At 32.7% G+C, this 72,089-nt stretch overlaps 1 protein-coding gene and 1 long non-coding RNA gene across 3 annotated transcripts; one reads left to right on the top strand and one right to left on the bottom strand.

Moving 5' to 3' along the window:
- Positions 1-4,757: 4,757 nt before the first annotated feature.
- On the bottom strand, positions 4,758-33,881 carry LOC131044652 (probable proline transporter 2). 2 transcript variants are annotated; one of them, XM_057978020.2, is made up of 9 exons: positions 33,719-33,881; positions 33,320-33,562; positions 32,252-32,476; positions 31,972-32,066; positions 23,029-23,218; positions 22,662-22,783; positions 10,603-10,818; positions 5,155-5,385; positions 4,758-5,011 (listed from the first exon to the last, which is right to left on the bottom strand). In XM_057978020.2, the coding sequence occupies exons 2-9, from the start codon at positions 33,483-33,485 to the stop codon at positions 4,862-4,864; spliced, it is 1,395 nt and encodes a 464-aa protein (XP_057834003.1). In that variant the 5' UTR covers positions 33,486-33,562; positions 33,719-33,881; the 3' UTR covers positions 4,758-4,861. The 2 variants fall into 2 exon arrangements, with proteins under 2 accessions (XP_057834003.1, XP_057834002.1); XM_057978019.2 differs by lacking the exon at positions 33,719-33,881 and having other exon boundaries at positions 33,320-33,685.
- Positions 33,882-39,531: 5,650 nt separating this feature from the next.
- LOC131044649 (uncharacterized) lies at positions 39,532-43,081 on the top strand. The gene is made up of 2 exons (XR_009105694.1): positions 39,532-40,098; positions 42,917-43,081. It is a non-coding gene; the product is annotated as an uncharacterized LOC131044649 (long non-coding RNA).
- The last annotated feature ends 29,008 nt before the right edge of the window (positions 43,082-72,089 follow it).

Genomic DNA, 72,089 nt, shown 5'->3' on the forward strand with positions numbered 1-72,089 from the left:
AACTCTCCAATACAACAATTCTCCTCTCTCCCAAAGTCTAGTGCATGGGTGTGCATGTGCTCGGAGCTCCTCAAAGGCAATATCTATCGAAAACCTCACAAGCCTCATACATGTGATGTGCTCAAACATCCAAACCTGAAGCAAAGTGCATGTCATCAATCTCTTACCCTTATAATAAATGTGGTCTCTTAAATCATGGTAGAGATGTGCTAACATGCTACATCCCCATGAAAACATAGTGTGGTGCTCCTCCATCTCACATATGGAATAGGTAAGTCCCCCATGCATGTGACTACCTCAACCATTTGGACATACAACTAGTACCACTATGACAATCATGAGTCCCCTAACCAATGGGTTATCACCAATTGGATGTAATAACCATTAGATGTATTTGACCCCTCAACTCTTTGTGAGTCACTCTACCAATGCAGTATGCATGATCTCTCCCTATCTCTTCTCGTGAGCGATGTGACTAATATCTGTAGTCCCCCCTCACATTGGTAGTTGTAGGATGTTATATACATCTTCTAGTATGACAGTTATCTCTCTGATCGAAATATAGAAGGTAGACATATTTAGATCCCATACTCCATCAATGCCATCAACATTGGCCCATGAAACTTGATCGCCGACCGCAACATATCCAATATAGGTCAACCACTCAGAGAAGCCTTTGTTCATCCCAAGATAGGTGAGGAATTTGATTCTAAAGATTCCTATATATGTGACTTGAGGTATGCTCCCACGTGTAGGGTAACTCCTGCATGATATCAAACACATAAGTTAGTATCATCATCATCAAAACCTGTCCTAGCCCCATGTGTGCCACTTGGTGCCCCTTTTCTAGGACAATGGAACCTTGATGGGACCATGGCGCCCAGAGGGGACCATGGAACCTTGGTGGGGCCATGGTTCTCATCTTGGGTGACCCATGTCAAATTTAGTGCTACATATAGAAAATCACCAAACCAAATGAAACCAAACCAACAGAGTATAATTGGCAAGCCTACCTTGTCCAGCTGGAGGTCCTCTAGGACTAATTGTCTTAGGTTCTCCATCCTTGTGGGCATGTCTAGTCATCATCATGATATTCTTCACTTTGTGGGCTCCCATTCTGCACTTCAAGACAAAAATTGAATAAGACAAATGAATAGTGTCATTGTCACTATTTAAAAGGTAATTCTTTTTCAAAACCCTAATTCTACATTTTGCACCTAATCTTTCACATCTTGAGTTAGAGAACTCGGATTCCCTCACTATTGGTTGCATTGGAATCATGATTTAGACCTCTATTTTACTGAATGATACTCCATTAGTTTTGATCTTGTGTCAAAACCTTGTTGTGAGAATTTATCGTCAATTACCTTTCACAATTCAAAGTGGTAAACATGAAACCCTATTTCAACCTCCTAATTAGCAAGCCGAAACAGTGGGGGCATATAGCTACCCTATAATTTCATCACTCTTAGTAATAATTTTAGGAGATTTTATGATTTCAACTAACAATGTGGTTTTCTAGGATGTAGCTCCTAACGTTGTACTATAGATACTATTGGGGGCTTCGTTCGACAATTATGGACATATCCTTTTTCTCATGAATGTTTACTTTTCTCTACTTTATCTTGCATATGCATGTAGTATCATATGACTATTAAAGTGGGGGCTAAATGTAGCATTGTAAATTGTACACCCTTAATTTAGGTTGTCCAATTCCACACTTTGTTAGCATTCACCTTACTATGTTTGATTGCATTTTGCATTATAGGAATTTTTTAGGCATTTAATTAATAAATTTTTAAGCCTAAGTCCTCTCTCATCAATTCACATTGCATAAAATTGGGCCCTTCATCCTAATTGTGCCCCTTTTTGTTTAATCTTGATTTAATCCAAATCTTACCCTAATTTCAATCTTCAAAGCACATCCCTCATACCTATACATTATAGTTTGAGCCACCGAGTTGGATTTGGCATTAGAATCTTGTTATCTCACATCCCTAGAAATTTGGAAAAAAAGTTGATAGGACTAGGTAGTATACTACCCGGTCTCGCACTTTTTCCCCCAAATTTTGGTAGGATAATTTGGTGGTCTTTTCTAATTCAAATTGTGCTTCATGTCAAATTATATCAATTCTAGGTCATATTTTCATCAAATTCAAACCTAGGGTTTCATATTTAAGGTGAGTCTTTTCCCCATTTTAGGGATCCATCTAGCGATTTATGAGGAGATCCTTGTGGAGCAAAACTACTGCTTCTAGGTAAAGTTTCAGACTAACAAATTTATCCATTATCAAGTCTTCATCAACCATGGAAGTTTCAAGAGACATTGAAGGATAATAAAGGAATCACCAACTCTTGATTGGCTTGTACCTCTTCCTAAGGAATTGGTATGATTTCATGTTGTTCCTATGCCTCTATATGAAGCTTCATATTTACATCACATTGGTTTTCAGACTTACATTATTTCTTTATATTTACATCCTCATTGTGATTTAAACAATTTTCATTTCAATCATTTAGGGTTTACTATAATACATTTGGGTAGAACTCTAGTTTGCATTTAGATCATAGTAATCTTACAAACACATAAGATTCAAGAGCATACTCACATTTTCAATTACAATATTGGCTATTTGTGGAGGTGGAAATCAACAAAATAAGGGGGTTGACTAAGGCAAACCCCTATATAGCCACAACCCTACTATTTTGCATGTGTAGGTGTGGTTATAGGTGTCCAGTGGAGTGGGAAGTTTCTGAGAGATCTCAAGAAGCAGGTATAGGTTCTCAGTTAAAGTTTCAACTTGGTTTTCGGGGACTAGGGTGACCAACATCCCTATCCTGAAACCAGGGCACCCAGTGCCTTGGTCTTCCTTATTCAACCCCAGATTTTGAGGTTACTACTTAGACTACATCAAGCATTAGCCCTCTAGATCATAGCTCGCCAGACCAAGGTGCCCAACGCCCTGATCTTATTGGTTCAGCCCCAGATTTCATCTAGTATAGGTGCACAATCAGATCCTTCTATCATTTATGTAGTTTTTATCTCAATATTGTTATCTATTAGTCTATGACAATACCTTTACATTCACTTTTCTTTGTACTTTCATCATAGTTTTTCATTCTCCTATACTTTACATATCCATTTCCATTGCAACAAAGGAATAGAAACCCTAGAAGCATCCCTTGACTCTCTTTCACGAGAGTTAGTCAAGGACGATCACTCCTATAGGTGCTTTTGTATTCCAATGTTTGTGTGAAAGTGATTTTAGGTCTTAACTATACTTGATTCTATTTTCATCCAAAACACTGCTATATTTTAAATTCTTGTAAGCTTCTCATGTTTGATTTAGCCTCCTCTATAATATCTTCACAACTCCAACCAAGGTTAGCATTGAAAATCAACATGTCTATTATATTTTGGGAGTCTCTTTCAATATTAACCGTTTGGATTCATTATCTAATGGCTTAAATTATTCCATGGTAAGCACCAATAGCCTTGATGAAATTGGAGGATTAGAATTCTAATTTCATGGTGTACGTATAAATTAATTTACTCCCATTATCTTTCATGATGCTATCCCCATCCACCTGAATCAAGTTCCCCTTAACAAAAACATTAAAATTAATTTGAACCAGCCAAAATTACAAGGGGCAAATAGTATTCTTGCAAGCAACCACCTTGGAGAGATCAAGTTTGACCAATTTGTCAAAAAATCCTATCTTTTAGCTATCTTTTCTTTTATGGTTTGATGGATTTCACTTTGGCTTGTTGATATTAACCATCTTAATATTTTCCATGATTTTTTGGAATAGAGAATCCTCAAAAACCCCCTAAGGTTTGTGTTGATTTCTAAATATTTCATTGTTACATTATTTTCATAAATGCCATATTGTATGTAATAGGGTATGCCACCATCATTCATTAATTAGGGGTGGGAGAAGGGTTGTTTCCAACTTTCAATAAAGGTTTTGATAGTCATGCCAAAACCATGTGATAGAAATTGGTGAGGATATTTTTCTAGATTTTTCAAGCATAACCACAGTCAATAAGAATATGATCTACATTTTTTTCGTTATGTTTGCATAAGAAGCATTTTTTCACCATTTTTAATTCCCTTTTTTAAAGATTGTCAATAGCTAAGACTTGTATATGATAGACCATCCACCAAAAAAATCTAACTATTTAATCATGTTGGTACTTATTTAGAATTGTTTTTGTCTTATTGTTCTTCTTCATCATCCATACGATATATAGGTTGCTTGTCTTTTATGGTATCAGTACCTTATGTTACTATCACAACTTGGCACTTAGATGTTACCTTGTTAAAATTCACATATCATTTAATTGTTTAGACTATACAAAATATCATTTAACCATTTCATGGTGAGTTCCCTCATTTTAAATATTTATGGATGATATATATTTCAAATATGAGGGACTTGACACTTAGATGTTACCTTGTTAAAATTCACATATTCCTTACACAATCATTACACCCATCAAATACATCTAGCTATTATAACTAATAAAATAAAATAATGTACAACCAATTATACAAATACACATATAACATAAATATACATCACAACTCTGATCAAACACATAACTATGATTTAAATGTACATATATTCACTTATTTATTTTTGAGTAAACACATAAATTATTACAAAAATTGCAACATACAAAATGAACTATCAATAGTATGATAACTAGATAAATAACTAAATAAATGATATCCAAAATGAATCTTACAACATATAAAATTTCAACATATTTAAATACTTGAAAAAGAACAAGTACATATATTTATTTTTACATTTTGATATATCATAAAAGAGCATATGCTCTTGATAATATTATCTATGTATTTGCAAACAAATGATAAGTTTTAGCGTCAGATATGATAGAATGAAAAGATGATATTGTTGTTGCCATTGTAAGTAAAGAAAATGTTATCACTATAAGAAAATGCCATATTGTTTCAAAAAAGCTGATTTTTGATCCTTTCACCTAATAAAAAAAACACACACACAATATATTAGCTCAAATATATATTAACTTCAAGATAAGGTATTAGTTAATTATTCTATACATTTAAATTCTTTAAATATTAAATAAACATAAATTAATATTGTAAATTTGAAACATTTTACCTTTAAGATTATTAAGCTTGGAAATATAAAAGTTAATGGAATAAGAGACACGGATCCCATCAAGTTGACAAAGTCTCCTAAAAATGGAAATATTGCTGCAATAAAGGTATTTATGGTAAAAAATATAGATCTCAAAGAAAACCGAACAAACATGTTGTATGAAGAATACTCGTTCTCATTGATGCGATAGAATTTTGTATCAAGTGTTTCATGTACAGGAGTACAAAACATCTGCATACAAACATAAAAAAATTAATATCTAAAGTACTTTAAATAACATTATTTTTCTAATATAATAAAATTTAAGAAAAAATAACTAATTTGTATTTAAAGTCTTCTAAAAGTATAAGAACTCATCATTTATAATAAATAATTAAAAATTTATCATATCTATTTACTATAATTATAAACGAGAATTTTGTATCATTTATAATAAATAATTAAAAATTTATCATATCATGTAGAGGAAAAGGTTATAGTGGGTGGGGATTTCAATGCAATATTATCCCACAAAGACAAGTTTGGAGGAATAATTCAACCCCAAGAAACTCTAGAATATTTAAATGACTCCGTTAATGATAATGGTCTGATAGAATGCCAAGCAGCAAATGGAAATGCGACTTGGACCGATAGAAGTGTCTCTACAATTTCTTAACCTAAAATTAGAAAATGAAAATTTGAGAAATTTGAAAATATCTTCGTAGAAAATGAGGCATTGAATAAAAAATCTATAATTTAATGAATGAAGATATAATAAATAATGGTATCACAACACAAACATATGAACTTTGATAAGGTCTCCAAAGGGATCTAGAGGAAATTCTAACAAGGGAAGAAATCAATTGGAGGAAAAAAACTTGAGAACTTTGGTTCAAGGATGCTGACCATGATACAATATTCTTCCACTCATCAGCACAAATGAGGAAGCATGCTAATAAAAATATTTCATATAAAAAATTCTTCAAGTAATATGATAATAAAGGAATCTAAGATTCAAGGTGAGGTAGTAGGGTTCTTTTCAAAATTATTATCACATTATCCATTGGGAAATATGGCAGTAGCTAACCAAGCTACTACAAAAATCCTAAATTGCATCTCTTCTTTAGTTACACTGAAAGATTTAATTTATTCCTCTTCATACCCTATTATCAATAGAGAGAAAATTTATTAAAGAAGTATTGAAAAAATATTGTCTAGCAGTAGGCCAAAAGGTAAATCCAGCCAAATCTAAGATTTTCTTCTTCAATTCTTGGTCTCTTGTATATAATAGATCAGAAAATTTCTCGGGACTCAAACAAGATTTCTTACTTTGTAAATATCTTGGAATTTCCTTCCTTGTGGAATCAAATAAAAATTCATAATAAGCACAAATATTATCTTTAATCCAAAATAAAATATCTTCATGGAAAATGAAGTGGTTCTCACTAGCACGTAGATTGCTAATGATAAGATCAATTCTATCAACGATATCAAATTATATAATGTTGTCATTACCCATTTCCAAGGGGATACTATATGTAATTAAAAAGAAGATACATTATTTCTTGTGGAAAGGAAACATGGGAAACGAGAAAAAAAAATCCTCTACTTTCTTGGGATAATATTTGTAGCCAACAATCAAATGGAGGTGCAAGTAATCACAATTTGGAGGCTAGAAACTTGGTTCTTGGGGAAAAGCTAGTGTGGAATCCATTTGCTAAATAAAATTCAAAATGGGCCAAAATTTTGCAATCAAAATATCCTGATGAAAATATCCCAGAAAGAATTTTCACAATAGCTAATCCTCAAGGTTTAAAGATGTGGAACTTTGTGATCATATGCAAGGATATTATCCCTCCATATCTCACATGTATTATCCATAATGTAGAAACAACACTTTTGTGGGAGGATTCCTAGAATGGATTTCTCCCATTAGAATTGTAATGGGTTAAAGGACTACTACCAAATTGTTACAGATGATAATATGAAAAAAGTGGAATGGAAAGACTTTTCACAAATACATTTCTCCAATGATTAGAAAGATCAATTATCAAAGGTTATCCAATAGCAATCAATACACTTCAATCCTTCTAGAGATCAACTAATTTGGGCTCCCCACTCTATAGGTAACTACACAATGAAATAAGGATATAAATACTTAAGATATCAAGGTAACACATCCAACTCTAGGGTATATTCTTTCTATTGGCATGACACCATACTCTTGAAAGGAGCCTTTGCATGATAGAGATTAAAGATAAAATACTCGCTAGCGCTAGATTATCTCACTTAGGTGTGGCTCATCCTTTCAATTATCTCCTTTATGGAGATCAAATTGAATCAATAGATCATCTTCTCCTGTAATGCCTCTTTTCCCAATCTTATTGGAATTGACTACAATTGAAACTGAGGTGGTTACCTCCACTCCAAAATATATTGCAAAGATTTTTAAGAGTTGGCCTCTTTTATGCAAGGATTCCTTCTTTTGAATAATCTAGAGAGTCTCACCTTGGATCTTGATATAAAATATTTGGTGGGAATCGGAATAGGAGAATTTTTAGAAACGAAGCAAGTTCAGTAAATCAAATGATTAAAACAATTGAAAAATTAATTTTTGAAATAGAAAAATCTTACACTTCAAAGAATAAAATATTTGACTCATTCTTTACCTCTTGGGATTCACAAATATTATTAGATTAGAAATACATTTCACTTTCACTATAGGCTATTTTGATGAACAATTGAGTCAAGAATGTAAATAGGAAGTTGATTTGTTTGATCCCACCAATTAATAATTACATTAAGTTAAATTTTGACAGAGCGACTAGGAGAAATATAGGCCTCTTTGGAGTTGGTTGCATTCTCAAGGATAGGTCAGGTCATGTAATCAAATCCATATTCATGTATGTCTCTTTTCCATCCTTTTTGAAACTCTAAATATAAAAAATCTAACGCTTTCCTTATAATTAAACAAGAGTCATTTTTCTTCTTTCCCCCTCTTTCATCTCATTTTGTAATTTTTTTAATCTCCATTTCTATCCATCACACATCTACACAATACTTGTTTAAGTTCCCCCTATGGAAATGATATTGTGATCATGATTTCTACACACTACCACCACCATATTACCTCTAAGTTTGGACAAATTTGAAATATTTTAATAGTACTTTGTGCAGGTTTAAATACAACCAAAAAGGAATTGATTTAGTCTCATACAACACACCCTTTTCCTTATGTCTCCATATTTATTTATATTATTTCACTATTAGGATCCATATTTTGTATTCTATAAGTGGGAAGAAGGTCATGAGCTAGAGAAAAAAAGCTACATAAAGTTATAGAATTGCAAGATGTAAAGAAACCAATGCCCAAGAGGGCTAGAATAGTAACAAATATACCCACCAACATTGTAGTTGCACCCATCAACAAGTGTTCAAAAAAATAGTTTTAGATTGAGATAAAATTCATTAGGTGTGATTAGGACCAAGAGACTAGCGAGAGAAACCCTTACGTTTTTAGACTTGTGGGATATAAAGTTACTAGTGCTCTTGAGGTTAAAATAGCCACCCACATAATTACAATCTTGTATTTTAGAAATTTTTCTTACTATTTGCCTAAAATTCATCTAGACCTACATCTCATCTTCTGAATCCATAGGTGCACATGTTCATTTTCTATGTTTTGTTTTATAGAGTTTCTATTTATTATTTTCATTTCCCAAATTTTGTATTTTCTATTTGAAATCACAATAATATAAATTTGTATTTTGTAATATTTAAAAAATTAATTAATAGATGGTAGAATATAAATATTATAGTTATCTCTTATGTTATTCTACACTTAGAAGATGCTAAAATCTATCTTTCATAATTTATCTCCAAAACTCAATTAGAGTCCTAAATTTTGGAATGATAGACCTCTTCCTTCATCTTAAACCAAGGCACCTTCTTCCCTATACAATTTGTATTTGGTTGAGGTTCATCTTAGGAAGGCCTCTATGAGTTTTTTCTTAAATATTAGATTATGGTAACAAAGAAAAATATTTTTCAAAATAAAAAGGATTAAATCCATATGACTCTTTTGTCCTAACTTAAAAAAGAGAGGAGAAACATGTTAGTAGGATTCATTTTATGGTTGTTGGTGGGATTTTTGGTCATCACGTGCTCTAAGTTTGATGAAGTTTGTTGTTGGGATTCCTATGGTTCTTTTGAATGTTAAGTGTCTTATTTGTAGAGTCAAATCTTTTATTTACATGAACCCTTTTTGTACAATTTTTTTTTTCCTTGTGGTATTTAGAGTGTGTCTATTTTTTAGTTTTTGGGTAAGATTCTAATACATTGACTATAAGAAGTTCCAATAAAATAATTGAAAAATATTTATGTTCTATGTCTAACCTTTAAACCAATTACTACTAATATTACTTTTTATCTTCTTATTATTTGCGACTTTGATCTCTTTCACAATTTTCTACGATCTTTCAGCAATAAAAAGAGCATGATATCAATAATGACATTATTCCATTAAATAGATTGAAGGAAGTTAGAGTTATAAGTGTATATACAAAATATAATATCGAGACGCTAAAGAAACAAGTGGGAGAGCTATAGGCTTCGGCCTTTTGTTTGAAGAAAAAAAACAAGTGGGAGAGGTCTAGATACACTAATTTTCATTCGAACAATAATATCTATCAGAATAACAAAGGTTTTTAATCAAAAAATTCGAAAGGTAAATTATGAAATAAAATTATATAGGTTAAAAATGTATTTAAAATCAATATCATTTTGAGACATTTTATGCTTATTTATGATATATTTTATTTTATTAATATGATATGATCTACTAGCACTACCTTATTTGTTTAAAGTATCAAAGATTATTTTTTAGTTGTCAAAAATTTTGTGTGAGAACTTTTTATATATTTTTTCTTAGTATGATACTATCAATAGATAATGTTTTATAATTATCAAGACTGTATGTGTATGTGTGTGCATGCGTGTGCACATGTTTGTGGTAATTATAAAGGATTGGAAATTTCCTGATTTAATATAAATATAATTTTTTTTATGTGTAAGAATATTACATGTGTGAACATGTCACTATTTATGTACATGCATGCATGTGTGTGAAAATCATAAACACAAATTATTAATTAAATATACGTATAAAATGAGTGTGTGTGGGGTAAACATAAAGATTGCATTATTTTAATTTTAGTATACTATAAAATTTATTTAAAAATAAAAGATGATGTGTGTGGATTAATAAGAAATAATTAAAAATTTATTAGTTTTAATATAGCATAAAATTTATGTCTATATGTGTGCTTATGCGTGTGTGTGAATAATAAAGAATTGTGTGTATGCGTTAATCATTAAAGATTACAAATTTATTAATTTTAATATAAATATAAAATCTATTTAAAAATAAAAGGTAGAGAGAAAATTTAAAAAATAGATGTTGAGTCTTACATGTTGTGATACGATGATTTGTAGGTAGACTGTTGTATTTGCCAAGATCTTTGCCCACTTAGGTCCACTTAATTCATTAAGAATATATGTTGATACTGATGATCCATATGCCCAATAACCGACTATTGTTACTGTATAATATACTGCAAGGCCAACAGTGAATTGAAAATAAAGAGCTTTATGCATGTTCTTGATAGATGGTTTTCTTAAACTTGCCTGCACAAAATAATTTATTAGTGTCATTTATCATATTTAACTAGTTACTTGCATAAAAATTTGAAATAAAAATTTATATTTTGACAATAATAAAAGAAAGCATATATAATCTATCGATCTTGATTATATCATTCTTATTAGCATTAACATTTAATAATAGAGATTGACATGACTAGTACATACTTTTAATTCTATATTGTGACATAATGGAACATGTTTGATAGTAACATGCTAATCTTGTTTTTTCCTAGAATTAACATTGTATGAAAATACCATTGGTCTGTCTCCTTTTTGAGATCTCTGTGGCAGCTATCACTTCCTCACATCCTGTGGGGATTATGGAAAGAAAGAAACATTCGTATTTTTAGGGACACATCCCTCAATCAGGATATTGTGTTCCAGAAAATACAATGGGTGAGTGTGGAGACTATTGAAATCATTGGGGGTCCCTGTTTTTCAACCAACCCCCTGGAATCTAACATTTTAAGTTCCTAGAATTTGAAGAATGTTGGTAGCTCTGACCCCAAGAAAAATGAAAGACTTGAAGCTAGATGGCAAACTCCCCCTCATTGTTGGTTCAAAGTCAATTTTGATGGTGCTGCAAAAGGTAATCTGGGCCCTGCGGGTTGTGGAGCTATTCTTAGAGATGATAAAGGTATATGCAAGGAAATGATTGTTGTCCCAATAGGGAGTCACACAAACCACAAAGCAGAAGCAATGGCAGCTCTCCAAGGTATTCTCCTCGCTAAAATATGGAATTGCCCCTACATATGGATCGAAGGGGATTCAAAAAACATCATTAAATGTCTCAAGGGGACCTCTAAGCCCTCATGGTCTATCAATAATATTATAAAAGCCGCTAGAGACCTCATTAGCACTTTTGAAAAAAGTTACATGTCTCATGTCTACCGTGAAGCCAATGGGTTTGTTGACTGGGCAACCAACGTGGCGGTCAATAAAGATGAAATGATTAGGTGGACGGGAGAACAAGGACTCCTTGAGGATGTCAGACTAATCATTTTTAAGGATCGATATAGTAGCACTCCAAAGATTTTTGATGGACAAAATAATAATGAAATGGACTAAATGAAGTACTCCGAGTTATTATAATATTGTCAGCACCATTTATTATAATACGCATTCTATCACTTCCCACGCTTTTTGGGTAAATTTGGTAGCTCCGAGAAACTTTCTGTCTAAAACTCTCTGCAAGTTTCAATATTCTGCTCTGAATAGCGAAAACATGGGTGGAAACAGACGTCGATACGAACCTAGCAGCTGCAAGGAATGGAAGTAGAAGAAGGAGGTCTAGAATATTTTGCAGAAGGGTGGGTTTTCTAAATTTATGGAGAGACTCCATGGACAGGATGGCACGGTCACCAATTTCTTCTGCAAATACTGGAGAAAGGGTACTTTGAAGATGGGAGACAAGTCTATTGTCATAGATGAAGACCTTATCACCCAAGCCACGGGTCTCCGAAGGGAAGGAAGAAACTTCTATAGAGACAGAAAAGTGAGTAAGGAGGCCATTGACAGATATCCTGAAATCGAAAAGGAGAAAAAATGCCTAGTGAAGCTAAGTAAAACTTACTGTCCCCCTAGGGCTTTTGTTAAACCATGGCGGGAGATCCTCTTTGTTATAATGCACTATATTACATTGGATGGAAGATTTACTAAAGTATACAGCTACCATTTTGTTTTGCTGAATCATTTTAGGCATGATGAGAAGGTTAACTTTCCTTATTTTCTGTTATGCTCTATGAATGCCACCATTAAGGCCTATAAAGAGAATCCTATGGGGGACACTTCCATGCATCAAGGCTTAATGGTTCTTATTTATGACCATCTCAAGACTAATCAAATTGCCCGCCCACAGCCCTCTATTGAGTCTGAGGAGGATGGGTCGGACTCTATTTTTTCTGTGGATGAGGATTCCAACAGTGACCCAACTAGTGACTTTGAGGAGAGTTTGGATGACTCAGAATTTGAAATAGGTAAGAAGAGGAAATATATGAAAACCAGGCCTTCTTCCTCCAAGGGTAAAAAATCAAAAGGCAAAATCCTCCAGATTAGTTCCTCGGAGGAGGAGGAGGTCTCTGAAGATTCAGAGAAGGAGAAACCCCAAGGTTCTCTGAAAAAGAAAACTAAAGTTCATACACAGACTAGAAACAAGCAAAAGAGAAAGTAGGAGAATGGGAAGGAGATGGAGGTTCATAAGTAGGAAAAGATTTCGGAAGCTGAACAGAACTTGGAGTAGGTGACCACTGGAGAAGTTCATAGGGTTGACGATACAGCTACTGTTGGTGACACTCCAAAAAAGGAACAGGACAACTCTGGTAAGATTGATCTTCCCCCAAACCCTCCTCCTGAAGGTATGAAAGGTTTTATTGACACCATGGAGTGGTTAATAACTAGTTACAAGAAAGTTGTGGATGACAACAAGAAGCTCAGCCACAGAATTCAGATTCTGGAAACTATCATCACTAGGGAAGGGAAGACTATGGTTGACTGTATGGAGGATTTGAAAAATACTGTTGCAAAAGATGAAAATATAAGAGACTCCTTCAACCCCAGATTTGAGAAAATAGAGAAAGACCTGCTGGAGAGGAAAACTAATGCTGACGCTATGGATTAAACTATATCGGATATTGTCAGTAAAGTCAGCAAAATTGATGATTGCCTCAAGAGTATTGCAGAGTAAAGTTTAAACATCCTGAAGGTTTCTGTTGGCAATACTAAAACTCTCATCAGCAAATTGGACGAGGAGAAGGATACCCTGAATATTGACCCTGACAGTGAAGGCACATGAGATGCTCAAGGACCCAGAACAAGAACCAGAGATAAAAAGAAAGAAAATAAGCCTAATAAGGACCTGGATGATCTCAAAGTTGTTGCGGCCACCTATGACCAGTTGGTGATAAAGGCGGAGGACCTTTTGAAGACTATCTAACTATGTAGTGCCTTCCTAGTTTCTTTTTTGCTTCTATCTTTTGTTGTCTTTTCAGTTTGTTGGCTTTTTTGCCAGTCGTTTTGTAAGCGGTTTTTATGCTCTGGACTCTTTGATGACATATCTTAATTTCCTATGTTAAAGGTTTCGGGTCTGAAAACCTATTTTTCTTACTTAATCAGAACATTGTATGAAAATAATATCTTAATATAACATTATATACTTTAGATCAAATCTTATTACCCATCCCATTCAAAGTATATCTAAAATATTTTAAAATAATGAACATCATGTTTTAATGATGGTTATTAACTATTATGAACACAATGAAAAATAATAGTGGCTAGTGCTTGTTTTTTATTTTCTTTTGTAATTTAGATAATGGCTATTGTGTACCTCTATTTTGATAATAAAAAATAATAAAGATCAAATAGTGGGTAGTGATAATGTTTAATTTTCTTTTGTATTATAGGTCACGATTATTATGTATTCTTTTTTTTATATCATGATTGTTTTACTCTTTGTGAATAAGTTTTTTGTATAAATATTTTTTTTTTTAAGAAATATTTTTATCAAACTAATAATATTTTATTTTAGTTCAAATTTCTTATTTCTAGTTCATAAGATTTATTTTTGAGATGGTGGAAATTATTAAAATTTATCATAGGCAACAAAAAAATTGGACTATAAAGTTCTTTTGATAGAAATTTATCTCATTTATATTATAATCAAATGAAAATTTACCATTTATGATAGAAACACCTTAATAGATTATCAGTAAGGGGGAAATGGTGAATACATCTATAGATTTAGTATTTTTCCCTTCTATCTTCTTTCTTTATTGACCCATATAATGCTTTATGAGTCACCCTTATCTCATAATTCTTACCAATATAGAATTGACCTAATTACAACTCACTCATGTATTTTTGCTAAGTATTTAAAGTTTTTAGTAAAAAAATTAATTGAATTTTTAATCTTTTATGAAATTTAAATTACTTTTTTGTTTATAGTTGTCTTAAGATTACCTAAATGAGTAGTCATTAAAATAAGAACATTTAAATCTCGCTACAGAAAAGAAAATTTCATACTTTGCCATTTCATTTGAGATTCATTTTGAACCTTGTCATAAATGAATTAAATTTATAAGTGTATTACCACATAGTTTAGTCATATACTAAAACCACTAAATTCTTATCCTATTGTAGTCCCAAGTAGTATAGATACATTCCTTCTAGAGTAAATACTTTACTCTAGACTCGTAGTCCCAAGTAGTATAGATATTCCTTCTAGAGTAAATACTTTACTCTAGACTTGATTGTGAGCTTGACCTTATTTCTTGGACAAGAACACACCCATATTCTTGCCCTTCTAATTTAAATATTTTCACTTTTCCTGAGGCAACTTTTTCACTTAATTGAATTGTTACAAATTAGATTATGCATTAGTATATTCAAATTGAGCATGTAGGATGTTATACATAAGGTCAAACAATATTACATTAGTTATTATCAAACCATCTCACTAGAACATTAAATTATCTTTGCTTATCACCATCCATATCACTTGAAAAGAATCATAAAGGATTGCATCAACATCTTGCATTGTAGACACTATATTTGGCATTATATAATAATTTTTCATATTAGATTTTTCATGTCTCAAATTTGTGCAATCAATATTTGGACTTGATTAACATTATAGAAAATAGTAAATTTATAATAACCAATAACAAGCTTTCTAATGTGTTTTTCAACACTATCAATACTCATAAGCAGATATCCTTGTAGGTGTGTATGATGCATAATCATTTATCACTAGAAGATAGAAACACGACTAATAAGAAAAAATAGCACATTTAAAGACTAAATTGTGTGTAACCCCATCTCGATCTGTAGAAAAATTTAAATGTGGATTTGTGATAATAATTAAATTATTGAGCTCATATTAGAAGATGAAATTTGATTGTCAAACATCATCTATATTATAATATTAAAAAATATAGTTAAGCATCCCTAAATTTCTTAAATAATTTATTATTTATTAGTCTTATTTCAATTATTTAAGGTTCTATTGTATTATCTAATTTATTATTTGTTTGGATAGTTAGTTTTATCAAGATAATTTGTTTTTCAATATTGCCATAAAATTATATTAAAATGGCATTAATCCTATTTGTAATAAATTATTATTATTATTATTATTGTTAGTGTGGATGTATATATTATCTAATTAGTTTACCTATTAGGTCTCATTTATAATAGTATGTTTAAGTTTATTTAGGACATTATCACATGATATCTCAAGTCATAGATTAATACATATATTATTAATCTTTTTTTTTTTCTATGTATCATCTTGGCCTATATAACCAAGGGATTCTCATTGTAATCTATGATAATACATCGTATTCATGCACACATATTGTGCATTCACATCCTTTGATAGAAAAGAATTGATATCTCATGTTTGATCTCTCTTGTTCCTTTATTGAAGCTTCTAGATATTGGGTGGCTTTCTCTATAACCGAATCTTGCATGGTACAAATCCTTCTATACCAATTCTTACATGGTATTAGAGCTTGTGGGATTGCTTATTGTTAGTCTTTTTGAGAGATATTGGATTGTAGAATTGTATTTATATTGAAAACTTGAGTATTCTCTTTGATTTTATTAAATGATAACTTAAAAATTTATAAATACTAGATTTTTGGGGGATTTGTTTTTGTAGCTTTGTATTATATGTTCATTTGGGAGCATGTTGGTGCAAATAAGAGTTCATCGTTGAGTTTCAAGTGTCCAAGAAAGCCAAAATTCCTTTTATTTTTTTAAACTGGCCATTGAGGGGAAAATATACAAAGGTTTAAATTTGGAGGTGGTTGTTAGATCTAGAAGGTAGCTTCATTTTTTAAGAATTTTGGGTCAAATTTTACCCTACCATCACATCCAAGAGACCCAATAACCTAAGGATCGATTATCAATTCATCAAAGTTATACACTTTTATCTTGGGCCATAATACAAGTTATTTTCCATCACCATACGAATTTTTGTATAGAATATTCATTAGAATATTTGCTTACACAAGCACTATATAGAAGAATTAACATTGGCATTGTCCCAATGTAGGTGTAATACATGTTTCTAATAATATATATATATATATATATATAATTTGATTAATTTTAATATTTATAAAAATAAATCATGACAAAATATAGCACCCCACACTTTCTATAGAGTGCAGGGAGCTACAGGTTCCATTGGTTGTTAGGATCAAACCCCAATGGTCATGAAACTCTAAATTGGTGGGCCCTTTTAATTCCTATAGCTACAAATTCCACACTAACTATAGAAACCTCTCAATGCTCTTTATTGGTTGATAAAATCGTGTCATGAATTTTTTTCTTTAAACCACCATTTTGGCTAAATGTTGCTTCTTATAGGTAGATATATGGTTTTCTATTCAAAATTGGTGATTTGTCAGTTATGAGGATAATTTTGTAGAAATTGATAGTGGTTTTCAGGATAGAAAAGTATTCTGGCAATTTTGAGGATATGCCATCAACTTACACCTGTTGGCATCATCATCACATTATATTCCCTCCTCCTAGCCTATCTCCTACTCCAAGACCATTTTGATTTTGATACTTGATCTTCGAAGGCTTCATTCTCAGTCATCTAGGTTTCTTTATATGAGCAATTTTCTTATTTGAAAAATAATTTTAAGAGCTTTCTAGCAGTACAAACATTTTTATTTTGTTTTTGGTGATTTTTTTATAAATTATACATTCTTATAGGTGTTGCTAAGTAGTTCTTATTTGGGAACTTCTGGGGCTTTGTTTGGACCTATACAATATTTTTTTTTAGATATTTTTTAAAGTACATTATTTTTATGTAACTTTATTGGTGCAAATAGAGTGATTCCATTATATTAAAAAATGTATTAAGATCAAGACCACTTTACTAATTTGGCAAGTGGTATTTGTAATCACACTATAGATAAAGTGCCAAGAACATATATTGCTAAGGGGTTCTCATGAATGTGTGAATTTGAGGTTTAATCTTGTGCCTTTGTTGGATTGAGTCTCTTGATTAGTCTATTATTTGGCTAAATTTGAGGAGCTTATCATGTGTATCAAAATCTATCCTACTATAATAAGATTAGAGAAATGGAATCCTAACACACCTTGGTTGGCTTCATATTATTCCTTATCTCTGTGGACTAATTCCTAAACCTATATCATCATATTTAAAAACCTTGTGTGGGACTTTAAGATTTAATATAAATCTTTAGAGTAATTGGTTATAGTGTTGATATTAACATTGAAATGGACATAAGTGATATTGAGTGCCCTCATGGCCTTTGGACCATATTCTAGAAGATGAATGGAGATTCAAATGAACCTCCATTCTTAGATTATCCAATTATAGATTATCTTATTAGAGTTAATGTGTTTCAACCATATGATCATATAATAGTTATCATGTTGGTTATATGTGAAAATATTGAATATTGTGGTGACATATACACTTATATAAATGCTTCTATGAATCCTAATCTAGATTTGAAGGGTTTGTGGTGCAGGAACACCAAGGTCACCTTTTGCATTTAGGGGGGGTCTAGTGTTAGAGTTTAGGTGTTTTGAGTCTCTTGAGTTTAATAAGGTCTATTGATACCATTTATAATTCTTTTGAGTCAAGTGGGGTCCTTTAATGATGTTTTGTAAAAAGTTATTAAAGGATGTAAACGTTGCTATGCAACTTTGGCAATTTTGGCTTTGTAAAGAATATGAACGGTCATATGTTTGAAAAGGAGTTATAGGCCATTGGGATTCAGTTTTATTATGTTTAAATAGCCTCACAAACCGTGAGGCAAGTTTGGTGGAGGAATATTTGATTGAAATTAATAAAGTAGTCCATGTTTCCTATCATTTTTTGTACTTTTTATGAGTTGCAACGATTTGTATGACCATGTACGGCCTGATAATGGAATAAAAACAATTAGAACTGATAGAGATTCAAGTATTATTTCATTTTCAACTGGTTTGGTAGGATTTCATGGAGTTTAGACCTAGTTATGGCCATTTTTGTGAAGTCAACTTGTTAAACTAAGGGTTTGAACGGTTTGTAGACCCATTTGACCGTTTGAGGCATAAGCCGCCGTTGAAAACTCTAAAAATTAGGGTATTGAAGGCTTTTAGGATGCTCTAAAATTGTGGTTTCAAAGTGATACAGTAGTGTTTTGATCACGTTTGAGGAAGCCCTAGGTGGAGTTTTACTAGTTTTCAAGCAAACAAAGAAGGTGTGAATGGTTGTTTTTGAACAAATGTTATTGGGACTAGATATATAATGGTTTTGGAAGCATGTTCAGGCCTAATAGAAGGTGTCTGAGCTATTGGTAGAGTGTGGAAAGGTGTGGATATAGTATTTCCAATAAACCCTCATTGTATGCAAACCTAGAAGGACAAAAAGGTGAGATTGGTGTGTTGGGTGAATTTGTGAGACTGCCTATTGATAAAAGTTGTGTATTTTGTTTATTTTAACCCTTAATAGGCTATTGGAGTAAATAATTTGTTTTAGGAGAGTGTTTAGAGGGTAGGTGCTTTGTAAAAGTGGCCTAATTGGGCCTAGTCTCAAAATGGAACAGTCAATTTTAGACCCACACTTTCCAAAACAACCCTATCTGATTTTAACATAAGTTAATTAATGGCCAAATGGGTATCCTAATATTCTTTTTTACTTTTCATATGATATCTGTGGTGAAATTTATGCTCTAATAGACCTATTTGGAGGGCTATTAGAAAAGAGGGCTAATTGTGAATAATATATCATTGAATCATGACCAAAGTCTATGGTGAGTGCTTTAATTGGTACTTGGAGATGTTTTAATCCCTTCTCTGCATCATTTTGCTTTATACATATAGGAGTCACCATATTAATATTGAGGACTATAGTAGTCTGACATTGACTCTCTCTCTCTCTCTCTCTCTCTCTCTCTCTCTCTCTCTCTCTCTCTCTCTCTCTCTCTCTCTCTCTCTCTCTCTCTCTATATATATATATATATATATATATATATATATATATATATATATACACTCACACATACATACATACATATTATTTATGTATTTATTTCACACACACACAGAGACATAGATATGTATATATATATATATATATATATATATATACACACATACATATTATTTATGTATTTATTTCACACACACACACACACACACACACACACACACACACACACACACACACACACACATAGATATATGCATATACATGTGTGCATATGTACATATACATATATGTGTGTGTGTGTGTTAGACACTCAAGCATCTAGTGTATGACGATTAAGGTTCCATCTAGCTTTTAAATCTTATGTCATGGTTCCAGCATCCTTCGAAAGTGTCCTAAGATACTTAGAGTGTATTGGAAATATAATTTGTAATATTTATTCTCACTGTCATTTGTAATACATACATGAGGGGTGATGGGTTCCACTAACAACAATAAAGGTAGTTTGTGAACACAATCATTTAATATAATTTTCCCCGCATGTGAGTTGCTAGAATGGGATAATTAATGACATGTGAAGACAACAAATGAGAGACCTTTGGGATTATCCAAATAGGAACTTAGAATATGCAACATGTGTCTCTTAGTATATCTTCCATATATGGGTGTCCAAATTCAGGTGAAGATAACACATCAAATATATCAAAAGTTGTGATGGAGAGTTACTCAAACTATTCATCGGAAGAGTAATTATTTTGAGAGTGTTAGGATGGTATTGTAGACACCTAAAAATAACTAACACGTCTCCACATCATTTCTCATCATTTATTCTTTTAATAATTTAAGTTAACGTTATTTCTTCATTCATCATTCAAATTCAAAAATTTCCTCCATTTATACTATGGTTATTTAATTATTTCACTAATTATTTATTTCTTCCCTATTAATTAGATAATTGTGATGATTTAATTAATTCATTAATTTTGTGCCATTACAAATTAATTAAATAAATTTAATTATTGAATTAATTCATTTCCATTTATTCTTCTAGTTCATAATAATTAAAAAATATTTATAATTATTTATAATCATTTAAATAGCTAATTACTCCTTTTTCAAAATATAATTCCACTAACAATAAATGAAATTATTATTTTATTTATTTTTCCATGTGCACATGAATTAAATAATTTAATTATTTAATTATTCCATTAATTATTCTCTTGCATTTCCATATCATTGTTTAATTAACATTCACTTTCAATCTTCTATAACTAATCTAATCAATCCACTCATATTCACTCTCACATCTCTAATCAATCAAATCCACTTCACTTCTTCATGTAGTTAATTTAGTGAATCATGCAATTAGTTAACTTCTTAATCTTCTCAATCAATTCTCCACTATTGATCTTCCAGTCAGTCTCAACCAATCTCCACCATTGATCAATATCAAGAAAATTATATAAATGAAACCTTCATCCATATCATTTTCTAACCACAATCTTTAAGCTTTTACACTATTATATTGTCATAATTCAGAGCAAAAACATCATCATTTATCAAACAATGCTTGAGGAGACAATGGAGATAAGAAAAGCACTTGTGTAAAGGTATATTTGATTGTTTTGATTCATTGTTTTAATACTTTTATTTTGCATGCTTCATTGGTAGATTATACTTCAGTATAAATTTGAGAGTTTTTGTGGTTGAACTTGCTTGATTATTCACATGATTCATTTCTAATCCACAAGTACCATGAATTTAATATCTAGTAGCATAATTTTTTTCTTTTTTTTCTTTTGCAAGTTCCTTTCATGCATCTAGAGATAAAGTTTACACTTCCACATGTATGCATCTAGACTTTACCTATTTGTATTATCATTTTAATTCACTAGCCATCAAATTTCCATTAGTGTTGGAGGTTTTTACTTTAAAAAGGGAAGAAATACTTGCAATAGTCGGTTTTCATTTTTCAATCCTTCAATGTCTAGAGTTCACCAACTAGAGCCTTACAATGTTGATCCATGTTAGGTTCCATAATTCTTGAAATCTAGAGCTAGACTCATCAATAGACAAATCTTATTTTACACAAATAAATAAAGTTTTCTTCATATAACCTACTTTGATAATATGTAAAATTTAATCCATGTTTTAAATTAACCAAGACCCCAAGTTTCGAAAACTCCCCCTACAAAGATGTGAATGCATCTTCATAGAACACTGAATTATTTCTAACTTAAAAAAATGAAACACAATTAAAAAAAACTAGATGGTGTAGAAAAATGCTATTTTAAATAAATAGATAGAGTTTTCCTAATCTAACTTACTTTGATGCCATATAAAATTTAATGCATGTGTTAAATTTAATCCAACTTTAAGAAATGATACATAATTGAAGGAAACCAACTAGTGTAAAGAAACAAAGACTACATATAGACAAGGTGGAATGAATAAAGGAAGGAATATAGTATTCATCAAACTAAACAACAATAAAGGATGCAATATGGTATTTATCAAACTAAACAACAAAATTTAAATGTAATGATGTTTACTTTATTAGAATACAAGAATTAAGATAAGGATAAAAACCTAGTCCCCTAAAATATAATGGCTTTCCTAAAGCCTATCTAGATAAAATTATAAAAGAAAACAAATTGCTCCTAGAATTGTCTAAATAAATAATATACAAAGATAAAATACATAATATTTATAATATCTAGTTAAGAAAGATGAATATAATTTAAGGTATGATAATGTATATCTTATACTTGAATATAAACTAAGCTTATCTTATGCTTGAATTTATAGGTTGCATATTGTCTAATATTATTTATATAAATGAAAAAATATTAAAATTACTTACTTGAAGTTCAGGAACCATTCCACTATTACTTGCAAAGATAATAGATGCAATTGCATTAAATCCATTGAAAACCTTATCTGCCCTTGAACCAAGTAGGTTATAATTCTTTGAATTTGACATACCTAGACAAAGAACATGGATTTAAATTGTCACAATTTATTGTTCATATCATTTCTTACTCTTAAGAGATTTAGTCCGCAAAAAATAAATGATGATATCTCTCTAGGTGGAAACTTGCATTTTGTTAGATTGAAAGGTGTATATCAAAAACTAAGTTAAATTTTTTCATCAAATACTAATTTTATAAAGACATTTTTAATCAATATTTTTTTAAAATATTAAGAAATAAGCATAATTTTGAACATACCATCTGATATTGAGATCTTCATCAAAATCACAATGTATATGAAGGTTAGAAATGCCGAAATGCCAATCCACATCCTCATAGCTGACAAGTGTGGTACAAGAAAAGAAAACACAAAATATACAACTCCAGAAATGATAATGAACTCTTGAAGAGTCATTTTAGAAGAATTGCTAGCTTCCATATATATTTGCTGACATGTACAAAAAAAATAAGTATTAGGGAGTTAATTCATGTCATCATGTTTTTACAAATTTATAAACATAAATAATAACAATAAAAATATTATGATGTTCACCACTGAGGTACTATAAATTATAATTTGTCTCATTAAATAAATCTTTTTTTATGAAATGTTTTGGTAGTGTTTTATTACGTTATCCTAATGGTCTAATTGTGCGATGCATGTGCTCATAATTTATAACTGCAATATTGTATTTTCTCATTCATGTGATAGAAATAGTGTGTACATGTTTATAATGTTATTATAAATCTTCTTCCTATAAATTATATAGATATTTAAATAACAATAATTATTACCATATACTATTGAACATTGTTGTTGTTGATGATTTTTTAATAGTATTTTACCAACTGAGAGTGTGTATAATTGAGATTTATATTTTATTTTCTATTTGACATTAATTATTGTAGTTGAAATTGATGTTGTATTGCTTTTTTTTCAAATGCTACATTATCTCTAATAAATATCATTGTCATTGAAAAAACAGGTAGAAGAATAGGGTAGATGAAGATTTAGCATAGTTAGCTAACATTGTACCATTGTTTTATCTCATCATGTCCTAACATTGAAATATAAACTACAAGAATAAGCTAGACTAATATATAGAGTATGGTTAATTAATATCATGCCATTGTGTCATTGAGCACCAATTCCTTCTAGCTCTACACTTCTTAGAATCACCATGGACTAGGACTTCACACAATATTATTTAACACTTATTAGGTCCCATATAATATTCCATTCAACTCATTAAAAATAACCTTTACATTCCTAGGAGGGTCGCCACCATACCTAGATTCAAGAAGGGTTAACTTCAATATAACCATGTAAAAATTAAATAAAAAGGAACGTCTATTTAAAATCTTCAAACTTTATTCTTGTAGTTGTGCTTTCATCTAAGGGTGATTCAACAAGTAATAATTGTTCAATTTTATTTCTTTGAATTTTGAGATAGGTTTAGCTCCAATCCCTAATCTTAATTTTGAGAAAGGACAATTTCTTAACGAGTTGGAACATGCAAGAACCCTCATAATAGGGAAAATTTACCCACCAAATCCTTATCATGGGGATGAAAGAGATATCTTGGAACCACATTGATGCTAATTTGAAAGAGGGTTTGTTTAGAGCTTTATCATTGAAAATGGATAGTGGAATGGGAAAATGATCAAAGCTAAGGCTAGTTAAGATTGTAGAAGAGTAATCCAAGGATGAAGACAATGAATTATCAAAGAGGGGAAATATATCAAACCTTTTAGATATCTGAGAGAAATCCTTTCTTTTATTAGACCAAGTGAAAGAAACATTCTTGGGAACACAATCCAATAGAGGATTTTGAGAAATGAAAACATCTAAATCCTCCATTACTTTTTTATGTGGAATTATTCCCCCAACCTTTTATGATGAATTCAAAATAGCATTAAAATCTCCCCATAAACTCTCAGTATATTAACAAGGGGCCTGGAAAATAGAAAAATTTGATCCCATATTTTCTTTTTATGAATTGTATTTGTAGGCCCATATGTGTTAAACAGCTACAAAGTTGTATTTGAACATCTACTTTTAACCAAACATATCATCTAGTAGTTAGATGAAGACAATAACTCTAGAAAAGCCTTAATATGCAACCACAACATTTATAACCCTCTTGAAGTTCATTTTAGTTGGGACTGACAAGAAATGTCATTGCTTCCAAGACCCAAAAATTGAATTTGCCACTAAATCCTAAAAAACATAGTTTCTTAAAGAAGAGAAATATCAAATTATGCTAACTCTAATTGACGCTTAATTAAGCATCATTTGTTAGGGGCTTGCCCCTAACATTCCAAGATATCACCCTCATTTCTCTCGAGGAGAGTTAACAGCTCTCCTCATTTTCTAAGTTTTATTTTGAGAGGGGAGATTCTCAACAATAAACTTTAGCTGCAAATTTATCTTAGTAGTAGCCCTTGTCATCGGAGGGATAAACTTCTAGATTTTATACTTTGAAGCATCTTTTGTGGTGAGTCTATAATCTATACTAGACTGAAGACCAGCAACTATCTCTAACTAAGTTTTATGATTCTTAGGATTTCTACCCCTATTTGATTTAGTAGGAGGAGGCGAGGTTGATTGAATTTTTTTTGCAAGAGAGGTTGGAATGGATAATTGAGATAGGTCTCTATATATTTATTGCATTACTTGATCAGCCAATTCCCTAGTTAACAACACCAAATTAGATCTCTAGGCAATCTAATGCACCATGGCAATCAATTTCTGCTCCATTCAAATATAGAGAATAGATTCATCCAAATATTCTATCCCTACAAGTTGTTTACTCAATGTCACCAAAAAGGGCCCAATCTCCTTCATAGGGGTTAAAGTAATTTCCTAATTATGCAATATATCATTAATCTTCAACCCCATATTCTGTTGATTGTCTTCTAACATATTCAAATCAGCTGACCCATCAAGATTATAATAAGGCACAATGGCTTGGTAGTGATCCAACTACCTCTTTTCCAAAGACACAAGTTGACTTGATGTAGTCTTAATCTTATTAAATTGATCGCAGGACTCCATCTTCCCAATTCATGAGGCTCTATCCTATTGAGAAGCATAATTTGATCATAAATAGGGCTTACAACATAATTTTGAGCACAAACATCCAACCCACTCACATGAAGAAATACATTTTGATATGAATATAGAGGATTTAAAGTATAATTTTCCTCCTCTCCTCTAGCAGTTTCTTTTTCTTGATAGTCCATCTACCTATCACGTATAATTTTAAAGGCAAGAAGTGGAAGGAGATTCAAATTTCTTATTAATTGTGTCCTTGAGAGTTTTTTCATTGGACATGGCTTCAGAACTAAGGAGCCTCAACTTAACTTTTTTCATTGGACATGGCTTCAGAACTAAGGAGCCTCAACTTAACAAAAAACTCCTTAACCTTTTGAATATTCCCCTTACATAAAGGCTTACCAACCCCAATTGACTGGTGCTAAATCCCATTTATGGACTATAACTTAACTGACCTTGGGGTAAAGGCATTCTCTTTCACTAGCACACAAATCTTGGTTAAAAGAGAGCCCTTGTCAAGAGTCATATCATGGATTTGAAAATGCCTAAAAGAGCCTCCAATTTTATTAAGTATGGTCGAGTCAATAAACTCCAAAGGGAGATTTGGGAGAGAAAACCAAGAAGCAAGCAAAATAGGGTTGACTATAGGCAGGACAAAATAAGGCTTCCAAGACTAAATAACCAAGAAAAGATAATTGTACCAATAAAAAGTCATTTCCAAGATTTTGTTCTTTGCTTCTTCATGCCCAAATACAACAATGAATCCATTAGATGATAAAACATGGAAGTAAATGGAATCATACCAATTTATTGAAATCAATTTGTGCAATCTTGAAGGAGATATAAACTGAATCAAAGGCATATTGTTGTTAAAAAATAATAAAGTACGGCAACAATAAATGAACACAAACTAGTAATGCAAAACATGTCTCATCCTTCCTTCCACCAACACCACCAAGTGCTCAATTATGTCAAGTATGATCTTCTTTACCTCCCCAAATGATAGCATTAACAACACCCAACCAACATGGATGTAAACATTTCTAACCAAGGAAGATCAAACTCAAAATCATTACAAAACTAGAAACCAACTCAATCAACATCTCCTACACTATTAGAAAATAAATTTGTCGAGTAGACCAAGAGTGGGGAATGAGAATGCTTCTCTAGGATACACCAAGTTACAATGACTCTCTCCAAGATCAATCTCCTATATGTCTATAATGAACTCATGTCCATCACTAGGTGCAAGATTCTCAATCTTCTTGCTTAAACTTCCAAATAGAAATTGTCTCAACAAATGTTCTCTAATCCCAAGAGAACTTCTACCTCACCCAAGTCTCTTAGTATTCAAGAGCACCTCCAGGATCAATCCATTGCTAAGCTTCAAAAATAACACTGCACCATCATGAAACTCTCCAAGCAAATGACTAATGTACTCAATACCAAGAGCACCAACAAGACCAATGTCAAAACTCCCACTGCACACTTGCATAACCTAGGAACACAACATGACAACATGATCTAACATCTCCACAAATGAAGACACATGCTCCAATGAGAATAACCTATCAAGAGAACCTATATAATGCCAATGCTCTAATCTAGAATCAATAGCTTACCATGGCATCTAAAAATCAACATATCCAATCACATGAAGATAACCACCTCTTGACAACAACAAAAATCACTTCTAAAAAACTTTCACTACATTTTGACAACGGGCATTCATGGTATCATGATAAGCATGATACAAGTCCAATGGAGACACTCTAATTATCCATTCAAATAATCTGTAGACTTAAAGACTCAAACATCAGATCCACCTTAGATCCGATTTGCCAATCTACAATGACTAATCATGTTCATAAATATCATAGACAAATTCGATAAAATGATACCAACAACTCCACACTCACCGGTTATAACTTACAGCTGCAATTGTTCCATACCCTATACAGTCAGACCAAATACAACATCTCCCCATAAGATTTTAGGAGCTCCCACTGGTCTATTGTAATAACCACCAATGATAGTGTCCCTTCTCTTAATTTCTTCTTTGTATGTTTTTTATTACAATCTATCGTGCTTTTATATAAGATCAGAATTGGGGGTGGAGTCTTCTGCAAACATTCCAATAGATAAACAATCTTTTGGGGGTGGAGTCTTCTGCAAACATTCCAATAGATAAACAATCTTTGCCTCTTGTTTAACATACTCCACTTCCAAGTTTGTTGCACTAGATCTACCTACAATTTTCAAGATCCATCTTTTGCTTTGCTAGCATATCCTTCAATCGGCCAAGCGTGGCTATAATAATATGAACTCCTTTCTTCGCAACTTCCAACTGAGATCTTATATCAATTTCTCCCATGTCTTGTATCGTGCCTTTGCTAGTTATCACTAATGAAAATTAGAAAAAAAAAAAAGCACAAACCACGTCCACTGTTAAACCTATTGAGATGCCATGGAACCTGCTTCCAAATTGTAGGCTTCTACCTCTTTGACAGAGATACACCAGTTTTGATGTAAAAACATCTCAAAACCCTAAAATCTCAAGTGACCTTATCTACAAAAAAACAAATCAATCATTATATTATAAGTTCGTGTGTAAGGGACAATACTCCCTTACCGCAACAAATGAGAGCTCCAATGTTGCTCTGATAATATGTAATTCGATTGTCTTCACAAATTTTCTCTTCTCTTTGCTCATCGTCCTCATTCCCATTGAAACAAACCTTTTATCTTCCCAAGCCAGTCATAAACCCTGGCCGAGAATTTGTTAATCATCTAAAACCATTTGTTGAAGCATATGTTTTGATAATCCAAAGCAGATGCAATCTACTGATGGAAATACTCAGCCGACTAGAGAAAATCAAAGCTAGAAGTACACACAGAAAGAGTTAAAAAGTATTAACTATAATTTTCTACTCTATGTCCCAAAAAGAAAGTTGCATATAACCAAACATCACAACTATAGCCATGAATTGGGAACAACTACTTACAATAAGGTTTACATAATCAACAAAATCATCTTGGCACCTCCAATGCCACATGCAAGTAATTGACCTTTCACCAAGCCTGGTTCCAAGGAGCCCTTTTCCAATTGTATTCAAACTCTGCTTATTTTGGCTCATCAACAAAACGGCTTAAATCACACACATTAAGCTTATAGTTCTAGACTTAAAAGTGTTAAACAGAGTTGACTGACATCTCCTAGGCTTAATATGTTGCTTAAGGTGTATGGTCACACTAAGAATACACTTCTAGGCTTAAAAGTGTTAAACACTCAGAGAATGCTTAATATGTTGCTTAGTGTGTGTGGTTTAAGGCTGGCCCTCATCAACAGGTATCATCTCTTCATACCACCAAAATTCTGGCCACTCATTATCTGCAATTAGGGGACCCACCACCTTTGGTAACAAAAAATATCACAATCACCTTTCGTATATGTTATAGGGGTAGAGGTCATTCTCATCCACCACTTACATTACTTGATTGTACACCTTCCTCATAAACTACAAGGGGCAAATACAGAAGCAAAGACAAGATCGGGTCCTTCATTTGAAGGTCCTTTTTAACCTACTCTTCTCGGACCTCACAAGCTCTAATAACAATTGTTAAATAATTAGACAAATTGGAAAACCATGAATTATACAAAAACACGAGAATTTAATAGATTTCACCAATTTGGCTACATCCATAAGAAAGCAAGCCTTAATCTTTATTATTTCTTGCAGCTTACATACATAAGGATTTACCCTTGTATATATACCATAGTCTTCAACAGAAGACAAAAGGACGGAAACGGGAAGATGAAATGAATAGTCAAACCTCACATCCAACACCCACTCTCCATTTTTGGAAACCCATTGTGAAATCCAAGGTTCACCATTGGTAACCTCATTAGCCAATTTTCGGTCAACCTGATCAAACCTTTAGAGAACATTGCGCACCATCTTTATGATCATGTATATGATTTTCTAAAATATGAATCTTGGAACTGGTCCCATTATCAAATTTTTTAATCACTCAGTAAAAATAATAATTTATTTCTTTACAATAAGATAGACATATTTTACAATTTTGCTATCTTATAAAATTTGATTTTGTTTGCTATAGAACTATTTTATCTAGGACGTTTTTCTAAAGTTTAATGTTTAAATATAAATCAGAATTGATCCCTAAATGACCTTAATTAATTAGATCCCCTTAGTTATAAGAAATTACTTAAATGGCGTTAAATGGCGTTAAATGACAATAGTGTGAGTGTGTTAATGTTAACATTCACCTTTTAACTTTAATTTGATAACCATTCTAATGTGAAAATATTAATATTAATTATAAACTTAATATTTTTTTAAATAAACCCCATATAAAGTATTATATACCCTCATCACACACAAACACACACACACACACTAACTATATGGAATAAAAATGAAGATAATATATTTTATAAAAAAAAAATTTAATATTTGTTTTAATAATAAGAAGAAGTTTAAAAATTAAATATAAAAAACTAGATGTCAATTATCAAAAAAATTGTATAGAGAAAAATAAATAATGTAGATAGATGTATTTAAGATATTTATACTATTATAAAAATAATTAGGTTGAGAGGTCTATTAACTCAAAGATGGATGTAAAAACCTCTGTGGATTTAGACATCAACAAATTTGTCAATTTAAAAAAAACATTATTTATATTATTTAAATTCAAATTTTACTTTAAAATTGATCTTAAAATATTACCATATTGAAAAAAAAAATACTAATAAAAAAATAATATAAAATAAAAAATAATAATTAAAAAAAAATTATAAATTAGATTTTATAATTTTAAAATACAAAGTCTTTTCATGTTTTAAAAAGGAAAAAAATATAATATAAAATCAAAAATAATAATAAAAAATACTTATAAAATAGATTTATAATTAAAAAAAATTAATGATTCTATGTTTAATTGATATGGAATGGCACGGAGCCAACCTTCTTATTCTAAAAAGCAACTTCTTATTATTATTCATTAAATGATAAAAAATCATTTTGAAATGTATTTACTTCCTATTATTATTATTTATGAAATGCAAAAAAAATTATGTTTTTGAATCTAGATTTTAAATAAACTTCTAATTTAAAATAAGATTTTAAATCTAGATTTAAAAGAAACTTCTATTTCTTTTAAGAAACTTCTTCTTTTGCAAATCATTTCAGATTCTAAAATTAAATTAAATTCTAAAAATTATATTTTTAAATCTAGATTTAAAAGAAACCTCTGTTTTTTCATGCAAATCATTTCACATTCTAAAATATGATTAAATTCTAATAAATATTAACTATACTAAAATAAAGATTTTTTAAATTTGATATCGGGATATCTACTTTATAAATATAATAAATATGCTAGTTATATTTAGTCATACAATTGCATATTAGATATAGAGACAAGTATTATTATTTATGTTAATTATATAATTCAATTATTTAAAAAAGAAAAAAACAATTAAAAAACTGTATAGCTCATCTTTCTCTAGTAAGTTGGAAGGCCGGCATGCATTTAAAAGTTTGCGAGTCAAAGTCTTGTGTGCATACGGCAGGCATCTTCTGATAACATATACTACCTTTGTTTTTAAATTAAAAAGAGAAAAAAATAGGTGATACCTACTACATTTGTTAGGTATGGCAACTATGCTAATTAAAAAATATATTTAATGACGTGATTTGGTAAACAGTGATGTATGATGCATAGATTAAAGGCTAATTTAATAGATTAAATCTAACAGTAGTAATAGCATGAGTTGTCATATTCACTTAATGTTTCTCTGGATTCTATTGTGTATCCAAATTATTCAAATTTTCATCAGCGTTTTATTCCATGATTTGTCATAAGGATGATCAAGAATTTCAAAGATATGAAAGATGAAAGATAAATTGTGTATATTGTTTGAATCCACATTTTGGATTGCGCTCTTTTTCTTTTAATGATTGGTTACTGAGTGCAATCTGAGACTTAAATTCAAAAAACGTACACAATTTATCCGAAAACACTTATATATCTAACAGTAATATCAATATTAAATTATTATAATTTTATATCAATTAAAAATTAAATGAAAAACACCATTACTGCTACAGAAGTACCTTGAGAGCTCCTCCAGAGAGTATAAGGAATCCCATATTTCCCAAAATGAAGAGAAGAAACTGCAGAATCCAGGTCACATAATACATCTGTCTTCCTGCAAAAGCAAAATTCCAAACATATACAACAACAAACTTCTCAGAAATTTTATTTGAAATTGACTACTGAGCAAAAGCATAATTCCAAACATATACAACAACAAACTTCTCAGAAATTTTATTTGAAATTGACTACTGAACATACTGAAGTAGCAACAATGTAGGAATAGTGAGAGACACTTACCAAAAACAAATCCCATCAGATCTCTGTACCTAATGAATCTTTTTCCATCTATTATATGGAGTTTTGAAAGCAACCAATTTGCATAGATTGATATAACAGCCACAACAGCCATGAGGAGTGGCCCCCAGGTCCATCCCAAGGGTTTCATGATAAAATTTGAGAACCCCAGAATATACCCACAGTTGAAACTTGCAGCAAGCAACAGACCCAACTGGTACCATGGATCTAAAACACAGTTTTACAAGATAGAATTAGTACAATTCTTTCCTTTTTACACCATCTCCTTGTAAAACAAATGATCCCAATTTGCAGTCCAAACAAAGCTTGGGTATTATAGACATTAGGTTTCGACAGTCCATGTTGATATGATTTGATTTTCTAAATTTGACTGTTGGTATCTTTTTCAATCAGTTTTTCGATTCATATTCTATAATTCATCATTTTCTTCTCTGGTTCACTATCCTGATGATGAATTATAGAATATGATTGGAAATGTTGATGGAAAAAAAAAAAGAGTCGAATTCAATCCAGAAGCTCAAATCACATCAGCATGGACTGTGAAAAACTAATGTCTACAATACCCAAGCTTCGTTTGGTTCTCTGATCGTCAGAATAGTGAGCTAGATTAAAAGAAAGAGTCAATTCAATCCAGAAGCTCAAATCACATCAGCATGGACTGTGAAAAACTAATGTACAATACCCAAGCTTTGTTTGGTTCTCTGATCGTCAGAATAGTGAGCTAGATTAAAAAAAAAAGTCAATTCAATCCAGAAGCTCAAATCATATCAGCATGGACTGTGAAAAACTAATGTCTACAATACCCAAGCTTTGTTTGGTTCTCTGATCGTCAGAATAGTGAGCTAGATAAAAAAATGACGAATCATAAGAGTATGATTCAAAATGTTGATACAAAAGGATACTTGAAACTCAGATCACAAAACTTGAATATTTCATTTCCAAACTAAAAATCTAGATCTAACCAGTCTTCTAGACAACTAAACAAACAAGATTTGTTTGATCAACAAGACAGTTTTGGCATGAAATCACAAGATTGATTATGATGCTCACCATGACCAAGCCTGTGTGCACTCTTTGGGTGGTCTTCCTGCAGCTGATCCTGCATCACTGATGAGGGCTCTTCTATATAAAAGTGAGAACCATTGCCTGCATGATTGGATACAGAGCCAGCAGAGTCTCTAACACCCATTTCAGTATCAGAAACACTCTTGGCCATGACTTCTCCCTATCAGAAACACAAATATGTATCCAATAAAATCAAACCCAGAAGCTCATCACAAGCTCAATGACCACCTGTTATCATTACAGTAGATTCACAAGCTCAATGACCTTCTGTTATCATTCCACTAGATTCATGGCGATTTAAGGAAAAAAGGACAGCAATGCAAATTATAAAAGACCAAGATAAGGATTTAAAATAGGGTATACAAGGATTTAATATATATATACCCAATTCATGTGATCACATTAATTGCTGTGCCTGATTAAACTATGGTGGATTTACTATTTTTTCCTACAAGAAATTTATTTAATCCCTTGTGGGTCCTTTGTCAGTATTAATAATGTGCAGGCTTTGAAATAAGTTTCATACATATCTACATAGAAGCCTAGAAAATTGGAGTTATCTTAGTTAAGAACTTGGCCACCATAGCTTTTTATGAGATCCAAAAATATCATGTGAGATTCTGTAGAAATATAATAATAAGATAATTATTGTTGAAAAATTGGCAAGGGGACAAAAGTTTTGCAACCTATTGGGATAAATGTCATGACTTTATTCATCTGTTTTTTAAGGCAAAAGAAGATATTCTGTCTTCTAACATGATAGGATATGTTAAAAATGTGCATCTCCATTATGTGGGCCTGCATGATTGGTTTGGTTACTTAAGGAGCTCTATGCTTGTGGAGTTCAATCAAAGCCTGTATTCAATGACAGTGATCTTTTTTTTAGATTAGAATGAAATTCACAATCAATCTGTATTCAATGATAGTGATTCTTTTTTGTTGGGACAGTAACTTCAATGAAAAAGTATTTTTATAGATTTGATTTGAGATTTCTTTTCAGAATTTAAGTTAGAAATTATAAGTGAAGTTATTGTGAAGTGTGAAATTTGTTAATATAATTGAATTTTGTTTAAAATGATTTAACATCATTTGTCAATTATTTTTCAAAAATCATATTTATATGTATTTTCACACACTTTTCTTTGCGTGAAAACTTAGTTAGATGATTATATGTTGATCTATTGGATGTTCTTAAAATTGTAATATTATTGTGGTCGATAAGAGTTGTAATGATGGTTGGAATCCGTTTTCTTTTTAGTTGCTGATTTTGAATGGATACTAGTCCTTGAAGTCAATTATGTTACAATCATGGGAGATTGGACGTTGAAAGTCTATTTGGAGCTATAGGGTGTCTTCAATATGTGCATCTCCATTATGTGGGTTTGCATAATTTATTAGGTATATTCAAAGAGCTCTATACTTGTGGAGTTCAATCAAAGTTTGTATTCAATGATAGTGATCTTCTTTCGTTGTAACAATAGCTTCAATGAGGAAGTGTTTTTATAGATTTGATTTGGTACCTCTTTTCAAAGTGATAGAATTTGAGTTGGAAAGGATAAATGAGATTATTGTGAAATATGAAATTTGTTAAAATAATTGAACTTCATTTAAAATGATTAAACATCATTTGTTGAATTATTTTTCAAAAATCATATTTATATTATTATTTCTTCACTAAGTAGAATATTAGGTTCACTTTTTAAGAACATAGAAAGGATGCTTAATATGATAATAAATAATTATAATTAGATTTAAAAGTGTTAGATTTTATGTTGGTCTATTGGAGATTATTAAAACTGAATATTTGTGTGCTCAATAAGGCCTGTAATGGTGGTTGAAAGCATCTATTTTTTTCTTTTTAGTTGCTACTTTTGAATGGACAGTAGTCCTTGAAGTCAATTTTATGGCAAGTATGAGGCATTGGAGGTGGAAATTTTAAGAAGTGGAACAACAATTTTGGGACCCAACACTCCCTGCATTCTATAATAAGCCATATAACCCAAACAAGATGACTATGTTCAATTGTCTTGAGATAATATTTATATCTCATCAATAAAATGACACCAACCATTACTTTCACATGTGAATCTCTTGATAATATTATGAAAGATAAGCCATGACATTTTTTAATAAAATCTTTTATCACTAATTTACATAATTATCTAATATTATACAAAAACAATTTATTAATTTACATCTTTTCTCATAAATTTTAATACTTAAAACAATTAATCATAAACAATATTTATAATTCCCTATTAAATAGGTCACTTTTTTCTTGACTATCCTTTTATTATTTTAATAATTTTTTCATACTATAATGATTACTTAATTTAATCTTAATTTGAAAATTTGTATTAAAATGTGGGTTAAATCAGCCTAAAGCCCTAATATATATTAGAAAATAAATGATAGTGTCTTCCTCATAAGTCAAATAAAAGGAAACATTTATATTTGGTGATTAGCAAAACCCCCACTAAACGCAAATGTGTTGTCTATGATGACAATTCTTCAGCTGAGGACACTGAGAACGACAACCCTTCCCCAGACTCAGAGGTTAAAAGGAGATCCTCCATACTTGCTTCCAAAGGCTGCAGGAAGAAGACCCCGGTTATTGAGAATCTGGACTCTGAGGAGGACCCCATTGGGGACAAGAAGGAGGAGGGCCCTAAAACTAAGGGGGCCCCTAATGGGGATGCTGATAATGTTAATATGACTAGGGACCCCATAGTCCCGACCATTGTTGGTGTTGTTGACATGACTACCCTTGAAAGGAAATCCTAGGAACTCATTGATGATAAAGATACGACCCCTTTGAACATGGACACTGAGGGTCCTATGAGTGTAGAAATCCCTGACAACAATGCTCTAGATCCTAGAAATTTGGATAAGGATTTAAACTTGGCCAAACATGTGATGCATTCTATCCCTCTGATGCACCTGGTTAAGGATACTGATAACTCCATTGTCGATGGCGAGCCAAAAGAGACTATGGAAACTACTGATGACGAATTGGCTGCTGAGAACCCCCAGGAGGCCCCTACTCTAAAGAAAATGGAAAAGTTGAGCACGGATGTGTTGGACATCACGCAGAGAATTGAAAACCTTGGTCTTGTTCTCGATCTACAATCTATCAAGGAGGAGGTCAAACAACTTAAGAACAAGATGGAGACTTGGGAAGCCCAAATGGTGGGCCTGAACAAATTCCATTTGCAGGTGTTATATAGCTCCGCACTCACCCTCTCTCTATTGAGGGAATGCTACGCTGACACTGAGGAGGACAAACAGGAGGCTAGGGACCTCTACAAATTCCTGTCTACCGAATGGAGCAGTACCATGGAGGCCATTGGGGTGCGCAAGGCACCCTTGTAGTTTGTTTTTTTTGATGTTGTTTTTTATTGTTAAAAAGACTTGGTTCCTTTTTTATGGTTGGTGCTATTAATTGTTGTTATATTGTTGTTTATGCGCTATGATTGATAGTTCTGCTATGACTTCTTTTTTTAATCAAAAACACTTCCATCAATATATTTTGAATGAGGGAGTATGTAAAGAAATATATAAATGTGGATGTAATAAAATTGACATTTTAGCAATTTTACATATTTAAAAATATTAGTTTGGGAGAATTTTTTCTATTATCAATACATGTGTATTGTGAAATTAGTTAAAGAAAAGTTACATATATTAAACCAAATTAAAGATGAGTACAAAACATGAGAGTTTAAACATATTTATCCCTCACGACTATCATTAGAATCAAGCAAAGTAGGAAGAGAAGAAATTAGAGATGAAAACCTTCTTCAATATGTTTGAGTAGAACATGAAGTGTGTTGATTTTACCAATAAAAAGTGAAAAGAGATGGAAGGAGTGGTGGTCTGTTTACATCTCACTACATACTTAGAAAAAAAAAATGGATGAAAGTACTTCAAATTAAATGTTAATGGAATTGTCGATTACTCATATTACCAAATATATAATTTCAAAGGTATAGAAATATAAACAAAGAAATGAAGATTAAGTATAGAAATAGGGGAAAAAATATTGTGTGTCTAATCTATATAAAATCAAATCTAATACTTGGTGGGAATTAAGTTGTCTCAACCTTAGTCATTCCTAGCATTGTATTGATTTATTTAACGTCTAAATGTAATTTCTTGCTTATCATATTTTATCATCTAGTGTGACATGGCATCATAAGTTGCCTTCATGCTAGCAAGTGGCATAGAAGATGACAATGATGTGTTTGTCCCTACATGGAAAAGTACGCATTCCATTTTGGTAGAGATATTTTGCCATGTGTCGACATCTTAGAAACTTGTGTAAGTCATTATTGCATGAAAGATTCTAACGAGAGGTTATGATGGATTCCTTTGACAGGCTGGACAATGTTAGAAGACATCTTGCATGAAAAATATAGGCACCCAAGTTGGGTTATGATTAGTTGTAAGAGAATTAGCTAATTATAGTCAATTATGAAGATTCTCTTACAACTATAAGTGTTGTTAGTAAGGACAGATTTCTCAATTATGGAGATTCTCTTACAACTATAAGTGTTGTTAGTAAAGACAGATGTCATGATAGTTGTAATTTGTCTGAGAGCATTTGTCAAATTTCATAACAACTGTAAGGTGTGTGAGAGCATTTGTCATACATATTGTTAGCAAAAAATAAAGCACCCAAGTTTGGAGGCTTGTGAAAGGGGCTAGAGAATCTTGGACAAGTGTTTGTTGCATTCTTAGAGGTGTTGGGAAAATGTGCCCCATGGATTTGGACACCCACCTCTTTTGGCTTGATCTAGAAGCTACTTCAAACTTGTAAATCTCTATATATATTATATGCCTTTTGTGTAGGTTTGAGAGAGAAGTGAGGAGAATTATTCCTTGTAGGCAAATTAATGCGTTGGTTCGAGCCTTTGAAGTGTGGGTTTTTTTACTCAAAAAGGTTTTTCCCACATATCTCAATGTTTCTTCTCTTCTATCTATCTTTCTTCGATTCAATTAGGGTTAATGTGATGGAAAATTAACTATGCATGTTTTCATTTTAATAGCTTAATATTATGTGGTTATATTAGATGTTGAAGATGCATGCTAGATCTCAAATGTCTTTCTAGGTTTGTCTCGGATTGTCTTTCCCTTTCAATATAGAAGTAAATTTGTGTGATATTTTGATAAAATTAGAAATTTGAGAGGAGTTAAAGTTTAAGTAGTTTGTTCTTATTGACTATGCTTAGGTGATGGTTTCTTTCAATTCTTTCTATAATTAAGGGCAATTACATTAAGAATATTCATCCTATTGTGAATAGGATGACTAGTTTTGAAAGTCTTTGAAAGTCTTTATATGAGATTATCTATTATGTAAAATTTCAAATGATAATTTCATGCTAATGTCATGGAAAAATTCATCTCACATTTCACACCATTACTTTTTGAAAGTGATCTATTGTGGTAAAATTCACACCATTACTTTTTGAAAGTGATCTATTGTGGTAAAATTCACAGCATTACTTTTTGAAAGTGATCTATTGTGGTAAAATTCAAATGATAACTTCATGCTTTTACTTTTTGAAAGTTCTACCATATTTTTGGTGCTTAATAATTGCAATAAATTATGCCAAAAAATAATCTATATTTTATTTTGCTTTTTGAAAGTTCTACCATATTTGGTGCCTAATGATCCCAACTAGTTATGCAAAAAAATATCGTAAAACCTAGTTTTATCATATTTTGGTGCTTAATGATCCCAACTACTATAATGTTTTTACTTTATGAAGGTTCTACCATATTTTTGGTGCTTAATGATTGCAACTAATTATACCAAAAAAACATAATCTATAATGCTTTTGCACTTTGAAAATTCTACAATATTTTTGGTGCTTAATGATTGCAATTAATTATACCAAAAAGCATAATCTATAATGCTTTTACGCTTTGAAAGTTCTACTATATCTTTGGTGGTTAATGATTGCAAGTAGTTATATCAAAAAGCATAATCTAAATGCTTTTACCAAATTCTACCATTTTTTTATGCTTAATGATTACCACTAATTATGCCCAAAAAAAAGAAAAGCAAGCATTACCTATGATGACAATACAAAGGAAAACATCCATGACGGAATAGTTAAAAAAAAAAACTATTAAAATCTAAAGATTTTTATAATTTAAAAACCCTAATGCGAGTTAAAATTAAAAACAGTTTCATATCATTTTAAAGAAAAGAAGAGATTTCTCGAGCACCCTGGCACCAGAATTTTTTTTTTTTTTAAAAGAACCTTCTTTATCCTGTACAGGAATATCTGCTGGCATCATCAACCTCGTTGAGATCAAGAACAGGATCCATAGGAATCTTCGTGGATATAATCCCCTGCAATTTTCTTAAGCAGTACAGGATTTTTGAAGCAAATCCATAAAATTGCAAAGGAAATTTGATTTTACAACCTCGAGGATTCCTGAAAATTTTCCTTGCCTGAGAGGATCTAAAGAAGATCAAGAACAGGATCGATAGGAATCTTCGTGGATATAATCCCCTGCAATTTTCTTAAGTAGTACAGGATTTTGAAGCAAATCCATAAAATTGCAAAGGAAATTTGTTATTACAACCTCGGGGATTCCTGTAAATTTTCCTTGCCTGAGAGGATCTGCAGAGCCTCCTCCACCATTACACAAATCAGATTTATAAATTGATGGAAGATTTTTAAAAAGGCCAGGCAATGGCAGTCCAGCAGTCATGGCGGTGGCCGCTGCAAGTGCAGCAACATTTGGTTCAGGTAGTGTTTTTAGTTCAAAGGCCTTTGTCAGATACCTTTTTAGAAGGTTAACTCCTCTGAATTTGCAACTTTTTATGGTTTTGAAATTTTAGTAACTGTAGCTGCTGGCCAGGTTAAAGTTAAAATTCTTCAATCTGGTTTTGTTAAAAAATTTAATTGGATATTCAGATATTTTTAGTGATAAAATTTGTGGAAGATTTTTGTTTGAAGATTGTGATTATATGATTTTGTGGAGGAAGATTCTATGTCTTTTTTTCATTGCATTTAATTTTATCCGAAATTTTTTGTTTCAGGATAATGACTATATGATTTTGTGGAGGAAGATTCCAGGTCTTTTTTTTTATTGCTTTTAATTTTATTGGAGATTTTTGTTTGAGGACAGTAACTATTTGGTTTTGTGGAAGGAGATTCTATGTCTTTTTCTGATTGCATTTAATTTTATGGGAGATTTTTGTTTGAGGACAAGGACTATTTGGTTTTGTGGAGGAAGATTCTGTCTAATTTTATTGGAGATTTTTGTTAGAAGACAGTGACTAATTGGTTTTGTCCACTAAGATTTTGTGTCTTTTTCTTTAAGAGAATAAAGTTCTTATTTTAAAGAAGTGATATGTGGAAAAAGATAGTTGTGCGTGAACTATTAATTCATGGATTTTAATTTTGTTGAGGATATATCAACAGTCTTGTGTGGGTGAAACTTTTTTATCTTCTTAATTTCAGATGGCAAATATTTGGCTATCATTTATAGCATATTAGACTTCTTTATTGATAAGGATATATCAAAAGACAATCTGTATGTGTTTGAAATTATGGGAGATAGATTTGCAAAAAGGTGTCCATAAAATCATTGAATTAAATTTAGATGAATGAACATGTGCACCAGACCTTGACTATGACCACTTGCCCTTCAAATGTAGTAAATGTTATAAGCATGACTACTTTACTAAAGACTGCAAACAACAATAAAATCTGCCTCAAACACCCAAAATCAATCCACATTTTCATTGCATCTAAAGCAAATAGATGTGTCCAACAAAGAAATGACCAACAAAACTAGTCAAATAACTATAGTTTCAAAGATGTTTGAATTAGCAACATTTGGTTCAGGTAATGTTTTTAGTTCAAAGGCCTTTGTCAGATCCCTTTTTAGAAGGTTAACTCCTCCGAATTTGCAACTTTTTATGGTTTTGAAATTTTAGTAACTGTAGCTGCTGGCCAGGTTAAAGTTAAAATTCTTCAATCTGGTTTTGTTAAAAAAATTAATTGGATATTCAGATATTTTTAGTGATAAAATTTGTGGAAGATTTTTGTTTGAGGATTGTGATTATTTAGATTTGTGGAGAAAGATTCTGTGTTTTTTTTTCATTGCATTTAATTTTACTGTAGATTTTTTTGTTTGAGGACAATGACTATTTGATTTTGTGTAGGAAGTATTGCATTTACTATTTTTGTTTGAGGACTTGTATTTACTATTTTTGTTTGAGGACACTGATTATTTGGTTTTGTGGAAGAAGATACTGCATCTTTTTCTGATTGCTTTTAATTTTTATGGGAGATTTTTGTTTAAAGACAATGACTATTTGGTTTTGTCCGCGATGATTCTGTGCTTTTTTTAAAACAGAATAAAGTTCTGATTTTTAAGAAGAGGTCTATGGATAAATATCGTTGTATTTAAACTATTAATTCATGGATTTTACTTTTGTTGCGGATATATCAATAGCCTTGTGTGGGTGAAACTTTTCTATCTTCTTAATTTCAGATGACAAATCTTTGACTATCATTTATAGCACGTTAGAACACAACAGACTTCTTTATTGATAAAGATATATCAAAAAGCAATTTGTATGTGTTTGAAATTATGTGGAAATAGATTTGCAGAAAGGTGTCCCTAAAATCTTTGAATTAAATTTAGATGGATGGATATGTGCAAAAGACCTTGGCTATGACCACTTGCCCTTCAAATGTAGTAAATGTTATAAGCATGGCCACTTTGCTAAGGACTACAAACAAGGATAAAACCTGCCTCAAACACCGAGAATCACTCCACATTTTCATTGCATCTAAAGCAAATAGATGTGTCCAACAAAGAAATGGTTAACAAAATCATTATATCAAATGAAGTCAAATAACTATTGTTTCAAACATGTTTTGAATTATTAGGAGAAAAGCTTTAAGACCTTTTGGAAGGGGAAATGTGCAATCAAGTTGAAGTTTGTTTAATAAAAGTGCAAAGAAAGGTACTTAAATTGTAATTTCTTGCTCATTAGATTCTGTCATTTATGTGACATGTTATGGTGAGTTGTTTTCACATTGGAAAGGTGACATGGAAGATGGCAAGAATGTATTTTGTCCTTATATGGGCAAGTAGGCATCCCACTTTGGTGAAGATATTTTGGCATGTGTCAACATCTTAGAAACTTGTGTAAGTCATCATTGTATAACAAATTCTTATGGCAAGTTATGATGGATTCCTATGACATGTTGGACAAGCGTTAGAAGGCATCTTGGGTTATGGCAAGTTGTAAGAGAATCGGTTGATTATAGTCATTTATGATGAATTCTCTTACAACTATAAGCATTGTCATATATGACAATTGTAAGGTGTGTAAGAGCATCTATTATATCTATTATTAGCAAAAAAAACAAGTGCCCAAGTTTGGAGGTATGCAAGAGGGGTTAGAAAATGTTTTACAAGTGTCATTTGCATGCTTACATGTGGTTGGAAAATGTGCCACAAGGATTTGCATGACACTCTCTTTTGGCTTTGTCTAGAAGCTACTTCAAATGTGTAAATCACTATAATTGTATGTCTTTTATGCAGGTTAATAGAGAGAGGAGTGAGGAGAGTATTCTTTGCAAGGTTATGTTGTCAGATTTCCTCCAAAAGAGTAAGATGTAAAGTTCATGGAAAGGCCTAGAGCCTCCAAGTGTATTGTAACTATAGACACATAAATTTTTCCACTTAATTAAATCAATATTTAGTATTTATTTGATTATTTAACCATCAATCATCAGTTAATTAAATTGATATTTGATTAATTCATCTTAAACCTCTTCTTTTCTTAATTAAATAAATTATTCAATTTATTTAAATGAATTCATTAAATCATACTCTAACAATTAATTAAATGAATAAAGCATATTTATTTAAATCTCTAAACAAACCCCCCCCCCCCCCCCCAAACTTGCATTCACAGTTTTAGTTGAAATAAATGAATTTTATTTTAATTAAAATCCTATTTTCTCTCACCCACCAAACCCACTTGCCTCCTAAACCCCTTCTAGATTCTTCTAATTCATTCCAAATTAGCCTAATCCCCCTCCCTAATTATTGTCACATGCCTAAACAAAGAGAAGTCACTTCTCAAAGCCCTTAAAGTCTTTGAAATGCATTAAAGGTTTTTTATCCTTCAACAAGTTAACCCCTAAAGTCTTCTAAACCATTTATAGTTCTTACATAACCATTTATGGCTCTTACATAACCATTAATGGTTAAACTCAACTCACCCACATGGTTAGAGGCTTTCCCTCTAACTCAACCCTCATTTAACTCATGGGTCTCTTCAAGCATTCATTGCTTTGACCATGGTTATCCCCACTAACTCTTGCACAAGAGTTTATCCATTGGATAAAGGCATTATTCACTAACTCAAGCCTAACCAAACCCTCCCAAGGTAACCTCTATGTCATCTCAAGCATTTAATGCTTCTTCCCTCTCTTCTCAAGCCATCTCATGTTGACACTTGTCATCATGGGATTGGGTTGAAAGTCATAATGGGATTGGGTTGAAAGCCATCACATGGATCATAAAACCATCAATCCTTGCCCTTGTTAAGATTACTGTAATGACCCACTCCACTCAACCCAAAAATTTTGTCTATTTTTTTTTTAAATCACTTATTCTTAATAGTGTTTGATTCAATCACGTACTCAGGTACATCTATCCAAACAAGATAGGCATCCATCCAACCAAGATGGGCATCTAACCATACGGGTTAGGCATCTAACTATACAGATTAGGCATCTATCCATACAAGACTAGGCATCTAACCATATGGGTTAGGCATCTAACCATACGGGTTAGGCATATGTCCATACGGGACAAGAGGTTTCATCTATCCAATCCGGGATAGGTATCTACCCAAACGGGGTAGGCATCTATTCATAAGAATAGGATATGCTCTGGCCAGAGACTTCAGACTCATCGGGACCATCCGGGTCCTGAGCCACTCTCTAATAACTTGAAGGATAGAGAATATAAATTAATTATTTGGATTGCTTAAAAAATAAAGTTATTTCAACTATTTGATTTGTCTTAATTACAACTTCAAAAAAAATAAAAAATAGGAAAAGATAATTAATATCCTAATAAAATTTAATTATATCTATTTAACACATAAATAAATAAATTAATAAATTTTAATTATTAATTTTAATATTTAATACATTAACATTAAGCAAATTTTAAATAAACTTTTTTAAAAAATTAAATTTAATTAATCGTATAAAAATACACAGAGATGAATATGAATATGTTTGTAAAAATACACGAAGATGGATATATTTCCACAATATACAAAGATGAATATATTTCCAAAATACAAAGCGATGATTTATTTCCAAAATACACAGAGATGAATTCATTTTCCAAAATATATTTCCAAAACACATAAAGATGAATTTATTTACAAAATACACAGACATGAATTTATTTTCCAAAATGCATAGAGATGATTTTATTTTCCAAAATATATTTTCACTCTTAAAAATCTGATTTATTGAAAAAGAAAAAAAAAAGAAGCAAGGAGGAGGATTTCTAAAATCAAAATGACAATATTTATATTTTGAAAGAAAAAAATATACAAGATGAATATATTACAGAGATGAGTTTATTTCTAAAATACACAGAAATGAATTTATAAAATATATTTCCACTCTTAAAAATCTAATTTTTTGAAAAAAAAGAAAACAGTGAGGAGGATTTCTAAAATTAAAATAAAAATCAAATCAAATGACAATATTTATATTTTGAAAGAAAAATATATATACAGAGATGAATATATTTCCAGATTACACAGAGATGAGTTTATTTCTTAAATACACAGAAATGAATTTATTTTACAAAATATATTTCCACTCTTAAAAAAAAAAAACAGTGAGGAGGATTTCTAAAATAAATAAAAAATCAAATCAAATGACGATATTTATATTTTGAAAGGAAAAATATACAGATGGATATATTTCTAGATAACACAAAGATGAGTTTATTTCCATAATACACAATAATGAATTTATTTTACAAAATATATTTCCACTCTTAAAAATCTGATTTTTTTGAAAAAAGAAAACAACAAGGAGGAGGATTTCTAAAAATAAAAATAAAAATAAATCAAATAACAATATGTATACTTTGAAAGGAATCTATTAACAATTTTATTTCCTACATGAAATTAAAGAAAAAGATTTCTTTGGATGGAAAAGAAAATTTATTATGTGAATTGGATTTAATCTACCAAGCAAATCTGAAAGAGACAAAACAAGATTTCTTTTGAAAATATAAAATTTTATATATGCAAAAATCTGAAAAAGATGAGGATGAGATTTCTTTTGAAAGAAAAACCAAGCAAGAGAATTAGCAAGAGGGAAACCTGGATTCGAAAGAAGGATCTTGATGTTGAATCCTCACGTATCCTAGCTAACCTTATTTAATCCATGCCTTGCAACTTGGTGGAGGTCTTCCACAATCTTCCTAAAATCCTGCAATATCTCTACGAATTTCTGCTACCACTAATATGATATTGAAACTAAAAAAATTTCCAAGATTATTCTATCACAAGAAAAAGAAAAAAAACATATTCCCCTTTTCTTTTTCAAAAGTTTAGCATACATTATATAGAAAAGGTGCACCATTTCCACTATCGAAAGCATTAATTGAAATTAGAGATTCTTTTCCAAAATTGTCTTCATGCAAAATTGATTGATAGGATAGTGGGGGTTACATGCATATTAAATTTGAATTTGAAAATCTTTCATGCAAGATTTAATCCTTACAACTCGTCATAGTGGCAGTTGCATTTGACCATGCATTTAAAATCTAAATTCAAAATTTGCTTCTAGAATCTTCTCATTTTCTCCTACGACATGTGCTTGATTAATATGTTGAATAAATAAATTTATGTCCTTATGAGTGAGTCACCACTTATTAATTCTTCTTTTAAAAATAAATTCCGCCCTTGTTCAATTTCCATCAAGAAATATAAACTTCCAAATAGGTTTACGACCTCGAGAGTGTGTCCCACTATTTAATTTTTATTTTTATTTAAAATAGCTTCAACCCCATTCTATTTATCATTTCTCAACATTACACATGAAATTCAAAACAATAGTAATAAGCATAGTTGTAGTAGTAGTAGTGATAATAATAATAACAACAACAACAAGTTATATCAAGGTCTAAAAAGAGGGTTATGACATCCTTCCCCCCTTAAATTTTGCATCGTCCCAATGCACTAAATATAACCTTAAAAAGTGTTTGTTGATTCATAATCTCCTGCATCTTAATTGTGTTTTCTCATGTAGTATCCTATTCATCGTGTTGATTCCATTGTAATTTGCATTAACCAACCTCTTTGTTTTGCATTTGATATTGGTCCCTCTTCAAAACTTAAATGGCTCTATCGTTCTTCCCCTTGATTTTTAAGAGGATCATTTCTTGCTTCATCAAACCTTAGTGAATAATCTATCCTCTTTGTTGATCATTTCCATCTTAGTTGCCCCTATTATTAATGTATCCATCCCTTAGATTCTTTTTAGGAACTATTCTTTTGATCGTTGTTGAATTGTTGTGTTTCCTTTGAATTCATGCTTCCCTTTGAATAAATGATTCTTGTTAATATTCTATCTTGTTATTGCTAAGGCTTGAATTTTCCTTCCTTGTTTTAAAGATTTCTTAAGTATCTCATTCATACCTTCAGGTCCATGTATGTTAAATTTTGTCCCTGAGTTGGTACTTAGCCCCAAAAATGAACTTCTCAATTTGAACCTTTGTTGTACTTTAACAATTTGGCAAACTTATTTCAATATTGTTGAACTATCAAAGCCCCTTATCGAAGATTATCACTAGTACATTCGGAGCTGATTTTCGACGACCGTTTGTCAGATTTGCGATGACTTTTCATCAAATTGCCGACAAAATCAACCGTCGAAAACTCGGCATTGGATTGGTCGACGATGCCATAGCCGTCGGAAATACGACAATCCAATGGACTCTACCAACGTTGTATGTCCGTTGATTACATCGTCGGTCGAAAGCTTGGTAGTCGTCATAATTTCGACGATGATAATTTTATCAAAAAATAATAATTATTATCGATGTCGGCGTTTCCTTCCTTCAATGGCTCTTTTATATCGATGAGACATCGTTGGGTCTCATCAATACCTTTTGAATTCGGATCGATGAGACCCAGCGATGTCTCATCGATATAAAAGAGCCATCGAAGGAAGAAAACACCGATGAATTCCAGAAAGGACTCACCGAAGATAATAACTTCATCGACAAAAGATATCGAAGAAAGCAGAGAGGGTCTTCATCAACGGGAAAAGTTCTCAAGGAAATAATACTATCGGTGCAACATAAAAAGGACCCACCGAAAGGAGCGTTTTCATCGAAAGAATAATATTGATCAAACAAAAGGAAGCTACATCGATAAAAGATATCGATGAGGATATAGGTTTCGAGGAGGTTAAAAGGCATGTTCTCGATATGCGTGGTTTTGTCGATGTAACTTTATCGGTGAGATAATAGACTCATTCATCAATGGGGCATAGTGATATCGATGAAAGAAGTATTTCGATGGAAAATAAAGGAGGACACCGAAGCCCAAGGTTTCTTCGACATAAGACCCGATGGATATCAAATATGTTTCGAAGAGGAGACAACCATACTGCCCGAATACATTATTTCGATGAAGGGAAAAAATACTTGATCGAAGTAATATTTGAAACAAAAGTATTCTCGATAGAAACAAAGAGATCGACGGACTAAAGAAACAAATGATCAAAAGACATATCCTCATCGAAATGATTATTGATTTCCGCGAAAATCATAAACAAATCCCATGAAAGGTCACATCGCCATTAAATTTGAACGTGTGCCCAAGTGATCGTTGTCCAAAATGGCCATTACTAACTGATTAAATACGCCATAAGTAGTGGATCAACATCAAAGGACACAGCATTAAGGAATTCACAGGTGACAAACTGAAAGCAGGAATTGGGTGAATTCACAGATAAAGCTCAGTAATTCCAAGTAAGTTGTTTGCACACAGACCTCTTTTTTAAAATTCAAATGGAATCATCATCTAAAACTAATAAGACCAGAAAGGGAAAAGAACCTATCGTTGTAGAAGAAAAACCTAAAAGACAGAAAAGGGAAGGGCGTTCTTTGGCCCAGGACCTGATTGACCAATGCCCATCATCCAGTTTGAGGTCCAAGAAGATTAGAGCCGATGAGGAAGGCCTGGAGGACCGGTTTGAGGATCTTGGAGACATATGGACAAAATTGAGAGGGTATGAATTATTCATATATGGGTACAACAGAAGAGTTGCCCCTCAACCTATCAACAATTTATGGCGATTGAACTTAGGAAGGTTAGTTGTGGCTAATGTATTCGTGAATGTGGACCTCATGAAGGCATTGGCAAACAATTATGACCCTAAAACCAGGACCATATATAACTACATGGGTGAGCCAATTCTTGCAATTAGAAAGGAGGTTATTGACACCGTGTTCGAATTGGATTGGAGATTTGGAGAATTGATTGACCTCAAGAAGTTAACAAGTGAATATTTTAACCTAGAGCACATTTACAAAACGTGGAGACTCCCTATACATAGACCTAGGAATGTAGGGTCCTTAGTGCCACTAGGTCAGGATGACAAAGCTCCCTATGATGTCAACTCTTTTCATCCATATTTCAAGTATACATATTACTATGTTGCCCAAGTGCTAGGGATAAAAGCCCATCCTTTGATGGATATTGCAGCCATGGTCATTTGTGTCGATTTGCAGTCTAAGGACCCCCACTTCTTTGATTTTTCTGCTTATTTGGTTGAGGTTTTGAATCATGGGTTAGAAAATTTAAAGGGGGATGTCATCAATTTTAATTTCAATCATTATTCCTTACTTATGCATATGCTATTGTATGTGGGCCAAGATGAAGGGTTATGGCTAGAAGAGTTATGTGTCGGGACATATGACAATGCTGGGATGAGAAAACCAGTGCAACTATGGGTTTCTTCATGGGACCAGAGGTATGTGACTAATCAATATTAGCATTTTGAGGAGTTCTTTGTCAAGCCATTATATAGACTATTGGGATTCCCGTGCGATCATGCCCTTGCACCAGAGGTTCAAAGATTCCTAAGACCAAAAGATTTCGATGAAGATCCCTTAGTTGAACACAATTGGGGAGATTGGTATTGTTTTTCAGACTGCACACAAGTCAGGGTATACGGGTTCGAAGGGAGACCATACTTACTACCACTTACAGTCCCTAACAGAGTGGCTTTTCTGGAAATTGTGAGGCAACTGTCAATATTGAGTACAGAACATCTGACAAGCCATGGGAAACAATCAATTGTACCTAGGTTGTTAGTATTTTCATATTTTATTGTGAAAAGTTCAAAGAGTTATGGCCTGTTGCACACAAAATTGGATTATTATGGCATGGTTATGGGGGATCCAAGCCCCAATTTCGATCCTGAAGGATACATAAGGATAGCCCGGTCATCACAAAAGCTGAAGGCTGGAGAGCATAAATCTTACCTACCGGATGACCTCATTGAGAACATTGGCAGAGAAGAGGCCAGCGTGAAGCGAATAAAGTTTGAGAAAGCAATGCAGGCTTATAAATGGAAGCTTTTTAGAAGGAAAATGGATGAGAACGTGCTATAAAAGATTGAAGACCCCTTGGAGTTGGTCAACAAACTTGTGGAGCATGAATTGGAAATACTTGAGGGTGTCCCGCCTCATGTTTTTAGGGATTACATTGATACTATTAGGAATACAGAGCCTTTGGCTCATATGTCTCCTGCTTCCACATCTGGCATCGTTCCATTCACTCCTCGAGAGGATTACCCCCTGGTTATGAAGAGGATACACCAATAGACTTGGCAACAGGACAACTGAATGTCCGAGAAGTGTCTGACATCAGATTCCTGGAGCATGAGGATTTCATTGTTGATAGTGACTTCATTGCTTCCAAGGAGTTCACCGCATTCCTCTATCAACATAAAGGATCTCAAATTAGGAATAACATGAGAAATAGTGAAGAAGAGCAGCAGCTTCAAGAGTTACAAGAGGAGATGGATCTTGTGATGAGATAAATGACACCTAAGAAGGGAAGACAGTTGCTTAAGGAAGCTGGTGTGCTATTATACTCTGGATGGGACATGAACTATGCCTTGTTGTTTGATGGATTCCTCAAGAAATAGGACCCAAGTAGGCAAATGATGCCAAAAGAGATTGATAAACTCTTTAGAGGATCAGGATATGATCCAGATCAGAAGGCTCTTCTACAGTGGGCTATCTATCCCAAAGATAAAAGACCTATATTGGTTGATAAAGAAGAAGCTTTTGGACATTTGATGGTGCAGCAGGTTGGAAAGACTGACCCTAGAACAACTGCCAAACTAAATTTGGATGTCGCTAAACTGAACCAAGATCAGATAGAGTTTCTGGTTTGAGAAAATTCTACATACAAAAGCCTATATGAGAAAACCGATGAAGAAAAACAGAGGCTGCAAGCAAGATTGCTTCAAATTGATATAGGTACCAGTTAAACAGGGATGACATATAGTGTTGACAGAGATGCCATGGATGCCTTGACAGATGTTATGTATTGGAGGAATAGGGCCGAAAAGACATCTTGGCAAGTAGAAAAGGTATAGCAAAAGATGGATAAGTTGATTCTGGAGATCATTGAACAAAGGTTCAAAAGTATGATGCAAGTTGCAGAAATATATTGGAAAACATACACTAGAACAGTCAGAGCTTTGAAAGAGCATGAAAGGCTCGGGTCTCGGTTGGAAGACATGATGAATGACAACAATCTGATAATCTAGGTGAGAAAATTGAAGCCGAGGCTTACTTGAAGTCCCATGATGAATTGGCAAATCAATTAAGGAAAGAGCTTCAGAGGCTAGATGATGGGAATACCCCTAGGGTGCCCTCTTTTTACTGTAATGGTGAGTTAGTATCATTGGAACAATGGAAACAAGAGTTCAGTGATGAGAAGAATCGAGCAGTAGAAAAGTTGGATCGGGACAAAGAATTGTCACTCTATGTTAATCATATTCTATCCAATCATTTACAAATAGAAAGCGACATGAGGACACTAAACAATGATGTTCTAATGTATAAAGATGATAAGTACATTGAACACATAGGAATGCTAAACTTGTTTATCTCCCAGTTTGTTAAGAAAAGTGCTAAATAATAGTTATGTGCTGAAAAGCCATGATGCTTGGTGACAATGTATACCCTCATATAAATGAGGGAAATTTTGTAACAATAAGGATCATTAGAGAAGAAGTAGAATATAGCCTCAGGCTTACTATTGTACCATTTTACGAACATACATAATATAATCAATCGTCTTTCCTTTGTGTATATGTTGTGGATTACTGCATCTTTCTGTAGGCAGTTGCTTGTGATATTATCTAAAGGATATAAGGTTACTTGCGCTCTTCCAGTAAAACTCTATGTTTCATATTGTGGATTTGAATAAAAGATTTACTTGCGAATATAGTTTTGTATATAGTGCGCCTGCATATTATCTCAACCATGGTGCGCCTGCATATGTATATAGTTTTGTTTATAGGTGGAAAGCCTAAGGTTCAATGTCGAACTTGGTTGCTCTGATACCATATGTAATATTCCATTAATTCTATACTTAAAGAAAATAAATTGTGATCTATATTACTATAAAAAATTGAGCATTTCAAAATAAAACATAACTACTTCAGTTGAAGGAGAAAACTAACTAAATGTTCTTCAACATAATACGAATCTAACTAATTTATCTAAAAGGAAGGTAATCTTTTAACGATAAAAAAAATTGAACAAATATCATTAAGCTAATAAATATGAGAAAGGAATTCAAATGGCCAGTTTCATCACTTAGATAAAGCATCACCATCTTGGCCAAGGTTTTAACATTGCAAGCACCAATGCGTTGTTAGTGTTCACCTCCCTTGCTCGACTTGTACATCCAATTCTTGAGCTCAACAAACTCACTAGTTACCAACCATCTAAACAAGCCATTTGCTTAATGTGTACTAAAAATAATGGTTATTAACGACCATCATATGATAAATAGCATACACTTGAGCCAACTAACTCATTGGTTTACTAACCAACTATCTAGCGAACTGCTTAATGTCTACTAAGAATAACTGTCATAAATGACCATCATAAGATAATTAACATACACTTGAGTCAGTTGATTCATTGGTTACAGAACTTCTAGGTTTAGCTGATCCAATTCGTTACATAACAATCTCATGTCTACTGACATTAACAGTTTACAAGGACCTTCATGGGATTGTGACATAACCTAACAAGCCAACTACTACAAATCCCCTATCTCTAACAAGCTTCAACAGTCATCATGGAATTAAACCTAATACAACATTGGTTCCCCTATTTAGCTAAATTAACACATCATATTATGACTCAACAAAAAATATGATTCTAATATATTTTTTTGTATTTCTATATTCCCAAAAGTATGCATCTAATTGATGATAAGAATCCTTCTTCAGGTCTTGCAACCATGGACACTGGTTATAATCTGATTATAACCAATGTGCATTGATTCCAAGATGAACCATATTCAGTTGAACTATCAGTTAAGAGTGGAAAACAAATAAACATAGAATAGCTACAAATTATAGCAAGGTATTGTGACTATAAGATAGAAACCATCCTAGGAGCCTCCAATATATCAAAAGTTGAGAAAGTAGCAAGCTTACTGTACAAAGACAGTGATCACTATAAAGTTGCATTCAAGTTCAAAGCATTGATTTGTGGGAGCAAAGGGTTTCATATGGGGATAGAGCAGTCTCATGAAATATCATAACAGTCATAATCATAATCTAAAGAGTAGTCAAATCTTCAAGATAGATTGGTGATAGTGCAGTCATTCTGTTCAGCATCAAATCTAAATTAAGTAAAATATCTTGATTTGAGAAATTAAATCATAGAAGCCATCTCTCTTTGGAAGAAATCATCATTTTCATTGATACCGTAATAACCCATAAGTTATCAAACAAGTCTAAAAGCATTTTATCGAAGTATCTAAGATTCAAATAGTATCGATGAGACCCAGCGATGTCTCATCAATATAAAAGGGGCATCGAAGAAAGCAAACGCCGATCAACTTCAGAAAGGACTCATCGAAGACAGTAACTCCATCAATAAAAGATATCGACAAAAGTGGAGATGGTTCTCATCGACAAGAAAAGGTCTTCGAGGATATAACACTATCGGTGCAAAAAGACTCACTGAAAGAGATGGTCCCACCAACAAAAGGTATCGAAGAAAGCAGAGGTGGCCCCCACCGATGAGAAAAGGCTTTCGAAGAAACAATATCATCGATGCAATATAAAGAAGATTCATCGAAAGAAGCATTCTCATCGAAAAAGTGATATCGATAAAACAGAAGAAAACTACATCGATGAATGATATCGATAAGGATATGAGTTTTGATGGGAGGACAAAATAAGTCACCGAAGTCCAAAGTCTCTTTGACATGAAACCCGACGGATAGCAAAAAGATTTCGATGAGAATATGAGTTTCGAGGAGACTAAAAGGCATGTCTCCGATACACATGGTTTCATCGATACAACTTTATTGGTGGAAGACAACAAAGAGAGGATAAAAGGGGCTTCGGTGAGACAACATACCCATTCATCGAAGGAGCATAGTGATATCGATGGAAAAAGAATTTCGATGGAAAACTAAAGGAAGTCACCGAAGCCTAGGGTTTCTTCGACATAAAAAGGGACCGATGGATACCAGATAGGTATCAGTGAGGAGACGGCAATACTCCATTTGTTTATCTTCCAGTTTGTTAAAAAAAAAATGTTGGTTACCGGTTATATGCCGAAAAGCCACAGCGCTTGGTAATAATGTAACTAACAGACTCATCGAGAGGTGGTGGGTTTAAAAATTGTCTCATAAGTTTACACAATAAGTCCTAAAGAAAAATAAAGACTCTGTAGCCCAAACAGCGAAGAAAGGCACTGGTCATCTATAGAATACAATTCATCAGTTCACATTTCATTTTAAATCAATAGGAGTAGCTGAGTAGGAAATATAGAATAGACTATAAATAATGTATATACATAAATTTCAAGCACAGAATTCGAATAATTTCTACAACAACAATCTTGAACTCATCTGCTATATCTCCATCCTGGCAATTTATGCCATTCTGAGATGCATTAGGTTAGTCTCAGTCACTAGAACACAATTTGCAACATGCATTAGGAGTTGTCCTCCTTACAAATAGTGCAAAATTAAAAAGGTATCATCAAAGCTACAACCACAATTCAAAGAGGAAGCTTACAAAGATAGGACAAAGCTAGGTACAGTCATAAGTCAAGGAAAATTCATAGTTGAAACTTAGTCCAAAATAGTGAAGAAGTGCAACAAATGACATGAGAAGTCTAAAGAATTATTATAGCAATCATGAGTCAAGGATTAATGAAGAGATTTTTTGCATCCATGATACAATCCTTAAAAGCATCCATGATACAATCTCAAACAAACTTTTTACCATTCTCTTCATAATAAAAAAACTTACAAGGATGAGGCATATTCATTACTTACAAGTAATAAAAAAACTTACAAGGATAAGGCATATTCATAACTTTTGCAGTCCTACCTTGGATATCAACACTAGAAGCAACTCATATTGTTTGTGTATAGACAACACAATATGGGAGTTCATTATACCCAGTAACTTATGGTGTTGTTGTTCGTGTTGGCTCTGTTGGACCCTGCAATTAAGATTCAATATACATTATTCAATAAGATTGACTGTGCAACATAATGAAATATTGAAAAGTGTGTTACCTTGTTGAGCTTCGCTTGGTTTCGAGAATAGTTTAATATTCTCTACTTAACAGGGCCAACCACGTGAAGGTGGAAGCTCATTTGGTCCCTCCCCCCCCCCCCCTAACATCACTCTAAATTCCCCGTTAACATCTTATAACATTCATTCATTAATTCTTTCTACCATTAATAAAATATAGCATTCATTCATTAATATCACATAACGTTCATTAACACAGAACATTGATTAAAATTAATTAACACACAACATTCATCAATATTAATTAACACATATCATCCATAACCATTAATTGGCACATAATTACATTCACTAACACATAAAAATCAGTCATTATCAAATAAGTTAGATTACAATCATTTCTTTCTTTGTTTTTTCTTTGAAGCTATGAAAAGACTAAGTGGAACATCGGTTTCTTCATCATTTCCCCCCTCTGCGAATGTTCTGCCAACTGCTCGTGATATCAATGTATGCCTAGTCCTATACTGAGGATGAGGACACTGAAGCGAAGGGGGGTCCTCTACAATAACAAAGAAATGGGTTAAATTCAAAAAAAAAAATTATTATTGTTACAAGTATTTCATTAATTTAGAGAACATAATTGTTGTGTTCTTTACCTGATGGGGCCACATCATTTTGTGTAGCCTCAACCTCAACATGTTGAACACCCTCTAGATCTGTTGGAGTTGAAATACTAAAGGTTACATTAATGTTGAACACCAATTGCAATTATATTTGTTTAAAGCAATAACAGTGGTCCTCTTTACCTGAGTGGGGAACATCACGTTCTTGAGGTTGTGTACCCAGGTCATGCTCCACTTGCTCACCACCGACTACATGCTCTAAAATATTAACAAAAAAGGTTACATTAATTACTACTCTAATTACAAATTAAGATGTTTAATTGTATTAATAGCTAAACAAATAAATTTGAATAGCAAATGAATACCTCCACTACTGGGATGCACATCTGGACCTTCATATGCAGGTGGTGTTTCATAATTAGCAGGTTGCATTCCAATAACATGCACATTGTTATCATTGCTTGCTTATTTAAAACAAATATAGTCACTTTATGTTGGAACTCAACATCAATTAGATTATTGGTAAAGTATTCAATTTGAAACAACTTCCATTTACCATATTTACCTGTGTGATGGATGCACTCGAATGTTGTGTATGCCCACTCAATTCTCATAGCCGATTAGCCACGACTGAATAGCCTTGCTGGTAGGCAATTCTCTTGTCATCTTCTATGGGTGCTCTATTGAATTCAGAGCCCTGCATTTTTGCTTGGTACCGTGAATTTTGCTTTCATTGTTTGATAATAAGAAAAACGTTTGCAATTTATTAATATTTTGATGCAATATTTCGTTTACATGAGATACTTACAATTCGTGCTGCAAGTTTCATGTAACCACTAGAGCCGAGTTTGTGTTGCCCGTTCTTTTCTTGCCTTGCCTTGGTTGCCTTTGACGTGTTGCTCAGTCTATAAAAAGTTTGAAATATGTTAGATTATATAAATATAAAGAGTAATTAATTAGTACATAATTACATTCTGAATAGTATCCCGTACCTTCTTCTGGCGTCTAGTGGTGTATTTCCTTTTTTCCTTTCAATTCCCTCCTTGGCATCCAAAATCAGGTCCTTCCACTCCCTCTCTGGAATCATGGGGGGACACTCGTACTTTAGGTTCCTCTCCAAATGGGTCTTGTATTGGTCCCTCACATACTTTAGATATGTGCCAGCTTTTTCAAGGAGCTTGGTTTTGTCAAAGGTGTCATTTCCAAACCACTCAACCATTTGGTTTGTCAATTCATCTTTTAACCTTTTTTCTTGGTCATTCCACCTTTTAAAGAAAAAACAAACTTGTTAGATTCATAAATGAACTGAAGCTACATTTATCACACTTCAAGAAATGGATCAAAGGTAAACTATTCCAACAATGATATGAAATCAAAAGTGGATAAGGGTTAGTTCACATATGATGTACCACCGTTTACGTTTGGTGGGCCCAAATATCTGCAATGCAATGTCACTAAGATGTTTAAAGAAAATATCATTGCCTGCAAAAAATTCATGGGATCATTAGTCCAAAACGAGTGATCATAAAGTAAATTACAATTAGAGTATATATAATAATAATTTTAAAGTACCTGTAATCTTTTATATCTTTAAGGGAAGCATTTCTTCGTCGCTCACCACCAATGTGGCCTGCAACGTTCCCGTACTAGTAATACAAGAAGATCGAAGAAATGATGGTATGTTATCAGCAGTAGTCACCTCTGGCACATCCTCATGTGCATCTCCTCCTGCAAAAAATGAATCCACTATGAAATGGCATTAGAATTCAAGAAAGAACGCTTGAAGGGAAATAAACACATGACAAAAGATAGAGCAAAAGAGGGATCTACCAACAGTGGGTGGGCCAATATGACGTGCACTAGAGGATGTGTGCATGCTACGTGTTTTCGACATTGCAGTCGGCAATACAAGTGAGGGTGACCTCTGATGAGGTGGCGGCGGCATTTGCATAATAAAATTGATAGCACCTAAAGAATAATACATTAAATATATGAAAAGTGAAAGAATTGTAAACAAGGATGAACCTTTATTTTGAAAATTGACAGTATCAAGTATGATGTGTTTTGGGTACTCAGAGTGATAAGCCAAGCAAGTGATAATACAAGAAAATTGTCATCACCTGAAGATCCTGCAACACCCTGATCGTGGGAACGACTTTCATGAGGGCGGATAAATTGTTGTAAAAACAATATGTACATATTTTAGTTAATGACATAAAAGAGAATAAAATATAAACCATTATTGAACTTTTATTATAATTAAAGCTTTCATTACTACTTACTTGCAAGTTTTCTGTTGTCTTATACAATAATTCCACCCTCTGTCGTATCTCATCAGTGGTAGGATGCACAGCTGCCAAAGAAACAATCTCTTTTCTAATTTTTATAAGAGGCATTTTAAAGAATTTCACAAGGTCTGTGGGATCTTCAGGGTCATCATTGCTTAACCCTAATGATTCCACATCCATAGAAAGGTGCTCAGGTACTACAACTCCCTTCCCCTTTCCCCGAACATCCGTCTGTGTCAAGAATATCATTAACAATTACAAAATTAGTATAAATCACTTTAAAAAAGAACATAATAATGTAACAGTTTGCTTCTATCTAATTTGTACAATTACAATGAGGTTTACCTGCTCGGTAGAAGTGTCGCAAGCTACATCTTTGTCTGCGATATGTGATGGATCCATGTCGGCCTGTGACAAAGAAAAAATATTAAAAATGTTAGCGAAATTACATGGTACACAACATGAACAACATGAACTTTGTAGACAAAAAGAGTATTAAATAATAAAAAGATGTTGTCATCAAAATCATCACACGGGGTGACAGCATCACATAGGAACTATACCTAAAATCAACACCATCAATTGAGCATCATGAATTAATTATGTAATGGCATTAGAATTCAAAACATAATGAATTAATTATGTAAAAAAAATTCTATGAAGAAGTCAATATTAAATAGATAATATACTAATCGCATACCTCATACATTTCATTCTTCATCATCATGAACATCAAGGTCATCATCACCAACACCATCGTCATCATCATCATCATCATCATCATCATCATCATCATCATCATCTTCATCGTCATCATCATCATCATCACCATCACCATCACCATCACCATCACCATCACCATCACCACCATCACCATCACCATCACCATCACCGTCATCATCATCTTCTTCTTGTTGTTGTTCTTCTTCTTCATCGTCATTGAGAAACTATCGATCGTGATCATCATCCACTTCATCTTCTACTTCTTCGGTATCTTCTTCTTCCATCACATTATACTTTATCGGCCTTCCTCTTGGATCATGTCTAACAAATAATGACCAACCCGGTTTATGTGGAACCTCTAAGTAAAATACTTGCTCACATTGGCTTGGAAGAACATAGGGCTCATCCCCAACTGGTTCAAATGACCTTGTATTTAGCATTATAAAACCATTATCATGTTCAATAACAGTTCTATCAGGATCATTTTTATTCAATCGTAGCCTGTACCATTTGACGACGAACAAAACTAATTTCAAGGAATTAAAGTCACACTCAAGTATATCATCCAAAATGCCATAGTATCAATTTTGAGACTGTTGAGGATGAATGTCATTTCTCAATGAAATATTTGTCACCTCAAAGACTGTAGTGATGCCAGAATCACAAGTTTTCTTCGTGTCATCCAACTTTTTTATGCAAAATTTATGACCATTGCAGCACATAGCATTGTGGTGTTTGACCTGCGATATGTCAAACATGTAAAATTCATTGTCTTGTGAGTTGATAAACATATGGGTGATTAATAAATTTATATGTACCTGTTTATCTCTTAAACCATATGCTAAATCAATTTCCCTTTGCGTAACATTGGAATCTCCATTACGATGTGCTTCTTTAACCAATGAAGCCACACCTTCTCATGTTAACGTGCGTCCAGAATGTTGACAATGTTCAATCCATACCGTCATCCAATCAAGATTGTTTGCAATATACAAATGTAGTGCATCCCACTCTTGACCAATGGTACAAAAAATAAATAGACGTCTTACAATCGATTTATTTTGAAGATTAAGAATTAATTAACTACAATAACATCTTATAATTACCTCCTACTTTCCTCAATCTACCTTTCCCCGTCAAGTACTCCCCTTCGAATTTGTTAATGGTGTTGGGATCCCAAATGCGATCCACGTGGATCTTTGCTGTAAACTTAGGAAGATATTCAGAAATGTACACCATAGTCTGGTATACCATATATCCCTCCACCATAGAATCCTCAGGATGTGTTCTTTGTCGAACCAAAGATTTCAAAAATTTCAAGTGCCTCTCAACCATCCACATTGGCCTAGTGTGTACAGGTCCACACAATTCAATCTCCTCAACTTGGTGTATGAGGTAGTGTTCTTGTGCATTGAAAAAAGCTAGAGGTAGACACTTTTTCATTTCACACATTAAATGAGGAATTTTTCTCTTCCAATATTTTATATCATCTTTATGGATTTCTTTACATGACAACCACCTACAAGGTATTCAAGACGCAAAAAATATATATTACATAAGAAGTAAAACAAATCGCAAATATAATATCTATACAACGAACTAAACAAATATCACTACTTACCTCATGTATTTTCCAAGATCATATATGACTTGCTTGACATTATTGTTGAAGTCGTCTGGGAGAGATAGAGGTAGAACGTACTGCAACAATTATAAAATTATCTTTTCATTTTTTTTGTAACATAATGAAAAGTACACGTACACGCAGTACTTAAATACATACTAAAAACACAAGAACATGAATTACCTTAATGAAGGTATGTCAATCATGCATTTTCATCCCTGGCCCAAATTCACTTTTCTTTGATATGAGATTGTTTATGTTCGCAGCAAATCCTATGGGAAATCAAATTTTTCGTATGACTTCTTTTATAGCATTACTTTGTTGGTTCGTTAATAACCAAGGAAGCTCACTTATATTAATCTGGTCTCCATGGCTATTTGATTGAATGACATTTATCATTGCATGATTGGAATCCTGAATGTCACTACATATTTTGACAATTTTTTCTTTGTCATGCCTTCCATCCAATATTTTCCATACTGTCTTTGTTATATTATTTCCAATATACATACTATCAAACAAATGAACAATTTGTAACTGCTCGTAGTAGGGCAACCTACTAAATTGTCGGGGATAAATTTTTATTCCCTTAGGAAGGTGGTCATTTATGCCTTCACGACCTTCATGATCATCAATCACATCATCAGTAAACAAAACAAAATAGAAAAGATGTTTTATGACAAACCAATAGATGGAATGGCATTACCTTGATGATTAATTCTATTATATTCCAACTTCCACAAGTGAGGTGTCATTCTTCATGGTTTTGATGTATTCTCTTCTTTCCCATTGAAAAGATGTTTTTCAGTATTTCGATACTTATGATTTTTGTGGAGAAAGTGCCTATACTTATCAAACACCTGCTTTCCTAAAAATTTTGAATGACAAGATTTCATCTTTGGACCACAAACAGGACATGCAAATTTTCCCTTTGTTTGAAGACCTACAAGATAATGTATAATTGGATTAAATATGATAATTTTTTGAATTATAATGTTCATGCACAACTTAAACACTATAACATACCACAAAAATGTGTTAGCCCCGGGGCATCGTGTATTGTCCATAGAAGCATCACATGGAATTGAAATTGTCTTTGTCCTATTGGTCTAGAGATGTCATACATAGTGACACCATTCCATAACTCCAGCAACTCGTCGATAAGAGGCTTGATATATACATTCATATCTTTAACTTGGTACTTACCTAATCGAATGAACAAAAACATTACATAATTATTATGACCATTTTACTGCAATATTTATAATTAAATTTAGACAACTATATTTAAATGATAAAATACCTGGAACAATCATTGCCAACATTATGTGCTCCCTCTTTATTGACATCCATAGAGGAATGTTATTGTTGATAACAAAAACAGGCCACACTGAGTAAATAGATCTCATCTCTCCAAATGGATTGACACCGTCCGCTGCCAATGAAAGCCTGAGATTACGAGGTTCTTCTTTAAAGTGTGGCCACTTTTCCTCTATGTCCATAAATGTTGAACCATCCATAGGCATTCGAATAATGTCATCTCGACTTCTATTGTGTGCATGGTAATCCATAAATTGTGCCAAGCTAGTGCACTTGAATAATCGTTGCATACGTGGAATAATGGGAATATAGCGAAGAACCTTGCGAGGAACCCTTTTTGTTATTTGATATGTTCGATATCTACTAATATGAAATTTAGGGCATTCAGTTTGAAATTCATGTTGTTTGTGATATATAATATGATCATTGGGACAAGCATCTATTGCTTGATACTCAATTCCAATATCTTTCATAACGGCAGATAATTCTCGGTATGAGCGAGGTAGAATATTTGATGGTGGTAACAAAAACTCACCTATCAATCTACAACAAAAAAATATAATTTGTTATAATAAATAATATTAATGGTACAACATGATTCACAGTTTATTATGACATATATGACATACCTTAACATACGTGACATTGTTATGTTGGATAAACCATTCATAACCTTCAAGTTCACCAACAACAATACAACGGAGAGAAGAGTTGCCTGCAAGCCTTCATAAAGGGCCTCAGATGCCTTCTCAAGTAGAGGGACATCATGAACAACATCAAGGTCATCTTCATCATCATGATCAGCTGCGCAAGTACTAAATGAGTCATGGATCAATGTATTTGTACCATCATCTTCAATTGTGTTTTCTAGCTCATGATCGTCATCTTCCATGTGATCATTATCTTCAGCTTCGATATTCACACCTCCATGTTCGTCCACTTCGAAAACCATATTCTCAGGGTTGTGTTGATCCAAACCATGTTCTATGGGGTGCTCGACCTATATAAAATTGATAAACATAAATAAACCGTGATCATGATCTCATCATCACGTGATTTATTATGTACATAAATTGTCTTCACGATATAATGAAAAAATTACCAATGGATGATAATCATGTCCACCTTCAATGTGACCATGCAACCTACAATGTTTCTTCATTTTTTTTATTAGAAGTCTTCTAGTCTTTAACCTCTTACAAATTTTGCACGGACAATAACATTTTTTGTCACCTTTTCTTTCCAAGTTAGACCACAATCTAGCAATTGTCTCCTTATTTTGTTATTCGTTGATATTGTCTGACATGGTCTTTCTTCATAGGCAAGAAAATAGAAATTATCATCATTGAACAGAGCATCTTATTCAATTTAGATTTCTAGTTTGCTTATGGTACATCACACAACATGGAAAACAAGAAATACTCAATAAATAACAGGATTCATTGATCTAGTATTATCACAATCTGCACTTGGCCTTCAATTGTTTATCCTCCTAACATTGTTTATCCATTACCTGTCAAGTACAGAACTCTAAAACCCATGGCTATTAAAATACATAAGACAACATTGTAGCATCTTATAATCATCTGTTATAAAACCAAAGCACTTGGGAGTGATTCTTTTGTTTGTCACAGTCCAGGAAAACGGTGTCTACTGGAGCCTTGAATAACTCACTAGAAAGATTTTTAATTCCTTTTCTTTTTCCTTCTGATTTTTTCACTGTCACTTCCATCCTCCGAGTCAGATGCCCTCGACCTTTTCTTTCTTCTTATTTTGTCATACTCATAGTCATGCTTTGAATTATTTTTCTTTCTTGGTGACTCCTTACTACTCTCATTGTCAGTTTCACTCTCAGAATCTTAGTCTGATGTATCAGAATCTGATGAACCTGATGAACTAGAAGAATCATCATTAGAGGTAGATTCAACTGACACAGGAATAGACTTTTGCTGCTCTAGAATGATGTTCTTGATGTTAGATGCATTTACCTTGTTTACTAACCCATTGATACTCTTCCGAAGGGCATCCCATGTCATGTGTTGGTATTCCACACTACTCTTGTCTTCCACATCTTTCAACATTTGAGCCATCTTAAATGGGGGAATGTAAACACCCCCACTTCTTCCAACACCCTTCTCAGCTCCTCTTACAACACCTTCGCCATTCCCATTCTGAGATGGAGCAGACACAACACCAGAATTTTTCATTTCCACTGCCTCTTTGTCCCTCTTGTTTCCAGAAGCCCCTTTACCACTTAATTCATGCTTATTTTTGTACATAAACCCATCAGGAAGCATGAGTTTTTGCATATAAGCTCGCCCAAATATTTTACAGTTATTTTTCATCAAGATTCCCTTAGGAGCTGGCAGATCATGCTTCCATACTTTAATTATGTTTTCTCAAAGGACAATCCTAAAAATCCATGCATTGCAAACAACATTTTACACCTTCGTTGGTTGTGGTGGCATCATAGAGAGTTTACATCAATAAATGAAGAACATGCGAATGCTTTTAATGCAGCAGTAGAAGTCTATCTCTTATTCAATATCTCTAGTGAAACCCCCATGATCTTTTATTGGAGTAGAATTTGTTATATTCTAGAAAGGGTCTTGTCCTTTGTTGATGTGATATTCATCTACCTCAAGAAATAACTGTTCTTTTCTCCAACAAGAAGTGGAACTAAATGAAGATCTAGCACCACGAAATGAATCCTCAAAAGGATTACTATAGTTAGTTTTGGTAGATAATGATCTGGGTAAAATACTAATGTGGCTTTAGGAAACATTATGTACTAGCTTAGCATACTCTAAAAACTTTGGTGTGACATGCTACATCCAATTAAGTGTCCATCGGTATCTCTATTGTGTTTATGGATTGGGATTCAATGTACTCTTTTTATACACAGATTTTACTTTCAACTGAGGAGGTTTGTATGTACTTACTTGTCTTTCGATTGTATTCCTCTTTCAAGAATTTCTTCTATCAACAAATCATTTGTTGTAAGTTGTACAAGTGGAAGCTTGAACATGCCTTCCATGCTAGCCCTGTTGATACGTTCAACACCATCTTGTGCAACAAATCTTTAGAACTCCACTATTTCATTGAAGAGTGAGTAGTAGGGACAATCTAGGACACTTACAGAGGTTTTGCAAGAGAGATAAATAGACCTAAATATTATGGCTTAATAATGATCAATAGGTAAACAGATAAGAAACTCTCAATATCAAAATGATTTTCTCAATTGTCTTTACTAGAAATGGATAGATCTGCTAATAATGGCTTTATAGTCGACTGTATGTCAACTTTAGACTCAATCCAAGAAGAGCTAGAACTAATATGTGATATCTAGATTTATGATCTCTATAATATAACAATCCCATAATTATGTTTCCACGCATCTATACCACAACACAAACATCATGCTAGTGTTCAACCATAGCAATTGATATCCTAATTATAGAATGTGAAATATGCACATAACTATGAATAAAGATTAAGAAAAACAATGAAAGATGCTTATTGCAAACATAAATGACTAATGGACAAGAATTGAATTCATTGTAGATAGTTTTGAATATCAAATTCACTTATTTGTGTGCATTTACTAACTCATGTACTTGTGGCCAACCATTTATCTCTTTCATAAATTAAACACTTATTAATAACATTAAATGGCTGAGTAATTATGTTTTAGCTGAAATTGAAAATAAAATATTTTATTTCAAGACAGCTCACACTATTCCCTATCATATTTTAGACTCTCGGTTTTGTTAGTAGTGGTTTGATGTCTTTAGAGCTGATCATTGCATTTCTATAGTTACGTTCGCCAGCGTACTCCTAGCCTATGCCAAAATGGGAGCTTTGGAACAGGGTATGGACATCCATCAAAGCATAAAAGATAGAGGAATTTTGTCAGATGTTGTTGCAACTGCACAAAATGGATTTGTTGAGAAGGCTTTAGAAACTTTCAAGAAAATGCAATCGGCAGGTGTAAAGCGAAATTCCATGACCATTGCTACTATCCTCCCTACCTGTGCCAAAATGGGAGATTTGGAACAGGGTATGGACATTCATCGAAGCATAAAAGATAGAGAAATTTTGTCAGATGTTGTAGTTGTAACTGCCCTAGTAGACATGTATGCAAAATGTGGAAGCATAGACAAGGCACGTGAATTGTTTGATAGAATTCCTAAAAGAAATGTTGTCTCGTGGACTGCAACGATTGCTAGATATGCACAAAATGGATTTGTCGAAAAGGCTTTAGACACTTTCAAGCAAATGAAATTGGAAGGCATAAAGCCAAATTCCACAACCTTTGTCAGCATCCTCCCTGCCTGTGCAAAAATGGGAGCTTTGGAACAGGGTATGGACATCCATCAAAGCATAACGGATAGAGGAATTTTGTTAGGTGTTGTACTTGCAAATACCCTGATTGACATGAATGCAAAATATGGAAACATGGGCAAGGCTCGTGAATTGTTTAATACGATGCCACAAAGAGATGTGATCTCATGTGAACAATCAACACGCGCGTATACGGGAGGAAGGGATTGCTGCTACAAAATTGAACACTCACTCCTCAATCACAGTTCTATGGTTTTACGAGATTAAACTAGGACAATTAACCACCACATGTATATTTTTTACAACATGAAATAAAAAACTAGGGCATTTTGAATCTACCTCCTGCGCGGGATTGCCTTCGACGTGGGTTTGATGTTCTTGGGGGTTGAAGTCGCCATGGACGCCTACGCGGGATTGTAATTCACAAATGAATTCCCCGCCTCTTTTTTTATTTTGTAATGGTCGTTGTCATCGGAATTACGACGAACTCGAGCACTTTTTTGAAAAAAAAAGAAAATTCTCATTACTAATGCCTTCTTCATCGAAACCAAATGGGAAATTTCCATCGGAATTATGACTAATGCGGGCATTTTTTCAAAAAAAATCAAATTTGGCCACAATATACCTTCTCCGTTGAACACCTCGGTCAAAAATCTAGTCCAAATGTATTAGTGTATGGAATCATGTCGCCTTCTCATCGAAGAATAATCATGATAGCCACCTTTTATGAAATGGTGAATAAATTTATCTCATGTGATTATATCCTTATTATGCTCATTTGTTCCTTATTATTAGTCCTACAACTAGTTGTTTCCCATTAAGTTGATAGGAATCCAAAATTCCTTAGTTGTTTCTCTGTATACACTTAGTTCAAGGTATTTTCTAATCTTCAGCTCCTTCACCAATTTGCTTCCCATCAAACCTATGTGGGTTGATTTTCCTCAAATCCTTATATAGATCCTATATATTATATTCCCTCCTCCTATCCATCTCGTTTCCTCAATCATTTCCAAAGTTCTCATTTTCAATTCTGCTTCTATTTACTTGATGTTATTTGCCTTGCTTCTTGATCCTGCATTGATTGTTCCATGGAGTTGATCCCATCCCTTTGCTTAGTTAATATGTTGATTCTAGTTTTGACTTCTTATTTCATTATTCCCTTAGTCTAGTTGATTTCCATCATTGGTAGCTTCCCTTTGACCCCTTGAAGTGGTGTTATGATTTCCTCTTCCACTTTCTTTACCTTCTAGGTCTTCTAGAAATTTGAATTTCTTATTTAGTTCTTGATTTAATATATAGTGATTTACCTCTACAACCTCCAACTATTTCCAGGATGCTCTTCAAGATTGCATAGGTTTAAGTGAGCTCAAGGCCTAGACTTGAAACTTTGCTCTGATACCACATGTAATGACCCACTCCACTCAACACAAAAATTTTGTCTATTTTTTTTTAAATCACTTATTCTTAATAGTGTTTGATTCAATCGCATACTCAGGTACATCTGTCCAAACGAGATAGGCATCCATCCAATCGAGATGGGCATCTAACCATATGGGTTAGGCATATGTCCATAAGGGACAAGAGGTTTCATCTATCCAATCTGGGATAGGCATCTACCCAAACAGGGTAGGCATCTATTCATAAGAATAGGATATGCTCTGGCCAGAGACTTTAGACTCATCGGGACCATCTGGGTCCTGAGCCACTCTCTAATAACTTGAAGGATAGAGAATATAAATTAATTATTTGGATTGCTTAAAAAATAAAGTTATTTCAACTATTTGATTTGTCTTAATTACAACTTCAAAAAAAATAAAAAATAGAAAAAGATAATTAATATCCTAATAAAATTTAATTATATCTATTTAACACATAAATAAATAAATTAATAAATTTTAATATTTAATACATTAACATTAAGCAAATTTTAAATAAACTTTAAACAAAATTTAAATTTAATTAATCGTATAAAAATACACAGAGATGAATATGAATATGTTTGTAAAAATATATGAAGATGGATATATTTCCAAAATATACAGAGATGAATATATTTCCAAAATACAAAGAGATGAGTTTATTTCCTAAATACACAGAAATGAATTTATTTTACAAAATATATTTCCACTCTTAAAAATCTGATTTTTTGAAAAAAAAAAAAAAACAGTGAGGAGGATTTCTAAAATAAAAATCAAATCAAATCAAATGACGATATTTATATTTTGAAAGGAAAAATATATAGAGATGGATATATTTCCATATTACACAAGGAAGAGTTTATTTCCAAAATACACAATAATGAATTTATTTTACAAAATATATTTCCACTCTTAAAAAACTGATTTTTTTGAAAAACGAAAACAGCAAGGAGGATTTCTAAAAATAAAAATAAAAATAAATCAAATAACAATATTTATACTTTGAAAGGAATCTATTAACAATTTTATTTCCTACATGCAATCAAAAAAACTGAATAGAATTAAAGAAAAAGATTTCTTTGGATGGAAAAGAAAATTTATTATGTGAATTGGATTTAATCTACCAAGCAAATCTGAAAGAGACAAAACGAGATTTCTTTTGAAAATATAAAATTTCATTTATGCAAAAATCTGAAAAAGATGAGGAGGAGATTTCTTTTGAAAGAAAAACCAAGCAAGAGAATTAGCAAGAGGGAAACATGGATTCGAAAGAAAGATCTTGATGATGAATCCTCACGTATCCCAGCTAACCTTATTTAATCCATGCCTTGCAGCCTAGTGGAGGTCTTCCACAACCTTCCTAAAATCCTGCAATATCTCTACGAATTTCTCATACCACTAATATGATATTGAAACTAAAATTTTTTCCAAGATTATTCTATCACAAGAAAAAAAACATGTTGCCCTTTTCTTTTTCAAAAGTTTAGCATACATTATATAGAAAAGGTGCACCATTTCCACTATCGAAAGCATTAATTGAAATTAGAGATTCTTTTCCAAAATTATCTTCATGCAAAATTGATTGATAGGATAATGGGGGTTACATGCATATTAAATTTGAATTTGAAATTCTTTCATGCAAGATTTTTTCCTTACAACTTGTCATAGTGGCGGTTGCATTTGACCATGCATTTAAAATCTAAATTCAAAATTTGCTTCTAGAATCTTCTCATTTGCTCCTACGACATGTGCTTGATTAATTTGTTGAATAAATAAATTTATATCCTTATGAGTGAGTCACCACTTATTAATTCTTCTTTTAAAATAAATTCCGCCCTTATTCAATTTCCATCAAGAAATATAAACTTCCAAATAGGTTTACGACCTCGAGAGTGTGTCCCACTGTTTAATTATTATTTTTATTTAAAATAGCTTCAACCCCATTCTATTTATCATTTCTCATTACTCATGAAATTCAAAACAATAGTAATAAGCATAGTTGTAGTAGCAGTAGTGATAATAATAATAATAATAATAATAATAATAATAATAATAATAATAATAATAATAATAATAATAATAATTGTAGACACCTAAAATTGTCATGTCTAATTAAATAAATATTTTATTTATTTAATTACTTTAGCCTAATTCTTCTATTAATTAAATAAATCTTTATTTATTTAATTAATTCATTTATCCTCTTCTAGCCTTATTTCTCATTTAAATAAATATTTTTATTTATTTAAATTATCCTTTTCCTAGATTAAATAAATATTTTTATTTATTTAATCATCCCACTTCTTCTATTAATTAAATAAATCTTTATTTATTTAATTAATTCATTAACCTTTTCTACCTATGACACATGTCATTCATCTCTTAATTCCTACACTACCTACCCCTTTCATTATTTTCTTATTTTCTCTACCTACCCTCTAATCATAGCTGACCTCTTTTACACCTCTTAATCATATCCCTCCATTTCTTATAGTGTCTTCTATATAAGGAGATGCTTCCTTCATTATCAAACCCTGACTGACTACTTGATCAATTGACGACACTGTGCCTTTGCACTTTCATATACGATCCTACTTGCAGCCACATTTTTGTTCTTTGTTGAGCTCTTGTGCACATAAAATATGAGAGCAAATATATCAAGCAAGATCAATTGAGATGGGAAGAATGGAGATTCAAACCCTGTTGGACATGTGAATATAATCTATGTGATTTCATTTGATTTGCATTGTCTTAGGTAATCTTCATATGTTATGGTGGATCTTTGTTGTTGTTAGGCTAGGGTTTTATGGTTGAATTCATTTGGTCTTTCAATATTGTTGTTATCCATTTTCACCATATACATTTTGGCACGCCCGGTGGGACCCTTGTCCCTTTTGCATTTAACATCTTTTATTGTAGATTTTGTGTTTTGAAGTTGTAGATCTGACATTTCCGACAAACTTTTTGATATTTTCGCATCTGCATGCTTTCGGATCGCGTTTTTGGATTTTCTACCGCGTCTATGACATCTGGAATCACGTCTGCGCCCTCGATAGTATTTTATTTTTTTTGCAGATTCTGGGAAACGCGTCTGTGTTTCCTAGTCACGTCTGTGAAGTCTTCAGGCACGTCTGCGTCCAGGAGCCACGTCTGTGTTCTAAAACCGCGTCTGTGTCAGATCTAATCGCGTCTGCGAAGTTATATATTGTTTGTGTGCCTGATAACCGCGTCTGTGTGAGCTTGTTACATTTTGGGTTTCTTTGATTTGGTTTTTCGTCATTTGGTTTTTCAGATCTGATTTATTTTGAGCTAACACCTTCAAATCTAGCTAACGAAATTGGTGCAGCTTGTTTTGGAAAGCAAAATCATTTTGATTGAAGGCCCCTATTTCACAAAGTCTTTTAGATCTAAAATATACCTAACTTGTGTGCTTGCAGGAAGGGGTGATCATTTGAAACAATCCAAACTACTAATAGATCTTTGTTGCAAGACCTTGGCAAGGGTTTTTGATCTTTATTGTGTGCCTTGTTTTCATAGACTAGCAAACACTTCAATTGGTGCACTAAAATTGAACCATTGTCTTTTGTGTCTTGAGCAATAGGCTCTTTTTGTTTAATCTTTAGAGGGCTTGTCTCCCTGTGTGGTCATTAGGACTACTAGTGAGGAGAGAACAACCCAAGTGGTAGCGAGGAAAACCCACCTCTTCTGAACCACTATAAACAACCGTATCCATGGTGAAAACTATGGATAACGTGTGTTGATTAGTTCATACTGACACTATGTCTCCCCATAAACTCGTTTGATCAAATTTATTTGATCAGTTGTAGGGCATAACCCTATCGGCTGGGAGCCTTCTGTATTTACAGAGTTGAAAGTGCTACATGTATGGCCACACGAGCGGATTCCCTTACTAGCACCTTTTTGTTTTAGAAGCCAAAATCCTTCTAGTTGTTGGGGCAGGAGGTCGGACCTCTGGTAGCGGCCCACACACATACGGTTCTTAGTAGAGATACAAAGTTCGCCACGAGGAGTTTTCGTGGGGACTAATGCTTGGCTGCCCCAAGAAGTGAGTGCTGAGGGTGGAGCTAGTGGGGTCAAGCATCTAGGTATCTGCTCTAAATAGAGTAGCCTCGGGGGAAACTCCATGTGGGATCAACAACTATTGTCTTGGCCAGCCATAAGAATTGTGCTTGACTTATTTTAAACAATCAAACATTCAAGACCAAACATTAAAACATTGTGTCTTCAAGTGTATGCAAAATATTTTTACATCAAACAACACACTTTCTTTTGAGTCATTTTGAGTCTAAACACTTGCAAACATTGAGTCCTCATCAACACTGTGTCCTCTTGTCATGAAAAATAGTCAAACATTTAGATTTGGTCACAAAAAAACAACTTCACAAATTGGAAAAATTGCACAAAGTTTGCAGAAACGCATCTGTGTCTGACAGAACCACGTATGTGTCATCTAAACGCATCTGTGAAGGGCAGAAACGCGTCTGTGTCTTTTGAGCAACATTGCATTTACAACATCTCAAAAATGCGTTTG

Source organism: Cryptomeria japonica, chromosome 1, assembly GCF_030272615.1.
Source record: "Cryptomeria japonica chromosome 1, Sugi_1.0, whole genome shotgun sequence".
Classification (NCBI taxonomy): Eukaryota; Viridiplantae; Streptophyta; class Pinopsida; order Cupressales; family Cupressaceae; genus Cryptomeria; species Cryptomeria japonica.

Excerpts from the sequence above, each read along its gene's own strand:
- LOC131044652 (XM_057978020.2), bottom strand. The coding sequence starts at position 33,485 with ATGGCCAAGAGTGTTTCTGATACTGAAATGGGTGTTAGAGACTCTGCT. Across the intron at positions 22,784-23,028 it reads GAAGATCTCAATATCAGATG|GTATGTCAAATTCAAAGAAT; the intron begins GTATGTTCAAAA and ends TTCTTTGTCTAG. Across the intron at positions 5,012-5,154 it reads CAAGCTTAATAATCTTAAAG|GTGAAAGGATCAAAAATCAG; the intron begins GTAAAATGTTTC and ends TTTTTTTATTAG.